Source organism: Triplophysa dalaica, chromosome 5 (genome assembly GCF_015846415.1).
Source record: "Triplophysa dalaica isolate WHDGS20190420 chromosome 5, ASM1584641v1, whole genome shotgun sequence".
In the NCBI taxonomy this organism is placed as follows: Eukaryota; Metazoa; Chordata; class Actinopteri; order Cypriniformes; family Nemacheilidae; genus Triplophysa; species Triplophysa dalaica.
Window position 1 is genome coordinate 20,018,462 of NC_079546.1, and position 65,300 is coordinate 20,083,761.

At 39.3% G+C, this 65,300-nt stretch overlaps 3 protein-coding genes across 4 annotated transcripts; all 3 read right to left on the reverse strand.

Annotated features, from left to right (window-relative positions):
• Nucleotides 1-6,190: 6,190 nt before the first annotated feature.
• On the reverse strand, nt 6,191-8,851 carry LOC130420859 (potassium voltage-gated channel subfamily A member 5). The gene has a single exon (XM_056748360.1). It carries the CDS (start codon nt 8,393-8,395, stop codon nt 6,767-6,769), a length of 1,629 nt encoding a protein of 542 aa, XP_056604338.1. The 5' UTR covers nt 8,396-8,851; the 3' UTR covers nt 6,191-6,766.
• Nucleotides 8,852-31,676: 22,825 nt separating this feature from the next.
• Nucleotides 31,677-36,508, reverse strand: kcna1b (potassium voltage-gated channel, shaker-related subfamily, member 1b). Its single transcript, XM_056749305.1, has 2 exons — nt 36,347-36,508; nt 31,677-35,679 (listed from the first exon to the last, which is right to left on the reverse strand). Exon 2 carries the CDS (start codon nt 35,505-35,507, stop codon nt 34,029-34,031), a length of 1,479 nt encoding a protein of 492 aa, XP_056605283.1. The 5' UTR covers nt 35,508-35,679; nt 36,347-36,508; the 3' UTR covers nt 31,677-34,028.
• Nucleotides 36,509-41,721: 5,213 nt separating this feature from the next.
• LOC130421274 (shaker-related potassium channel tsha2-like) lies at nt 41,722-53,864 on the reverse strand. 2 transcript variants are annotated; one of them, XM_056749074.1, is made up of 3 exons: nt 51,006-53,864; nt 50,784-50,903; nt 41,722-45,795 (listed from the first exon to the last, which is right to left on the reverse strand). In XM_056749074.1, exon 1 carries the CDS (start codon nt 53,529-53,531, stop codon nt 52,107-52,109), a length of 1,425 nt encoding a protein of 474 aa, XP_056605052.1. In that variant the 5' UTR covers nt 53,532-53,864; the 3' UTR covers nt 41,722-45,795; nt 50,784-50,903; nt 51,006-52,106. The 2 variants fall into 2 exon arrangements, with proteins under 2 accessions (XP_056605052.1, XP_056605051.1); XM_056749073.1 differs by lacking the exon at nt 50,784-50,903.
• Nucleotides 53,865-65,300: the final 11,436 nt, after the last annotated feature.

Consider the following 65,300-nt stretch of genomic DNA (forward strand, 5'->3'; position numbering starts at 1 on the left):
TGATGCAAAGCAGATTAAAAGAAGCTTTATAGAAATTCTCAGATGAAATGCTGGACCTTTCCCTCTCTGACATGTGTGACTTTGGTCAATAGTTATCAAAGTGATGCTTAGGAATATGTTTGTAGATTATCTACGCTCTGTGGACAAGGGTGGATTCCACGTCACAACGTTTGGTAAAGAGTTTTATATTCAAAGACAAAGGTAGGATGAAGACCTCCATCAGATACTGTGTGGCTGGTGTTGTGTACGCGTGTGTGTGTGTGTGGGTGCAGTGGAGTGGGATCTCTGTTTGGCATCAATCATACATTCAGGCCAAATGTTTCTGTTCGTACTCAGATTTAAATAAAAATATTGTGAAATGTTCTGATGCATTACAATAATGGGAGTACCAAAATAATGTCATAATGCAAAAAGATTATTGATATCGACAATGGGCTTGATGTTCTTAAAAGAACAGTTCACCAAAAAACCTCATGAGATCCGACATGTATTCGACTTTCTTTAGTTAAACAAACTTATTTCATCAATTACAACATTTCGGTATGTTTCAGTTAAACAAAAACTGTACAAATTTTCACATATTTTAAAAATGATTTTACAATTGGCACTGTCATAAAATTCTAGAAATTTGTGTAGCACAGGGCAGGTGGGATGATGGGTGACTACGTCTGGAACTTGGTTCGTGGGACATGTTAAGTCATAAAAAAACGTTATTTTATACTGTTGTTATGCTGTTCGATAGTCAAAACATTAATGTGATTTTCGTATTTCGTAAAACCATAAGCAAAAACTGGTAAAAGAAAATACGAGCCACAAAACTTCTTTAAAATGAATAGAACACCTAACATAATTCTCATTGAGATGACACTCTGTTGTTCCCTCACTGTGCTAAAGATGGACATTTAAAAAGAAGTTTGCTTAGTGAAATAGGTAACCTAAATATCTCCAAATCAAAATCTCTGAAGTATTAAACTGACCTTGTTTTCCTATTCCACCTCACTGCACCAATGCAAACCATTGCACCTTCATACAACCTAAAAGAGACACTCAACTCTCTCACAACTTTATAATTCAAACACTTTCTGAAAGTCGTACAAATGAATTTGCATTTGTCTGCTGTTTCATAAATCATCTAAGTATTGTGTTCAGTCTAGCCTATCGGATTGCTCCAACAAACACATTCATTTGTGTCTTTAAACAGCTGGGTTCATTTACTCTGAATTATTTAAATCTGTCTGCGGTTCATGAGGGACGTCTATTGTTTTGTGAAGGAATCATAATGTCCAGCAACCCTCCCCATCCCAAAAGACGCACGTGCACCTTAGAAGAAATCGAAAAGGGAGCTATCTGAATGCACTCGAGTCGTGAGGTCATCTTCAAAGATCACTTTAGCTCTTGCTATTACAGAGATTTTCTTTTCCAAATGAAAGGCCGTTTCTTCTCAGTTGAATGACGGTCAGAGATGAAGGGCAGGTTATATAAGAGACCCATAATGGCATAATGGTGTCCTCTGCAAGGCGAGATAATAGAGACATGTCAGGATGCGACATTCATCACAACCGCAACCAAAACGGCTCATGAATGTGCTTCAGCGTTAATGTCTGATGGTCTGAAGACAATCTAGCCTTGAAATTGAGAGACAGAGTGTTTAGTTTTCATTTATTTTTATGAGTACACTGTATTCCTTACAACTAAAGTAGAATCACTGACCATAACAGTTTGTCTGATCTAAACAGTTTAATCTATGGTTGTTTTACTGATGCAGCTTCACAATGAGTCTGTTTTAAAAGGATGAAGCTGTCACATGCAAATGAAAACCTGCTTAATGTTGTACTGTTCAAAACGATTGCTTTTCGGAGGTCTTTGCCCTGTTTGTAAATACAGTATTGACGATTTATGAATGTCTACATTATAGGAACAAAAGCGTATTGTTTGAATCAGACTGTTTCCTGAAAGGTTTGTCTTGAGACCTATTAAACACGTGGCTATTGAGAACATTTTTCTGGGTTCCATTCATTTATTTATTAAATAACAATATACCAGAAAAGTTTGAAGGTTAAAGAATCGTTAACTAGTATAAAGTAGTCTTGGTACATGATTTTCAGGGAAAAAAGAGAACTAATACCTTGTTTTCTGCTGTCCATATAAAAGCAGTGGTCCACTTTTTGCCTTTCGTTTCAGTCTGAGGGAATTTTATATGGATTTATATATTGGGTCAATGACGTGACATGTATTTTTTGTGTCCAAATTCATTATTTTCCTAAAAAGAATTTGAATAAATACATGTCATATATCAAATGGATCTACAATATGTCCTTTATAAGAAACCCTTTTCATTTTATTGAAATTCAATAGATTTTTTGAGTTTTGGTGTTTGAAAGACCAAAAATGGTGCGACCGTCCGAACATACAAACAGAGAACAAAACTGAGAAATAAATGTTAATTTTCTCAATAAAATTCTTAATAAAATATTTTGGCATGATTTTATGTTAAATTTCTTATATATGAGGGGAAAAATACTCAGTGCTAAATACATTAAATGTATATTATTTTAAATTAATATATGGTCGCACCACCTGACATTTTCTGGGTGGTAAAATCAGAAATCTTGTTTAATAAAGAATTAATGCTCCCTAAAATGCTGTAAAACCAATATAAATCAACACAATACATTTTTTTGGACATAAAAATACATTTTCAAACTGTTTTGCTTAAAATATTTTTTTTTTCTTCTTGAAAATCTTATTTGTCATTGACCCATATACTGTATATCGGCCAATATATCGGTTATCGGCTTCCAATGTTAAAAAAAATTCGGTTATCGACCAAAATGTACATATCGGTGCATCCCTAATTCTTTTTCCTTGGTCATTGCAACACAATCAAATATGACTTTTTTAACCAATCATCTAAACATTGTAGTTGTACAATTATTCTGGAATTATTATATGCATCACAGTAGTCAAGTCATATCGTTTAAAGTTCGGCTTTAAAACACGCGCAAGTTAATGTGCGTGATCTTCAGGAAACATAAAGCCGGTGATGCGCAGTCGCAATCGCACAGAGCTTGAGTGATATTTTCTGTTAGCTGGTTTTGAGCTGTTCTTGTTATATTTATTAGTTTCGGCCTTTGTTATGGCGGGCTTACACGATCGTCCTTTGTTTACAGCTAGAGTGAATGCAAGCACAGAAGAATGAGGTGCTCGGTCCAGATATTTCAGCTTTTATTTATTTCGGTGCATCACTGATAAAAGTGCAGAGAAACAACAGAGTATGAGCTCTTGGGGGTAATGTACAGTATGGTTTTTAGTGGGGCACTTCGAAGCAACAGCTGGATTCATTTTGGAGCGGTCTCTGTTTCTGAATTGAAGCTTTATTTGATGCACAGATCACTGAAATGACTTTCAGATGACAGTTAGCAAACCTTAAGTGTTTAAATTAACGTGCAAGGCGTCCAAAACATATAGCAACAACATACCAAACCCCCCCATTAACTGCATAGCAACACCCTGACATCCACACAGGAAACATTAGCAACACCCAAAACACCTTTGAAACCATTTGCAACCCTTAAGTAGCAACATGCCGGCAGTGGCTACCAATAGAAAAACTTAGCAATCATAAAACAACACCCTGATGGCCACCTGCAACATCTTAGCAACCAAATAACAATACCAAACAAAGAGAACGATTTATGAGCCATATATCAACATCCTGGCAATCGTCTGGAATACCTCAGCAACCCTTCAGCAACATCCTGGCATCCAGAACACCTTAGCAACTGTATAACAGCACCCTGGCAAAAACCCAGAACACTTTAGCAACCGTACAGCATATAAAAATATGTATAAGTGACCATAGAAATCTTATTTATTCAGCTTTCCGATTATGTAAAAATCGTAATTTCCCAAAATTAACCCATAAGATGGTTTTGTTGTCCAGGGTCACATATATGGTTCCCATTTATATTAAGGTAGAAAAATGTATCATTAACTACTTGATTATTTCTTGTATATTACTACGTTTAAAGCACATACAGTATGGAAACCTTATTATGCATTAGTTTATTCTACATCCCACCTGAGTTTTGTTCGTTGTTTTGTTTACTTTATTAAACTCGTTGTTTGCAAGTGGATCCGCTCTCTGCCTTGTTACTGCACCCGTTACATATTATCATTTTAACGGTGTAAAGTTCTGGAACACGAACCATAAGTAACAAGTGTGATACTATTGCACTGCTACACATTAACATTAACATCAACAAGAAATCTGGATTTCATCTCATTCACAAATTCAACTGGTCTAATTGTGCACAGCGTATCTGTGCATGTTCAACCTCTAAATGTTAAAGTTGGTTTCATAATTTTTACTAATACTGAATTATTGTTTCACCCCTGAAGCCAATGTTCTTAACTGGTGGGGAAAAAATAACAGGATCTGTCACTAACAAATTCAAGCCTGATGGATACATTTATTTCCCACCAAATAATGATATTTCCCATTATCTGATTGTATTAGTATATGCGAACAATCCTTTAAGATGCCAAAGCTTACAGAACTAATGAAGACGGGAGGCACATTTGTAACCGTTCACTTTTTAACCATGAATGGTGAATCTTAAACCCTTCTTCAGCCAAATATGACAAGATTAACAAACATGCATTTTGAAATCGACCCTGGATGGGTCGATACATCTCGATGGAGGTGAGAAGCTTGTCTGAAATAAATAAAAACACACACACACACATCAACAACAAAATGTGTAAAATATGTGCTCGACCAAAAAATAATTCGAGCAAAACAGTCTAAAATATGAAGCAGCACAACAACACAAACCTATGAATGCACTAACTATTTAATATTATATAATGACACTTAAAGTGATACTTCACCCGAAAAGGAAAATTCGGTCAACATTTACTCGCCTTCGAGTTGTTCCAAATCTGTTTTGTTCTGATGAACACAAAGAAAGATATTTGGAAGAATGCTCATAACCAGACAGATCTTGTCCCCATTGACTCCCATAGTATTTATCATTTTTTTGGGGTTCTGTTGAACGCACAAGTAACGTAAGAATACAAACAGTTCTGGAGCACATTTGACCACCATTGTCTTTTATTCCTACTCTGGTAGTCAACGGTGGCCAAAAACTGTTTAAGCATTCTTCCAAATATATTCAGTGTTCATCAGAATATCTCTTTAAAATGATACTTCTATAGCTTTTCCGTAGACGCCTTGGAGACGCATGAGGAAGCCTAATGAAGCCGACCGGTCAAGCCTGACAGTGGAAGACGATACATTCTTCATTTCATCAGTCTACCACGCGTGTCCGCTCTCCAAAACTCTTGTGAGCCGCATCTACATAGCAGCTCGAGAGCGAACCACAGACTCAATCTTCTGAGAAGCAAACACCGGAGGGACACTTTTCAACCAGTATTAGTTAACACCACATTCCAGCCAAACCACAGACGTTCTCATTGTAAAGAGACGGCGCACAACTGTCTGGATGGTTGTAACATCGCAGGTGAAGATTGTATAACAATTTTTTTCCGCTGTCACAGTATTTGTTCACAGGGACCACATTAGTCACAGTGCGTGTGCAGCTGTCTCGTGTATCTATGCGACCAAAACAAGCATAAAGCATGCAGCAAACACACGCGCACACATACTCGAAGGTTATGTGATATAACCTATAACAGGGGGCATATCTAATCCTCAGTGAAACAAGATATGTTACCCCTCATAGCACAGCCTTGTCCGTGATCTCGCTTGGCACACCCACCCACACACACACCTACACACGCACACACAAACTTTCCTTTGCTTCCCTGCACCTGCTTACAACTCTCTTTCACAATTTAAAGATGTTCATGACCCGCATGCGGCCTTAACGTTTACACCCCGTCGACCTGAATCAATATGAATGCGTACTAATACCCTCGGTTTACATCACGCAGTGTGTTCATACTGTACATACATGACATCATGTGCCTTCCATAATCCTGCAGCTGTTGTCTACAATGGTTACACGAGGAATGCAGTACAATGTTTTCATAAACAGTCATGTTTTTCAAAACTACATTATGTCATTGAGTATTATTATTATTATTATGGGTAACAATGCACGGTTCTCCGGAGTTTTATGGCCACAAAGAGTTCACTGACCTTATTCGGGAGCGGATGACGTTTTGCTCTGCTTTCTGTATGACCCTCATCATCTGTTGTGGCGTCTCCATCCCATCCATCAGTCTTGAATCACAAAGCCTTCTTTAAATGTCGCTTTTCATGGACCACTCCGTGAATGTTTTTTTTTTTAAAGAGAAGTGAATAAATGATGATATAACATACTGACGAAACTCACATCAACAGTTTTTTAGACCAGCAACAACATTGTTATTGAATTAGATCCTAAAGGTTGAACACCAAACGGCTAGTTTAGGGAAACGTGGCTCTAAAAAAGCATTAAAACATTAGTTTGGCGTTTCGCTTACTAGAAGAAAGGGCTGGATTTGAGAGGACTTAAGGCCTGTTATACAGTTAAAAAATTAAACTTTCTAAGAATTCATATACTATTTGTACTCCTATATACATATTTTATTAAAGAATGTTTGCATTTAGCGCATCTTTCAAACGTGACACAGTAACGTTTGGGAAAGCTGCTGATGATGAAGAGATCAAAGGATTAAAATGCGCTTTAGAAAAACAACTTTCCAGGATTGATTGCGTGCGCATTAACGTTTGCATCCGCTGATGGAGATCCGAAGACTAGAGATCCGTTTCTCTCTTGTCCAAGCAAAATGCGTAAAGGGAGCGTTTAATATCCATCCTGCTGTTTGCTTTGATGTCAGTCTTCTCCGCGGGCGCGCTCGCGTCCGCGTCGCGTTCTCCGTCTTTCGAGCCGAGGGACGATTTGCTCAGCGCGGGGTGTTCCTCGCACGCCCCGCCTTCCGGCTCGTCCCTTAGAGCCGCTTGGTCCTGGTCCGTTTCCCTGTGGTAGAAATAGTTAAAGTTGGAGACGATGACGGGCACCGGGAGCGCGATGGTCAGCACGCCCGCGATGGCGCAAAGGGACCCAACGATCTTTCCCCCCACGGTCACCGGCCTCATGTCTCCGTAGCCGACGGTCGTCATGGTGACCACGGCCCACCAGAAGGCATCCGGGATGCTGGAGAAGTGCGACTCCGGTTCGTCGGCCTCGGCGAAAAAGACGGCGCTGGAGAACAAAATGACCCCGATGAACAGAAAGAAGATGAGGAGACCGAGCTCCCGCAAGCTCGCCTGCAGGGTCTTCCCCAGGATCTGGAGACCCTTGGAGTGTCTGGAGAGCTTGAAGATGCGGAACACCCGCACCAGGCGGATGACCCTCAGGATGGCCAGAGACATGGCCTGCTGCCCGTTGTTGTGCTCCTGACCCTGCTGCTCCACGAGCTCCGTGCCCAGCGTGATGAAGTAGGGCATGATGGACATGATGTCGATTATGTTCATGACGGTCTTGGAAAACTCGGACTTGCTGGGACACGCGAAGAAGCGCACGAAGAGCTCGAAGGTGAACCAGATCACGCACGTGGTCTCGATGATGAAGAACGGGTCAGTGAAGGTGAGCGACGGGCGATCCTGCGTGCCGTTGACCGCGCGGCTCGCCACGGCCAGCTCGCGCTCGTCGCGAAACTCCGGCAAAGTTTCCAGACAGAAAGTGATGATGGATATGGTGATGACGATCACGGACACGATCGCGATGCCGCGGGCGGGACCCGAGCTTTCGGGATACTCGAAGATGAGCCACACTTGCTTCTGGAACTCGTTTTGGGGCAACGGCTTCTCCTCCTCTTTGATGAAACCCTCGTCCTCGCGGAAGCGGTCCATCGCTTCTTCGCCCAGCTGATAAAAGCGGATCTCGTCCGCGAACACGTCGATCGAGACGTTGACGGGTCGACGGATCTTCCCGCCCGACTGGTAGAAATAAAGAATCCCATCAAAACTCGGCCGGTTGCGGTCGAAGAAATACTCGTTCCGGAGGGGGTCGAAATACTTGATCCTCTTGTCGGGATCTCCAAGTAAAGTGTCGGGAAACTGGTTGAGCGTGCCCAGCTGCGTCTCGAACCTCAGTCCGGCGATGTTGATGAGAACTCGCTCGTTGCTCTCGTGGTCGATATCTACGTTGAGGATGTCCTCGTCGAACAGATGGGGACTGTAATAATCCACCGTGTTCTCCGTGGAGCCCGTCGTGTTGTTCATGTCGTTGATTTTCCACAGGCTCGCGTTGTTGGGTGCCGTTCGAAGCGAGCGCGGATGGTCCAGGGAATTTTGGTTTTGGTAGTTTTCTCCATCACCTCCTCCGTCCCCTCTCTTGTCAAAACTCACCAAAGCTATCTCCATGTCCGAGCCATTCAACATTCACGTCGAAAAGACCCGCGGAGTTACAATCCAAAGCGCGCCCCGTACATCCATGACGGTTTACTTTGCCGTTAGACTGACACGCTTCGGATAAAACTGTGTATTATAATCCAAAGCTCCTCCCGTCATTCTGGAAAACACTTGTGCGCGCGCTGGAGAGTGAAAGCAGAGAAGTGATTCACACGAGACTCGGTTCGTTTGAACCGTTCACAGAAAGCGTTCGTTGCGTGCACTGGACTGTCCAAGTTTATTTTACGTCGCTGGCGCTTCAGATAGAAGGGACATAAAAATAAACAACAGTACTCGAATAAATATGGTTCAAATATAAGAACGGGACAATAGAACAGTATTTTGAGATGACTCGAATGAATCGAGTCGCTGAAACAAATGGTTTAAACGAGCCGTTACGCACAACTGAGCTGTGTCTCTTGGGGACAGAGAGAGCGAGTCCTCTTTCATTCACATGTCATCTTTTTTTCGTTTACAAACTCTTAAACAGAAAATAAACAAGGTATGCTTTATTGATATGAAATTCTGCCGAATTAAAAATGCAATATTAATTATGTCAATTAAAAAGTCTACTATGAAGAATCAACCCAGTTCAGAAATATTTGAAGTAGTGTGTTTTCTGTGTCATTTTAGTGATTTTTTCTCAGCTTCATTTCAGTGAGTTTTTTAATGCAGGGATGTTGTTTATACAATATGGACGTTATTTCAAGAGATTTCTGGCATCTGTGTTCACGCATGACTTGATGTTATTTTGCCTCAGTCTGAGTTGCATCACCGCATTAAGTGCCGTGTGTGTGCGTGTGTTTGAGTACGTCATTGTATTTAAATCACAGATTTTTTGTGTTGAACTGTTACTGTTAAGTGTCAAAACGTTTTAACATTTGGAAGTGGTCATGCTTTGCTGTATCACAATTGACACATGCATAACACATTTTTGCTGTAGATGCAATAAATGATATGTCATGTTATACCCTTGTTTTCTCCCACAGGGTAAAACTATGGCGACAGGACCTCTGACTCAAAAGACGCAACTTGATAGCTCGTTACAATACAACTCAATGAAAAATGTGACCGTGAGGTATAAAAATAATAAATAATCGCCTTTTCTATCAATAACAGCTGCGTGCTGCATAAAAAGCATCCTGAAGAAAGAAATGAAACACATCTGTCTGTTAACAGAGCTTAAAAATAAATGATATGTGGATAAAGAGATCAGACAAGAGTGAAAGGTGGAGAGAGAGATTATGTGTTTATCAGGTGTGAGCGAGTCATGTCGAGGAGAGAGAGGTTGGGGGCTTCTGTTTAAATCCCTGAGGGGTATTAACACATCCACAACCGTGTCTGCAGATAAAGAAGCTCTAATCAGAGAGTCTTTTATCAGCATTGGTTTATTCTAGCATCCCAGTGTCCGTAACTGTCTGGAATGCTTGCTTGTGATTGGTCAATGGTGATGTTCTGCATTTTGCACGTTCATGAAACTCTGTTTCTTATTTTTGTGTGTATGTTTTAGCATTTAATACACGTGATGGTGTCCGCCTACAATGATGCATCTCCGACCAGCACCCAAAATTCACACACAGCAAAAACCTAAAATGTGGTGCATTGGTGACCTGTCATTTGGAAGGGCCGGTAAGTGAACGCCTATTTACAGAAGCTCTCGTCTATCTATACGGCAGTCCGAGTACTGCAAATGCCCGCGGCTGCCATCTGAACGCACAGCGCTTTTGTCAGAGACTTTAATCTGCATGACTGCCATGAGAGGACGCCTGGAGCACTGATGCCAATGTTATAATGCATGTGAAGTAAGACTCTGGTCACGATGGAGAGATGACTGCATCTATTTATGCTTGTCCTATTTAAACGTAGTTTAGTTAGTTCTAGCCTATGTGCTCATCCAACTTAATAAGAATGTTCCTAACTGAGATTGCATTACAATTTCATGCACTAGATTCTTATAAACTCACCCTAAACGTGCAGCACGAAGCACTGTTAGCCTGATTGTATATGTTTTTTTCAGAAGATCAAAGGTTAATTACCTTAACATTCGTACAATTTATAAAAGTTGTCTTTTACAATAATATCTAAGAAACCATTCCAAAATGTTCTTTAATCAGCATTTCTAGATGTAATGTGCACACTCTAGTCCACTGTTTGTTGTATTTCAACAAAATAAAGCCTCAAGAGTGCCATAAGGTTAACCAACAGCAATGTGAAAGACTGACAGCGTGACACGACACATGAAAACGGCGATACAAATTAAGGGTTATCACATAAAGCCTCAGTAGGAAAAGGGTGGCTTGCTCACTTCAGGTAGGTGGAGAGTTCCTGCCTCAAGGGAGGAGATCAAGTATCTGGGGTCTTGTTCACGAGTGATGGAAGGATGGAACGGGAGATTGACAGACGGATTGGTGCAGCTTCTGCAGTAATGCGGTCGCTGTACCGGTCTGTCGTGGTGAAGAAGGAGCTGAGCCGCAAGGCGAAGCTCTCGATTTACCGGTCAATCTACGTTCCCACTCTCACCTATGGTCATGAGCTGTGGGTCATGACCGAAAGGACAAGATCCCGGAAACAGGCGGGCCGAAATGAGCTTTCTCCGCAGGGTGGCTGGGCGATCCCTTAGAGATGGGGTGAGAAGCTCGGTCACTCGGAGGAGCTCAGAGTAGATCCGCTGCTCCTCCACATCGAGAGGGGCCAGCTGAGGTGGCTCAGGCATCTTTTCGGATGCCCCCCTGGACGCCTTCCCGGGATGGTGTTCCGGGCATGTCCCACCAGGAGGAGACCCCGGGGAAGACCTAGGACACGCTGGAGGGACTATGTCTCCCTGCTAGCCTGGGAACGCCTCGGTGTCCCCCCGGAAGAGCTGGAGGAAGTGTCTAGGGATAGGGAAGTTTTCCAGAAAACAGATATAGAACAAAGTCCGATAACAAAACGGTGCCAGTTCAGCTTAAATGCCATATTCGAGTATTAGCTACTTGGCCTTTTCTTTTGCACTGTGCAAAAACAGAATAGCATCTACTGTGCCAGGATTCAGACGATACCACCTCGCATCTAAAACGCTAAATGAGCGTTCGCTTGCACAGCTTGTTGCAGGAATGCACAAGATTCTCCTAGCAAGCCGCCGCAGTCGTGGGAATGAGCGATCTTGTTTCTCCCAGAATAAAAGCAAAATTTTCCTCTGAGGACTCAACTAGCTGAAAGTTTGAAAAACAGTATTGTTCCACTTCATCCATCATTCTGGGTGTCTCTTCATCCCATTCTGTGAAGTCCACTTTCTGTTTTTTCGCTCGTCCACTGCCATGTTCCTCTGCAATGGAGGACATTAAACTCATTTCAGTTTCAGTGGTCTATGTGCGTAGGTAATGCGAGACACAATAAAATAGTAAATGGATTGTATAATTAATGTATTGTATTAATTTAAAGTGTAATCATTTATTTTTTTTAAAAAATTATAAAATTTTGACTACCTTGTTCTGCCGCTGGTGAGGAGAGAAAGGTGCCTTCTGCGTTCTGGCTGACACTGGGTTCCTCCCTTATAAGCTCCCGCACTTGTCTCTGCACCTCCTGTCTGTCGTCTGGAGTCAACATTTTCAATGATTTAAATCTGGACAGAGAAAAGTGGCGATCTTGTGCGTGGAAGTCAGGAGCATCTTCTCATCAAGCAGGCTGGATGCGCGATCACGGAGAAGGGACTATGTATGATGGATCTCCAAACTTGGGCTCACAGTGTCTCTTAAGTTTGAAAAACCAGAGTAACACCATGTGAATTGTTGGGTATTTTTCTCCTTCAAGCTCACTAATGGCTAATTTGAAGAGAGTGAGGAATTCGATCAAGTGAGTGAGCTGGTCTTGAAAGATGCCCTCCATCCGATGCAGTTGACTTTTGTCTTCTAGGAGCTGTCTGATGTCACTATACTGTTTTAGTATAGATTCCATCATGTCAACTTTGGCTGATCCATCGAACTTCACATTCTTGAATGACAGTGTGCGTTAAACTTGCAACAGCACCGGTTCTCTTCAGGAACATCACCAGGCTTTTGCACGTATCTATCATTTCCAGCACGTCATTGATGCCTTCTGGTGTATTCCTTTCACTGAACGTGTGTCTTAACACAGTGTTCAGCGTGTGTGCGGAGCACGGAACCCAGTGGTATGTCCGAAGTGCAGCCTTAATGTTCGGGCCCTGGTCACAGACAAAAACCATTTTGTCTGCTGTAATTCCATAACTCATTAACACAGTGCTTATTTGATCATGGATATTTTCTGCGTTTTTTTTTAGATGACTGTCAAATTCCACTGTTGCCAGAATGCGACTTTCCAGATGCCACTTCTCGTCGATATAGTGACATGCAAGAACAGTAAATGCCCTCTTGTTAAATTCGTCCGTCCACATATCTGTGGTAACAGCAATCCCACTATATTCCAAAACTTTTTGATGGCCTCTGAAAGTTTTACCTTTACCCGCGGCAGCTTTTTGCTTTGTCCTGTCACAAACAGTTTGGGCGATGGGGAATGATAGCATCAGCGTCAACTGTGCCGTACTTGGCGCCGATATTAAATAAGTGTTTGGGCACTTGGAGGAATCCTTTGCCAGAGACAACATCGAAGGGCCGTATATCTAGACAGCACAGGTCCACGCATGCGTCCAAGAGACTAGACTTAACGTCTAGCGGTATTTTTTTGCTGTCCCTACGGACATAAGAATTTAAGGTGTTTGTCTGACTCGACTGGCCTTTCGAATTAGCACACACATGATGGACCATATTCGAGGTACCAGTTTTGTGGCTTTCATACACATACAGTGCATCACAGCTGTTGCATTTCACATACCCGGCACTTGAATCATCTTCGTTGACCACTTCGCTAAAGCGCTCCCACACGGAACTTTTCTTTCCTTCCTTTTGCTTGTTTTCATTCTCCCTTTTTTATTTTCTCCCGGATCTGTTTCGCCTCCATTTCTGCTTTGAGAAAAGGACCCCCCCTCTACTGCCGCCACCCGCGTATTTCTTTTACATGACTGAAAATTGCCTGATTGAAAACACATTCGTATTCCAAAGAAATGTTGTTATTAATAATTGTAGAATTAATGACTGATCTCATCCACCCGCAACCCACCCGCAATTAATCAGAATGTCTTTTTTTATTACCCGAGTCCACCCGACCCGTGGATCATCCGCAGCGCCCGTGGATGTAACCGCCATCCGCGCATCACTTACACGTATCGTCTCAGCACTACTGTACGTCGCGCTCTGGGGAGCTTCTGTTGCTGGAGCGAGGACATGGTAACCATAACGACAGGTAACCACTAACAACAAGCGATGATGTTGTGGAGGACCCCTGTGAGCACCTCTAATTGCAGTGCAAGTATTCAGCTGTTCAGATTCCGAGGCCCATACAAACATCGAATGAATCTGTTAAGCACGGATTTATATTTCACCTGCTATAATTCAATAATATCGATCAGGTTATATCTGTTTAAACCGCGTTTCTGTTGTTATTCATCAGTTCATCAATTCATCATGTTGTTATAACTCATGTTATTCATCAGTTTCCTTGTTCGTTTCTATAGTTTCTGATCGAGTTCCCTTTTCGTAACCATGGTTATGGATTAGTCCCCACCTGTATCTTGTTTAGTTCGCCTTGTGTGTATTTCTGCTGCCTTCACATGCTCTCGGAAATGCAACAATCACAACATCAACCCGGAAGTAACGTTTGGATTTAGTAACAATATAAGTATTAAGCTACATTAGAAAATGAATGTTACGAATGATTTAGTAGCTTAAAAACATTACAAGTATCTGCTAACATTAAAAGGGCACTGTTCCATAATCATTTCCGGGTTGAAGTGCAAATTATCGCATTTCAGAGATCACTCGAAGGGTGAATAACCCCCTGTTCATTTCAGGTTCGCTTTCTGATGCTTTTGTAGTTGGGATCTTTCGCATTTTTTGTTATTCTCCTTGTGATCTGAGTGTTTTGTTGTACTCTACTTCCAGTTTTGACCCATATTGAGCAATTAAGTAAAAAGCACAGAAATAAACATGTGTAAGAAAATAAACGTCTGTAATCTATAATCATATATTGTAGATGCATGTGGCTTGATAGAGCACAGTCTGTTCTGAATTATATACATTGAAATGCTTATTTTTTATAGGACTTTTATATGAAAGGATCAAGGAAAATATGATTTCTCATAATAGGAGATTTTGAAAACACTCTAGAAGATGAAAGAATGAAATAGCCAGTTTTGAAGCACCTGCAGGGATGAGAGGAGCAGATGACTAACAGAGAGAGAGAGAGAGAGATAGAGGGTTTGTTTGAGTGCATCAGTATGAAGGTAAGATGTTCTGACAGTGGATTCACACTGATTTAGGGCAAATGCTGAAATACAACATCACATCAGGCCGACGTCTATCTCCAACACTAAAATCTTGTTAATAAAACAAATTTCTGCATCACCAGTGCACTTTTGGGTCAAACATTTATCACGGTCCATGCACAATAACAAATGATTTACCCTTAACCACTTTAAAACACGCAAAATAACATGTTGTCGATTTTCTAGTCCTAAGCCTTTCCAAAATTCATGCTATGTGTTTATTTTCCTTCTTGTTAGTTAAAACTCAAATTGTTCTAATGGTTTCAACTATGCGTGTGAACATTTACAGTGCTGTAGATGTCATGTATGAAACGTGGCATAAAAATAACATTTGACATGTTTGGTCCCAATTTCACAGCATCAATCGTGATGTTGCTTCGCTTTGGAGCTGCGGCGGCTTGTTGTCTCATGTGAGCATTATATAAACCGCAGTAACACAAGCCCATCTGAAGCATCAGACAACAGATGCTGTCATCGCCGGGCATCCTTCCTGTTCCTGTTGCCCCTGAACGGGTTAAATCCTTCTCTGCGACACAGGCGGTTGATTCATCTCCTCAGTACGTCAGCGAAAGATAAGGTCTTTCTCTAAAGTCTGTCTGCATCGCCTTAAATGAAATAACCTCTCATGAGCAGCATGTGTGCTCACCTTGCACGCAGTACAGGCCTATGCTACACATCCACCTCTCAAACACCTTTTCAGTTTTGGTGATGTTACCAAGGCCAAGTGGGGCGGGGACAAAAGAAACCAATAATATCAAAGCCAAGCATTCATGATTCGGGCAAACCTGGGTATTTTTTTAATGTGAGATTATTATTATGTGATAAATCCTGAAAATATACATCTACATTTGTTTATTCTCTCGTGATATACCGGTAATAATTGTTTGTTTAAGGGTAATTTACTATAAAATCATTTAACGTTCCTTTTTTTCAAAAAAAAAATTGCATATACTGTTGTAGCATATTATCTTCTTCAATTATTATAATTTCTTCTTATTATTATGATTGTTATTATAATTAATTATTATAAAGTCACTGTTATATTTGATGTAATTTTCTGGAAATACTGCAGGGCTGGGCTTAATCTTTCCAGCGTTTGATTGGATCATAAAATTACCGATATTAACAAAATTAAAAAAACCTTTTTCATATGAAATTGATTAATATGCATAACTAATAATATGCAAGAAAAATTATACATAAAATATTTGCATTAAAAAGAAAGATTATGTAAAAAAGCATTTTTCTGATGAAAGACGTTCACTATTATAGAAAATGTTAAAAACAGAAACAACATTGAGTCCATGTGGTTTCATGTCGTATTAAAATATCTCCTGTCATGTCGACAGAGGCAGCTAAAGAGAAAGAATAAAAAAATTGCGATGGGATGAGGTTGTGTCAAGGGATTTTAATTGACAGCTGTACAAATCCCCTAGATAGACAGCTTGCCTTTCCTCCAGATTAGAAATTAAGACGAGCTGGAAGAGAGAAAATCATAGGCGGGTCCATTCCTCCACGCGGATGTCCTCCGTCCTGTTAAATATGTGAACTGTGAGTGTGTTTTTGTGCAGATAAACCCGGCTCATCATAGTTTGTCAATCCACTGGGATTTATTTTGTATAAGCAAATGTCACTGTGTGTTGGATTGATTCTGAATGTACATGAGCAGATTATCCTATACAGTAATAAACAGAAATAAATATTGCAAAAGGAATATTCTGTATAAATATTTATTTTGGGAACGAATATGTTTTGAATCTTTAGTAAATATGCCAGCATTTAATTTATATGACGAAGATGGTGTTTTAAGGGTTAAATTTGGCCACAGATGCCCTCTGTGAATGATGGTGAGAACACCACAGGGTGCCCGCTGGGAGTTTGGGACAGATCCCGTCCAGAGGCTTTCCGCACGCTCACATGCTTATTTCTTTCTGTATAGTTTTGAATGGATGACAGAAGCGGGAAAGATTTCGAGTGCTTACAGAACAAAAGAGGAAACGTCCTTTAAAATAGCACTGAGATAAAAAAAGACAAAATTCTGTTTATATTTACAAAAATAAATCAGCTTTGTGCCCTGTGATGCACTAGCCATCTGTCTAGGGTGTTTCCCATCCTCGGCCTGAGATAACTGGGATAGACTCCAACACTTCACATGACCCCAATAAGGGTAAGCAGCACAGCGAATAGATTAATGTAATATTAATATTCTCTTGAATTCTGTCACAAACTGGAGCGAATGCATATTGTACATATTCATCACTTGTGCATTAAATGCTAATTTATTATAAATAAACAAATTTAAAATATATGATCAAATTTAAAATATTAGTTTGTTATAAAAAAGATCATTGAAAAAGAATTTGTCTGCCTCTCCCCCCTCCCATCTCTCTCTCTCTCTCTCTCTCTCTTTCTCTCTCTTGTTATTACAGTGCGATCATTCAGTGTTTTACTCAGACATGAGTGGGGTATTTTAACACTGTTAACACCCCATATGTGCTGAGTGGGAGGGCACTGACAAAGCAGCCCATCTCTGTGTTGTCATGCATGTGTGTCTTATTCACAAACACTGTTCAGCATTTAACATCACCAGCCAAAACCAAGTGACCGGCAGACAAACAGCGTCACCATCGTTCTATGTCGAATCACCAACCGGCTGTCAGATGAATCACAAAGTTGCAAAATTGATTTCAAGCAAAGATGTTTTTGAAGTCAAAAGAAAAAAGTGATCATGACTTTAATAAGGTAATAAAGTACATTGCTCAACAAAACAACAAATCAAAAGTTGTTGATATGAAGATTAAAGCAGTATTTGGGAGATTTAAAGTTTCGATTCAGAGTTTTCTTCTCCAGAGAAAACAAGAGTCAGATACATTCAAAGTTTAATAGTAGATATTTTAGTGGGAAATGAACAAAATGACTTAGTGGCCTCTGCTGGTGACTGAGAGAAGTACTATAACATCCAAAAGTCAATCTAAAAAACAGATTACTGCTACACACAGTGTCTAATGCTGACGTGTTGATACATGCTTCTCTTTTTATTAAAAAATGACTCGTGCATTTGTTTTTGTACCTTTATTTTCATCCAAGCAACGGTAATGAATAAATGTGCCAATTCTCATTTAGTCATCTATTTAATATTTCTTTAATTCCTTGCACGGCAGGAGTTGTGGGCATAAAATGAATGAATTGATATTATAGATAAGAATTTAGTGAATTTGCACAAGATGGCGCCATAGCCCAAAATAAATATTAAGATGATCATACATATCCTTGGCATCTCTCTTAATTTGACCACCCATGAATCCCATGGATGACTCAACCGCAAATATAATGACGAAATATTATACAAATATGATATAAACAAAAAATCCTAATATATCAGAATGTGAGATACAAAGGCCAAATTTGCACATTTAAAAGGTGTGGCAGTATGACAAATAAAAGCAGCGCTCCTGCAGCGCAGTTGCGCCCTCTGCTGGTGTTAGGTGCACCTGCAGCGTCCCGAATCTGCTCACTGTTTTCGTCCTTTTCCATTTTTTATCTGAACATTTCTTCTGATGTCTATGACTAGTGTCGATTCATAATGCTGTCTAAAACATTGCATATACGTCTAAGTTTTCCAGACCTCCAGATGTTTAGCAGGCATCTTACAGATGTACCCCTGCTATCTGGGATTCTACTATTCGGAAACAGTTCTGAAATAGCTGAAACATGACAAATCAGTACATGTACGGAAACTTCAAATGAAAATAAAGATTCAAATAACCACTTTTTAAATTGGCATAATGTTCAGAAATTATCTTGACTGTTCTGTCAAACACGGCAGCTGTTCTTACTGCATAAGTAGCCGAGGACTGTGTGAAATGTGAAAATTAAATGACAATGAGTTTGCACAAAACTACTATTGCATTAAAACACTTAATTTTCGTCACAATTAAATTGAATTAAATGACAATGAGTTTGCGTTTTTGCATTTCACATGCCACTCACAGCAAGCACGTGATGTTTGTTGCTATACTAGTCATTATCCTTTACGTACTGTATGTGCTCTGTTATGTAAGTATTTAAGTCACCCACAGTGGGCTATATCGGTCTACTCTGCTTGTGGCGATATGTGCAGCACGAGGGTCACACCAGAACGTGTGAGGGAGATTACTGAGCTATTTTAAGATTTCAACACAAAGATCACGATACATGCGATTTTATTTCGCGGCCGTGTGGTGCTGTTGTGATGTTCTGTAGTTGAGATATGTCTGAAAAGAACTTATGACAACACTAACAGCTCGTCTTAGCATCTGCTCATCTCCCAGACAAACATTGAGCCATCTGAGTACGAGGAAATTCTAAACTTCAACAATAAAGTCATTATTACATTTGACATTCAGATTTCTGGCGCCCGATTCCAATGATTTCTTTCAAAGTTTTATTTTTCATGAATCAATTACCATAATAGAGTTTGGTGCCATGATAAACCACGTTTAATTAATGCGGTTTTAAAAGCTTTCATTCTCCATTGACGTCACAAACAGGATAAACGTCATATTCTGATAAACGTCTTCTCTTGAATTCCGAGGAAAAAGAAAGTCATTTGAGATCAGAATGACACAAAGTAGTTTGAGGGAACATTGACATTGTCTAAGAGAGAGAGAACGCATGACTCATGTTGGTTTGTCTGACCTCCGAAAATTGTCCACGCAAAGATGTGAAGAGATGCTAATATACAACAGGGCTAATTTGTATTCCTACCTGAACTTTTTCCAAACTCCCGGCTGTGGTGACCTGATGTGCTCCGTGAGAGCTCTGGACAAATGAAGACACTGACTCCAACTCTGAAACAGGCCACCTTCATTTAATATCTGTATATTAAACACCAAAAATGTCTTCACTTACAGCATACTTGAGCTTAACTTGAATAGTAGTTAAAAATCGAAATTCAACCAAGCTCCACTCTCCACCTGGCTCATGTCTATCTTTTAACATCTGCAATAATAGTTTGCTCATCTGCAATACGTCTCGGAGACGTCTGTACGTCTGTAATACGTCTGCTAAAGATCTGGCAAAACTGCTGTGTAAAAACATCTGCTAAACATCTCAGAAAGGGCAGTTTTACATCCATTCTAAATCACCTCATATCGATGTCTATTTGACGTCTTACAGCAAACGTCTCTGAGACGTATTGTAGATGAGCCAACTGTATCGCAGATCTCTTGCAGATGTAAACGTAGACATCAAATAGATGTCTGCCTGATGTTTGTGTGCTATCAGGGTTCTATTTAAATTTGACATTTGTTTACATTCGGATAAGTTTGGGTTAAATATTGATTTCTGGTTACGTCATAGACTATGAAGTGCAAGATTTATAATACTGTGTGAGCTCCTACTGCTGGCAAAACATGTGGACTACATGTAACGAAAGAGTTGCCATAACTAAAAACACAAAGAAAGTCACAATTCGCAATAAAATAGTAATAGTAAATACATTTTAATACACCTCTTGTAACATGCTTACCTGGTCTGACTTCACCAGATAAACTGGAGTCATGTGATGTCACATTCGAGTTGCATTATGGGAAATGGAGCTGCCTCTGAGGCACATACTTGTAGACTCGGCCTTGCTGTCAAAATCAGGGGGTTGAGTACGCAGCCTAAAGCATTCCATTAAATGAAGTGTTGTTTACCCAAAAAAATGAAATTGAATTGATTAAATATAATGAAATACACACACAAATCACTATCAATGCATCATTTATTTTTTATCACACCATAAACTAAATGCAAAAACGGAATGAAATAAGGAAAATATAAAGGCATTACTAGTTCTCTTCTTTGCATCGCTGCCTAGAATCACAATTCTGTGAAACACATATACAACCTTCACCCCATGTGACACGCTGCTCTCTTCCAGTCTGACATCTAATCTTTGACAGCTTTTTGCTAACAGCGTTCAACCATATTTGACTCACACCCATACATTTAACATTCTGACCCCTTCGCCCATACATACAGAAACATATGTAGCCTTTTCAGTGTGACAGCAGTTTTCTGTTAAATATTTTGTGACTGAACGTGTCAAATTTACTTAAATAGTAAATCCTACAGTTGATTTTTCCAGTATTGATTATTTTACTACAAAACTATTGTATTAAAACACTTAATTTCCGTGCACAATTTCTCTAAATACTCAGAATATTGTTTTGTATCCCAAAATGCAACATGCTCTACTTGATATGCATTTCTGGTTCATGACACATACTAGAGATGGATCTCCTCAACTCTTTGAATGACAATCTAAGAGCAAGATGAGATGATGCATGAAGTGGTCAGCAGACCGTATGAACAGATGTAGAAGGGCTTTAGACAAGATGAGAAGTGATGGTGTGATGAGTCAAGGTTTCCCTCTCAGAGAATCCGGACAGAAGGTTCTGTCAGTGTCAAGAACTCAAGATAGTCATCTGTGTGTCTGCTGAGCTTGGCGCTTATAGGACCATTCTGTACACTTTCCTATAACTGAAGATTATTTGGATTGATGGTATTTGAAGAAGTCCAATACCTCAATCCATTCCTGGAGTTTATCTCCTTCTAGAGACAGAAAGTGTTCAACCACAAAGCTTCTCCATTAAGCCTGATGAGAAATTGAGGCACATATGTGCCAGATATATTTTTGACATGACTCAAGAAAACATCTCACAACATTTCAGGATTTACATACTTAGAATAAATTTATCTTAAAGCATTTCCCAGAAATGGTATCTGTTGGACAATCCCTAACTGCTTTTTGACTGTGTGCCACATTGAAAGAATTTGCATACAATGTATTAATTTGTATAAATTGATAACATTTATCTTGTGCCCCCAATGACTCCCTTGTTTGGTGCATCCATAAACTAAGCTCTTGTTTCTTGTTTGTGTGTTAATATAGTTATTCTTCATTTCTGGCTCCTAATTACCAAACAGCAACCCGGTATGCTCTCGCCATCTGGATGCTCGTTCATGTGTAAGAGTCATTTGCATTCAGATACTGACAATAAAGAATCACCCTCCGTGTAGGCTTAACATAAAGTGATTTGTGTTAATGTGCCTAAAAGTTAAAACTGATGAAATCAGACATGAGCAACAGGAACATTACAGAACGTTCCTGTAGTTCACTAGTGTTTCTGTAACTCAAACATGTTCTGTAGCTTAAGAGCGTTCCTGTATCTCAAACATGTTCTTTTGCGTAAGAGCGTTCCTGTGGCTCAGAAGTGTTACTGTACCTCAAGAATGTTCCTGCAGCTTGGAAGTGTTACTGTACCTCAAGAATGTTCCTGTAGCTCAGTAGTGTTACTGTGCATTCAGACAGCCACCGCCGAGAACGTCAAAAAAATCCCATAGGCCGCCGTGCCAGCAACGCTGTAGGAAGATCCGTGGATGCTATGGCACTCTGACGTTGACCGAAGTTTACAGGGCTGCTTTCTCTGGAATCCTCTGAAGCTGTGGACTTCTACATTTTGATGGGTTGCTGCCGAACTTCGTCATAATCATAAAGTTGACCTGAGTTCAACTCTCCCTGACACCCTCAACGGCCAAGACGTGCCGCTGCTCGCTGCAGACTCACATTGAAAATTAATGACTTCCGGCCACTTTGACGCTCTCAACGGCTGCGGTCTGAACTCAAAGTTTATGTTCCTCAAGAATGTTCCGGTAGCTAATTAGTGTTCCTGTAACTCAAGCATGTCCCTGAAGCCTGTGATTGGTCTTATAGCTCAAGAGAATTCATGTAGATATATAGTGCTCCTGTAGCTCCAGACCATTCCTGTAGCTAAATAGAGTTCCTACAGCACAAAGAGTTTTCTTGTAGCTCAAGAGCATTTATGTAGCTTTATAGTGCTCCTGTAGCTCCAGAGCATTACTGTAGCTAAATAGAGTTCCTATAGCACAAGAATGTCCCTGAAGCTCAAGAGTGTTCTTGTAGCTCAAGAGCATTCATGTAGCTATTTAGTGCTCCTGTAGCTCCAGAGCATTCCTGTAGCTTAATAGAGTTCCTATAGCTGCAGAGAGTTCCTGTAGTTAAAAGTTGTCCTATATCTCAATTAATTTTTTTTCAATTCAATTGTATTTACATAGCGGTTTTCAAGATTTTTTTATTGTTTCAATAAAGAAAATTACAGAAAATATACGGTATTAAGATAAATGGTGTTATTGCAAGTTTTTACAATGATGTCGGTGGATTGTCAGAAACTATAAATTATTCAATCAAAGTGTATTTAATATAGGAATATTAATATTTTAAATATTGTTATCAGGACTAGCAGCCTTAAATTACAATTTACCAGAATAATTCGCAATAATACCACAACGTGCGAAAAGTGTATTGTTAAGTGCAAGTTGTTTATATTTATGAATTAAACTAAATAAGCAATCTTCAAGTGAGTAATGTTGGCAAGGAACCAAAACTCCACTAAACTGTAGATGTATACTGTATGTGTATAAGAGTGGCGAAAAAAAAACATTGGGGGAGGCCAGACTCAACCCGGAGAGACAGTTCTCCTCTTTTCATGAAATGCAGTGTGGAGAACCCTATTGCAGGCAGCAGATTAGGGGTTAACAAAAAATATATTTATTTAAACAAGAAACACAAAACAAAGACCCACGGTGGGGTATAACAATAACGACAGGAATAATAAGGACGAAGACTATCTATCAATAAACTGACATAACAACACTTAACTAAAACTAAATAAACTAAACTGCACACTTACTGGACAAGATTTAGACAGCAGGAACAGAAACACGACCATGAATATAGAGAACACTGGTAAGGACACGGGTAAACAAAGCATACAAACGCACAATGACTGAACACAGGACAATGAAACATGAGGAGTATTTAAAGGGGAAGAAATTAAACAGGGACAGGAGCGGGGCATGAACCAATTAACAAGACGAAAGGGTGGGAACAGAGACGAGACCTGGAGAGAGAGAGTATGGCGATCCAAAGATCCAAAACTGTCTCTCTCCACATGAAATAAGGGATACTGCCATGATTTTGCCACAAGACCAAGAAAGACATGAAATGATGTGGCAGAATCATGTCACCCCTGGCATATTAAAATAGGACTGCTGCAACTACATAGAGATAAATTACTGAAACTGTGAGAATCTTTAGAAATTGTTTCGAGGGCTGGTTAGTGAAAAGAGGAAAGAACTAGTAAGGATAGAAAAATAATTATATTATCCACTATTATTCTGGATGACTGTAGGTTGTGGCTCCATCATCACACGCGTCTGGCTGGACTGGGAAGAGCATCTGGTCAGAACATGAGCTTGGACTGATGACTTCTGGTGCCCTTGGGAACCCGAGGACGGGACATGAAAAGCAAAAACTGATATTAGCGTAGAGGCTGCTTACAGAAAGTGACACATTTTGAACATCCATCAAAGGAAACATTGCACGTTTTTTTTTTATGTTTACTGGCATTTGGTGTAATAATGAACATCTCTGGTCTGTTAGAGTTTAGCATAAGAAACTTTTTGGCCATTCAGTTTTTGATGTCACTAACACAGTCTGTTAGCTCAGATCAGATGCTACGCTACGATTATTTGTCACTTAAAGTAATTCTATCCCCGTGCTGTGGTTGGGCTGAAAGCTGTGTTCAGATTATAAGCAACGTTATTGATAAATCGACAGTGGGCGTTCCCACTAGTTGTTGCCTGAGTGACGACATTTACTGATCACAATAGCTCTACCATCTTCCTATTGGCTGTCGCTTCTAAAATTAGCTCTTTATTTGCATGAAGTTGAAGATTTCTAAGCTTTGTCGCGTTGCTAGACATGCCCATCCAGTTGCCAATGGTTGCAAATGCTCGTGTCGCCGGAAGTCGCAAGCTCTCCATTGAAATGAATGGGATCATGTTGCTTTGTCGCTTGTACTCTGAACAAAGCTTAAATTGAAACTTTTCATTTAGCCTAAGATATTTTCCTGCAGGAATGTGCAGAGGTTGCTTGAAACAACTTTTTTGAGTATTTTGGATAAGAAAGGTAGGTTTGAGATTAGTCTCTAGTTAGCCAATTCTTCTGGGGAACTAACATGCACGATGATGATTTAGCTGCTTTTATCACTTTTGTGAGCTCTTCCTGACCGATTGCAGTGAATAACTGAAGTTGTTCACGTGGGATTTTGTTAGTAAGTGTATTAGTGAATGCTTCATTGGCCGGCCTCACAGCTGAAATATTTTCACTAATGATCTAAATTTTATTAGAGAAGAAGTTCTTAAAATCATTGCTTATTTAATGTCATTTAACATCTAAATCTGTTGAGCATCTGCTTTTTGTCAGTTTGGCAACTGTGTTGAATAGGTCTCTAGGATTATTTTCCTCTATATGTTTGTAAATCAATTTAATTCTCAACAATGTTCCTAAAGCCCAAGAGTATTTTTGTAGCTCGATAGCGTTTCTGTAGCTCTAGAGAGTTGGTGTAGCTGATTAGTGTTCTTGTAGCTAAATAGAGTTCCTACAGCTCAAGAATGTTCCTGAAGCCCAAGAGTGTTCTTGTAGCTCAAGAGCGTTCCTGTAGCTCCAGAGAGTTGCTGTAGCTGATTAGTGTTCTGTAGCTAAATAGAGTTCCTACAGCTCAAGAATGTTCCTAAAGCCCAAGAGTGTTCTTGTAGCTCAATAGCGTTCCTGTAGCTCCAGAGAGTTGCTGTAGCTGATTAGTGTTCTGTAGCTAAATAGAGTTCCTACAGCTCAAGAATGTTCCTGAAGCCCAAGAGTGTTCTTGTAGCTCAATAGCGTTCCTGTAGCTCCAGAGAGTTGCTGTAGCTGATTAGTGTTCTGTAGCTAAATAGAGTTCCTACAGCTCAAGAATGTTCCTAAAGCCCAAGAGTGTTCTTGTAGCTCAATAGCGTTCCTGTAGCTCTAGAGAGTTGCTGTAGCTGATTAGTGTTCTTGTAGCTAAATAGAGTTCCTACAGCTCAAGAATGTTCCTGAAGCCCAAGAGTATTCTTGTAGCTCAATAGCGTTCCTGTAGCTCTAGAGAGTTGCTGTAGCTGATTAGTGTTCTGTAGCTAAATAGAGTTCCTACAGCTCAAGAATGTTCCTGAAGCCCAAGAGTGTTCTTGTAGCTCAAGAGCGTTCCTGTACCTCCAGAGAGTTGCTGTAGCTGATTAGTGTTCTTGTAGCTAAATAGAGTTCCTACAGCTCAAGAATGTTCCTAAAGCCCAAGAGTGTTCTTGTAGCTCAAGAGCGTTCCTGTACCTCCAGAGAGTTGCTGTAGCTGATTAGTGTTCTTGTAGCTAAATAGAGTTCCTACAGCTCAAGAATGTTCCTAAAGCCCAAGAGTGTTCTTGTAGCTTAAGAGTGTTCCTGTAGATCCAACGCGTTCCTGTGGCCCAAGAGCATTCATATAGCTCAAGAATGTTCCTGAGGCCCAAGAGTGCTCCTTGTCAATTATATTCATCAAATTTTTCTTGTCTTCCTCTGTCTAATTTCCTTAATCTGGCCTTTCCACCTGGCTAAGGTTACATCAGTAATTATCGTGGCTCATCTCTTTAGTTTACCTCCAACAGCCCTGCTCACTTTACTGCCAGCGACTCACAAAAAACACATTTGACCCCTGCCAGGAGTTTGCCACTAATTGATACAGTAAATTAACTGCACTGTGTTGGAAAGCTCCTGTCAGCTCTCCCTTAAGGGGTTTGACTAAACGCTTGCTTGAAATGTGCTTCTGGAAGCGGTTCACATATGTGACAGGTGGCACCTGTCACACCTGCTAAATGGGATCTTTATTTTGGCCTAATCAGAATTACGGCGTGAACGTTTCACAAGCACAAGCACAAAACAGGACAGGAAATCAGACGCATCGATTCTGGAGAAAAAGTCCTTTTGAACCATGATTCGTGTTTATTTCCATCCTTGAAAACTACAAGTCAGCTTTTTTCATGACCAGTTTGACCAGTAAAACAATTTGACCAGTAAAATTAAGTAATATACAGGCAGTTTCCTGGAGAGTAAACAGTTGCATTCTGGCTGTTAGCATCTGCCTGCCATTACTGGACCTGCCTACTGTGCAATTCCCATAAAGGACTTGACTAAATCAAGTTACAAGGTGCATATCACATCTTCACCCAAAGTGCAATTGCGCCAATATTACATACCGGATATAATGTGGAAACAGGATACTGAATTCACAAACGTCAAATGGCCTAGATGGTATTAAGAGTTGTATTAATGTAAAGCTCTTCTCATGAGAATGACATAGAATGATTGTAAATTTTAATTTTTTTAATATTCATCACACTTTTTTGAACTCACTGATTTATGAACTGACACACAGTAGACATTTTCATCATTATAGCATTGAGAAACAGAATCTACTGTAACTGGATATTTATGCAATAATCTCTGTGATGCTATTATTCGCAACACCTCGTGTCTCATTACGTTAGCAAATCAAATACATTAAGTAGAGGGGAGCAGGCTTTTAACAGTGTCTAGAAAGTGTCTTCTATACTGTAGATATTAAGTTTAAACCCAACCCGCATAACTGATCCAGGAGCAGCAGTCAGAAAGGTCACAAACCACTGAAGCACTGCGGTTACACAGTAACCATCTGAAGACTCATCTGAAACCATCTCAAACTAACATCAGAACATGTATCAAGAGTTTGTAAGAGCGTGTACCTCTGTAGAACTTGTGTAATATCTTGAACAGGGGCCATAGAAAATGCCTTGATGCTCATTATTCTTATTTGTTTAGAAAATGCATTGTATTTATAATATTGATCATTTTCATGTAGTGTTATAATTATGATTCTTTTTCCCGTAAGAACTTATATTCATTTTTGCAAAAGCTGTAACTTATCTTAAAATCTGTGACCAGAGCCACATGTACAAACACAAGTTTTAATGTTTAATGTCAGTTAATTAAAAGTTTTCTCTCCCGACCCGAGCGCATGTTGGTCGACTGGCCGAGATCATCTCCGATAACATCGGACGAACAAGACAGCGGTACAGTTTCACCGCTTGAATCACAGCCAGCCCCTTGGATCAGTCAATCAATCAACTGACCAATCCAGCGGCGTCATGCGACTGTCGTCGGATTAGATTAGGTGAGGGGGGACGCAGCCCATTCACAAAGGTTTTGGTTTCACAAAGATCAGCGATGGAAGAGCTCTTAATAATTCAACAGACTGGTGGTGTTATGCAACGGGCCATACGAGTGGGCTGCCAGAGGAGGGGGTGGCCGGGCGAGAGAGAGAAAGAGAGAGGATGACCCAGGGGAGGTCTGGGAATGTGTGGGAAGAAGGTCCGTAAAAGATATAGAATATAAGTAAGTGTAAATGTTTTATTCCTCTACCCTTTTCCTTCTACACGGCAAATTTCCCACATAAAAATATTGTACTATACCATAGGATTTACCGTAATAAATTGTAGCATTCTGTTGTATATTATAGTAATCTACACGATATAAAATGATTATGGTATACTATAGCATTCTGTAGTATTAGCCACAGTATAATAAATTGAACAATTTATAGTCTGGTTTACAGTGCTATGGACATATCTTATATCTAGGCATTTCACTGCCGTTTACAATAGTTAATATTTTGGTATATTTAAGCAAGGTTATTCCAAACAAGATAAAATGAGCAAAATAATATTTCACAAAATACTTTAACATAGTTGTTAGATGGCATGAGCTGATGTTAATATTAGAAAATTCTGTCATCATTTACTATCCTTCGAGTTGTTCCAAATCTGTATCAATTTCTTTGTTCTGATGAACACAGAGAAAGATATTTGGAAGAATTTTTATAATCAGACAGATGTTGCCCCCAATTGACTCCAATAGTAGGAAAACATATTTTATCTTTTTTTTTCTGTTGATCACAAAAGAAGACATTTTGAAGAATGTAGGACAGCTAACAGGTCTGTGGCACTTTTGAATGCCGTTGTATTTTTTCCTGCTATGGTATTCATGGTGGGCAACATCTGTCTGGTAAAAAGCATTCTTCCAAAAAAGACATTTATACAGATTTGGAAAACTCGAAGGCGAGTAAACGATGACAGAATTTAAAATTTGGGGGATTTGCTTTTCAATTTGACACTTAAAAACTTTGGTTGCCTATATTACACACCTTAACATTAAAACCCCACTAAAGTGAAATAAGTTTAAAGATATAAAATTATAATAATAAAAAATTAAAATGAACAAAAAAGTAAATGAATCTTATATAGCAACATAATAAATAAACTAATAAATAAATAATAAAATGAAAAAAAGCATAAAATTGCATAAAAAACCTAATTTAAAAACATAAATGAAACTACATAAAACTATTATAACTCTGGTATGATGTCACACATGCAGTATGATGTCATAAAAATCTGGGTTAAGAAACTAACCCCAGGAGTTTTGTTAATGTTTTGTTGTGTATATATCATTAAGGCCAACATAGTCACACTAAAAAAACCTTTATGTTAGGCAAATAGTGTTTTCTTGTTTCACATGTAAACCTCACTAAGTCTAAAATGTGTATTAAGCATTTTAAAGACATTTTTTCAACCCCTTTGTTTCCTTGTGAGATTTTCTTTTAAACCAGGAACTGAAGGAGGAAATGAATCTGTAAACACAAGCTCCTGCTGAAATGCCTCCCAATGTGAGAACATATGCTGGCATAAAACACACAGTATTTATAGTGCGGTCTACAATTACTCCCAGAATGCCTTTGGTATAGAGCACCTTTATCTGCACAGAATCATATGTCAATGTGTTTGTGTGAGCTTCTGTGTGCGCTTGTTTATCTCTTCATGGGTGATTGTGTATTTCTGATTGTGTGTGCGCACTCACTGGTGTTGCGAGTGTATGTACTTGTTCTCTCTGTGTAGGCGTACAGACCCGAGTTTCAGCATTCTGTGCTTGAATCTCTGGCTCTTCACTGCCTACCTCTCCTTTTTTTCTCTCATTCCCATTCTCTCTCTCTCTCTCTCTCTCTCAGCATCTCTTTATGTCTGTATATTTTTCCCTGCATCGCCTCCCACGCCACAGCCTCGCATGCACCGAGCTCAAGGCTCGGCCAAACTGTCCTGCTGAAACTCATGCGCACTGTAAATACACTCTTCTGAATGCAGCGCTTAATAAAGACGCTTAAAATAAACTGTTATTATTCCATGCGAGCCCTTTGCATGGGCGTTTTTGATTTAATGAAGACCACGGTTGGACCGTGGGCACACGTTTACAGTTTCTGTTCCCGTCACTCAGGCCGACCTGGGCGTTCAGAGAGCCAGCTGTTCTCACACAGCGACATGTGTCTTTGACAGGTACGTACAGATGCCAGTGGAGCTGGAGAACAGGTCAGATGTGAGAGAGAGCTCCAGCATAGTCAGACATTATAGGTTTGTTAGTTAATAGTATTTTAAATAGACTTTGGGAGTTTGGGATGGTGTCCCAGGCCATGAGCCTTGGAATATCCAAAGGCATCCCAGATGTATGTATGCTATCAGAAACTGCATTTTCTAGACAAATCCACAATCCTACAGTAGTTTTTACATTTACTTTGCCTATCTCATTCATACATTTTTGATGACATGTCCCAAAAGAACATTCATACTTTCGATGTGGCCTAAAAATTCTCGACAGAGATACTCTCTTCTTTGTGGTATTATAAAATGATACTATTAGACGCATACTGTTAAAAAATTGAGCCAACGGAAATGAGGCAACCTGATGCAGTAAGACATATATTACTTAATTCTTCAAAGTAATGACTTTGTTGAGCCAACTTAAATTTGATGGTTTATGTAATGCTGATTGGCTTGTTTTTCGAATAAATATATTATTGTCACAGTACTGTTAAATATAAAAATAAACAAATGTATTTGTCATTCCTACAATTGTAATTGTTTTTGCCTGAAACAGACCCAAACTTTGATCAAATAACTGTTTAAACAGTTTGTGTTGAGTATTTATATACCAGATTTGTAATTTGTTATGCACTTACACCACAACATTGAACACACAAATCTCAACTATGGTAACAATCAAAAGCCATCATTCATTAAAAGAACTATAAACTCAACAGATAACAAACAGTAACAACGGTATTTAAGCATAAATTAAGCCAGCAAGAACTAAAACACGAATCTTTAAAATAAAAACAAATAAGAAACACAGATTTGAGGATTCTGCAATGCATCTTGGGAACTTTCAAACTCTTGCAATATTGCTTGTTCAGAATACACTGTTTTTTAAGTTGGGCAAACTTTCTTACGCATTTTGGCAAAAACTTGAGAAACTAAGTTTAGTCAAGAAAATAATATTTGTGTGAAACATGTTTAGGCTAATTTAGTTCAGTTTATGCAAAACAAGCATTTGACTCCTTTAACTAAAAATGCCATGTTCAAGTTACTTATTTATCTTTGTAGGGAGAACATTTTGCAAGTCGGATTTTTAATAGTGCATTTATAATATTTGGTTGCATTTGTATGACTTATAAAAGAAGCCTGTTTACAGAGGAAGTATATATCAGCCTATAAAGACAAATCTTTAATAAAGCTAAATAATAATGATAATTTCAACTCATACCTTGAAAAAAGTGTGTTTGTAAAATTACTTTCTGTCATCCGTTTTGAAAGATTAATTTCCTAACTGAGCACACATCTGGGAGACGTCTATATGATGTCTGCATTTACATCGGCAAGACTTATTTTTTGATTGTTAGCCTATCGGCAAAACGTCTCCGAGACGTCTGCTGTCAGATGTCAAAGACATATAGAAGATGTGTGTAAGATGTTATTTAGAATCTAAGACATTAATCGGATGTTTTAACACAGCAGATGGTTTCCAGATAGCACAGATGTACCTGTGCTACATGGGATGGACGTGTCAGAACTGTGGTAATAACACAACAGAACAGGAAACATAATTAGAGGTTTTTTATTTGTCAACATGAATGCCTTGCGGGTCTCATTTTTTCTTGAGTCAAAATGAATTTTGAAAAACATTCTTTAAAAACTGTAAAAAAAAATCGACTTAAAATGGTCATACTGTCTCGTAACGCAACACATATTTAAGTATGCAGACATAACCCGAAACGTAAAAGTACATGAGAAAAAAGCTTTTCTTGGCGTCTGCATGTCCCACGCCATTGCGACATGAGCCCAGAATCTCTCTGCATGCATAATATCAAAGTGCTTGAGTTTCATATATGGCATAACAGTTGAAACAAAAACAAACGAAATCGTAATTCAGAGATCCGTCTGAATTCATTCATTTACACCAAGCGCTCCATCTTCAACGATGCTAACAATGCTAGATGCTAACAATGCTAGAAATCTAGATGGAAGATGCTTACTAAGAACACATACACGTCTGATCTTCTGGTGGCAGTGTGTTTTTTATACGTAGATATATCTTTTCTGCATTATTATCTTAATAACCTGCATAAATGACATGAAAAACACTAAGCTGTATTTGGTCCGGTGGTTTTTTGTATTTCATTTTTGTTGTATCTTAAACTGCAGACATCTATATGTACAATAAACATCTTACAGATACCTTTCATGGACATCTATTTAAAGGTATTTTTTCATTGTAAAAATATATGTGTCTTTTCAAATGTTTTTAAAACTCAGATGTTTAACTCTTAGACAAAGCAACACAGTCGGCGTGCGGATGTCTTAAATGTCTCTAAGAACAAATTAAAGGGTTGCAAGAAAACAACGCTGAATAAGATCCTGTCCTACCAATTTAAGATTCTTTATTCTACTTTCCGTGCTTAAGCGCATTCCTATACAAAACCTATAATACATGACGTCTCCTTAAAGTGCTTTAGGTTTCGAGAGACAAGATTTACACTCAGCTTAAAGGTTTTGTTGTGATGCTTTTAAGAGAAATGGCAGTTTCAATCTATCACTATCCCTGTTGTTGCCCTGTGCGTATTATAGCGTTATCAAATATTGCGCTCACATAGTATCACTGGGGAATGGCTAGTGTTATCGTCATCTATCTTTAACGAATCAATTTGACCCCTCCGAGAAATGAACTATTATTATAATTTCTTCATGGACAATGAAGTAGTGTTTTATAAACACAAAATTATCTTTCTATTCCGTAAATGCTCTCCCTCACGACAGAGTAACTGCATGACCAATCTGAGGTAGATCCACATAAACCAATGAGCACAGCACAGCCAGTGCCAAATATACCACAATGATGTTCAGAAAACAAACCTCAGACAAGAAATGTTTTACACTTCTGTGTAACGCAACATCTGATGCAGAGATGCAGACGATTTGATTCTGTTATAAACACAAGGATCACCTCCTGAAATCGAACCCCTCGCATGTTAAGATATTTGCAGCTGTAACTATTGCACGTGGACACTCTTTGTCAGTTAGAGGACGGAAGGCACTATTCTTGAAATATATCATGAATTATAGATGTATATATATATATATATTATTCAATATATAAAGAATAAATAGAACAAAAAAAGCCTGTGAGGGCAACCATTGATGAGTAAACAAGTATAAATATGTACATTTTAAAAGCGTCTACTTTCAAATCAATACTTTAATACTGCCTTGAAAAAGGTTTTAATGTAAAGTTTTTAAATACGTAAAGAAAGTTGTGCTTTTAATGGGCAGTGTTTGAAATCAGTTGCCATGTTATTTGTTTTAGATACGCAGTACCATATAGAATAGACCTCGAGATTTCATAAAACATGCCATAATCTGCATAATCAATGAACTGAGATTGAACATTCAATTTGTTAACGGTTTACAATAGCTTATGAAAGACACAAACAAACGAACAAACAAACACTAAATTAATGAACAAACTCTGAATCTTTTCAGATACATTGTAAAAACGCTTTCATGCTGCCAACATGTACTTCATATCCATTGGTGAAATTCTGTCTTCATTGCCCTGACAATTATATTTGGTATCCACAGGCAGACATTAGACAAATCTTGTTTTGGTGTTCCTGTAGCTCAACTGACAAAACGTGAAACTAGCAGTGCCAAAATCATAGACTCTATTCTCTGGGTGAGCACATACTGATAAAATGTAGATTATACTTTGAATTCAACGTGAGCCGCTTTGGATAAAAGCATCTGCCAAATGCATAAATGTTAGTGTCTTAAGAAAAGAATAATGTGCAATGAAATAACACGTTATTAGATGCCCAGTTAATGCATTCTGATACTAATAAACTACATTATGTACAGTTCAGCTGTCTTTTTATACCCCAGAATGAAGTCGGAGATCTAAACATCAGTAAGTCGCTTTCCCACGTTGACGCAGTTCTGATTGGAGACCGTGCAGTTCCCCGTTCGCAGGTTGGCCTCTCTAAAATTGTCAATGCTGTTATTGAGATCCTCATCTATTTCCATGTATTCCGACTTGCTGACGCCAGACGAGCTGCGTCGACTGGAGTTGGAGTCGGACGCGATGTTCGGATTGCTCACAGTGAGGAGCTGAGCCTGTTCTTCACCTTCAGTTTCTCGGTGGTAGAAATAATTAAAGTTGGACACGATCACAGGCACGGGTAGGGCGATGGTAAGCACTCCTGCGATGGCGCACAGAGAGCCCACTATCTTTCCCCCTATAGTGACAGGGTACATGTCCCCATACCCTACGGTGGTCATCGAAACCACTGCCCACCAGAAAGCGTCTGGGATACTAGTGAAGAAGGAGTCTTTCTCTTCGGCCTCAGCGAAGTACACCGCGCTAGAAAACAAGATCACACCGATGAACAGAAAGAAGATCAAGAGGCCGAGCTCTCGCATGCTGGCTTTTAGAGTCTGACCCAAGATCTGAAGTCCTTTTGAGTGTCTGGAGAGCTTGAATATCCGAAACACCCGGACCAGGCGGATAACCCTGAGAATGGCCAAAGACGTTGCCTGATCTCCACTGCCCTTGACCTCCCTTGCATCAGGGTCTTCTGCCATCTCTGTTCCAAGCGTTATGAAATACGGAATAATGGACACCACGTCGATCGTGTTCATCATGTTCTTGAAGAAGGCTGCTTTACTTGGGCAAGCGAAAAAGCGAACAATCAACTCGAAAGAAAACCAGATGATGCAGAGCGTCTCTACGATAAAGAAAGGGTCGGTAAAGAAGTTGGGTTTGTAAAAAACCGTGCTGTTGCCCACAACTTGGAACCGCCCCCGCGGATCTTCTTTTAGCTCTGGTAAAGTCTCCAAACAAAATATGACTATGGAAATGAGGATGACCATGACAGACACTATTGCAATCCCTCTGGCCGGCCCCGAACTCTCGGGATACTCGAACAGCAGCCAAACCTGTCTCTGAAATTCATTATCCGGCAGAGGACGCTCCTCCTCGCGAATAAAGCCCTCGTCCTCTCTGAATTTTTCCATGGCCTCTTCTCCGAGCTCGTAAAATTTAATCTCTTCCGAGAACATGTCCAAGGGAACGTTGACGGGTCTTCTCAACCTCCCCCCGGACTGATAGTAGTACAGGATGGCGTCGAAACTGGGACGGTTTCTGTCAAAGAAGTACTCGTTTCGTAAAGGGTCAAAGTAGCGCATCCTTTTTTTGGGGTGGCCCAGCAGAGTGTCTGGGAACTGGGCCAGAGTCTTGAGTTGCGTTTCGAAGCGCAGCCCTGAGACGTTAATGACCACCCGCTCACAGCACTCGGGGGAATACTGCGAGTCCTGCGGATGCCCCTGCATCGTGGAGGAGGTCTCGTCCATGTTCTCTCCAACCACCACCACAGTCATCCTGAAGCTCAAGTTCGCAATACCGGATGGCAGCGGATGTTCAGGCCAGTTTCTACGCTCATCCAAAACCCGATGCTGTTCAACGACCCGACAACGCGTCCAGCATCACGTTCCACCAAACGTCGACCATCTCCATCTCCAGTGGAGCAGTGCGCCTCCTCTGTGTGCTCACCTAGTCGGCCAGAAAATAAAGTCATGAGATATGTGACTTAGACACACATATTTCCTCCTTAGTCAAAATATCCCAAAGGAATGCAGTAAGAGATCTGTACTCATTTGAACAGCCCGTCTTGTATATTTCAATCTATTTATATATAATTTTTGAATGCAAAATTAGAAATGATGTATTTTAACACAACCTTATTAACCATTAAAAGGTACTTCAAAGCAAATATAAGTCCTCTTACTCTCAAAGCTCTCTCATAGAATAAGAACTGTGCGCTAGTACTATCCTGAAATCCAGTATAACCTTACAGATGGAAGTCCCTTGCATACAATATTCTCCCAAGTGTCAGAAATTCATTTATATTCACTTCAGTGGACATACGCTTTTATAAGAATCTCCGAGCTTGCCCAAATGGCCATTCAACTGTATCTGAAAGCGGATGTCCTTGGATATTTTGTATATGTCATACCAAATGTAATATCAATATGCATTACATCGATAACAATTCGACCTAAAGAACACAAAAATAAAAATATCAAAGCCTGTCATGTGAGATATCAGGGATGTGCGGTGGGTTAATGCACTGCACCATTTGCCCATATGAACGTTATGCATGTATAACGCAGGGATGACAGCAAACGATGCGGATGTTTTAAGATGTCTTTGTACTTACGTGGGCAATGCAAAGATGTGCGCAAAACCTCTGTTATTCAAGAGACCACATTACAGCCCCATGCGCGCTAAAATGCGTCCTGTGAAATCCATAAGAGCAAAAATATAACCGATCCACAATGTTCACCTCCTGCCGTCCGAAACTTGCGGTAAGTAGCCCAAAGCCGAGCAGCAGCAACGGTACAGAGAAAGTCGCACACACATACGGCGAGGAGCGCGCGCGCGTGAAAGAGAGAGAGAGAGAGAGAGAGAGAGAGAGAGGTAATGCGCAATGCAGACAGGCTCCAGTATGTTGCCAAATGTCCTTTACCACACATGTGACGGGGAAACACTACAGCTGAACGGCGCATGAATAACAATGACACATTCCCATTAAACGTTAATCGCTCTGCATTTCACGGGGCCCTGAAAACACACTAGATACCCCATCGCGTAGCATGCATTCTAAATCACAAACATAAATGTATATTTAATATATTTATAATGACGAATTGAATTAGCTTAATACTCAAGAATTATTTCTAATATTAGACAATTCTAATCTTTTTCTACCAAATGTTTATGCATAAGGCAGATGATGTGCATTCAATGTCCTGGGAACCTGTGACCTTGATGTTGCTGGCGCTATGTGCAACCAGTTAAACAACAGAAACCTAGATCATTGATACAGATACACAGTTTTCCTTTTAATTCTTTTTTTGAAGACATCCTGTAATTAAACAAGCAAATAATAAACAGTTCCTGATGTCTTTGACTGGGGAGTACCGACTGTGATCTGGCAGACGGAATAAGACGAAGAGGTTTTAGCTCATGGATATTATCCGGCATTGAACAGACCGACCGGTCGTTCCTGTAACTGCTCTGTTTCATACGGCTGTAAGAGCGAGATCAACACATTTCTCCATGGCAACCGGGAGTTCCTGTAAGAGCTCAGAGAGGAGATGCTCATACCGATCTACCGCTGTTATAATGGGTCAATGCCATGCGCCAATGCTTGCACACAGGGAAATACCCAAATCTGATACCACAAATGTGATCCTAACAAGTGACAGACAGATACATTGATACAGTAGGTAAAAGAGTATATTGTTTGAAAAATGTATTTATTGGCTGATTTGTGTGCATAATTTGGTCGCATTCAATTGTATAATTGTAATCTGATTAGAAAACAAATGTTACAAAAAAAGTGCAGACATTTCTGAAAACCATAAAACCAGCAATACAATAGGCGTCATATCGAGCAGTGGCAGCCGGCTTTACAATTATCACTTATTGTATACATGTACAAAATACTCCACGATAGCACACATCTAGGAGACGTCTATTTGATGTCTGCATCTAATTCAAGACTTGCAAGACTTTGTTGTTTGTTCATCTGCAATGCGTCTCTGAGATGTCTCCTGTCAGATGTCAGATATAGATGATGTCTGTAAGATGTTTATGATTTAGGATTAAGAATGTGTGCAAAACTGTCCCCTTCTGAGACGTTTATCTGATGTTATCCAGATCTTTAGCAGACATCAGACGCACCAGTGCTAGATGGGCTGTCACAAAGAAAATCTAGTTTTTTGTATCCCACATTTTAGAGCATTGTTGAAAATTTCATAAGACAAAATGTCCAAATATTTTTTGTGCAACAACTTTATTGTATTAATAATTTATTCAGATGCACATTGGAAACGAAATATAGTTTTACAATAAAATAATATCAATTTTTACGCTATCTTTGGTTTACAGCTGGACCGCTCACAGTTTCCATGTAATGTAAGTTTGTTAAAGAGGACCTATCACGATGTCCTTAAAATGATTGCATGGTGTGACTGTAAGCAGTCTGCCAAGTTGTAAAGCCGAAAGTGATCGAGTAACAAAATTATTGGTTTGGGAAAAAGAGGTCGTCTCTGAATCATGCGAAGGAGTCATCTGTCATTCTAATTTCAGTTCCGGGTCAGATTTGCGTCATTCAGTGTAATGCCCACCTACGTTTTATTTGCGACGCTGTACGTGGTCGACCAATCAAAGCAAACAAGACCATCTGACCAATCAGATCAGAGTTGGCTTACAGAATGTAGGGGATTAGCCAGATGAATCACCGAACGAATCATTGAGAGTCAGTCAAGAAGAAAGCTAATTATAACTGCCTATTATTAGAAAATGAAAGTGTTTTTACACCTTGTATGTACGTAAACTTGTTGTTGGACCAAGGTAGAACTTAAAAAATCACAAAGTATTTACTCTTTAAAACATACAGCTGAAATCTCAAGAATTTTGAAGAAGATAACATCAGAAAACTGAAAATACTGCGAAAAGAATTAAACACCATATATAAATGCTTCATCATAAAGAATTCTGCTGCAAAGCAAATATAATACTAAATATAATTAAATAATTTATAAATAAAAAATTGTCCTAATGTTCACTTAAGATGCAACCTGTTTGTGTGAAAAATAAAATTGCAGGTTAATTCACATTCGCTTAAAATTGACTAAACTCTGAGCAACAGCTCAAATGATAAATCATTAAGCTAACTGTTGTGAATCTGGGTGGGGCAAATCAATTTTTTACACCGAGTGAATGACCTTGCGCAATAAGTATTTTTTTATGAAAAAGGTTAGGATTGCACCTTTAAAACAGGCTTTAGTTGTTTCATGCAATACACAGCATCCTTCTTTTTTCTTTTCATATTGGCATGAACTGTGAACTTGAATATTGTAACCTTGTACCGAGATCAACGAGTGATTTACTATAACACATGATATGTGAAATCGGCACATGAACGTTTGTTCATGACCTCAACATCTAGAACCAGAATAGCTCATGTCATGAAATGAATTGCTCTTCAGTACATCTCATGTGCTAAACCTGCTGATGTGGACGCTCTGCTTTTTGCCTAGCAACAGCCGCCGGTTTCCGAGAGCCTCTGTTTCTTGCTTTCATTTGGAGGGTCCTCTGCAGAGCTCATTTCTCATCAAACGGGTGATCGCCTCGATGCACGCAGTCGAGGAACCGGAAACGCCCATCCCGGGTCCAGAATTCCCGGATGCCGTAACGAGACCCGAGAGCACCGCTGAGGTTCCTTACGGGCGCTTGAGCGGAATAACAGCTGAGGAAAGGTGCAGTCTTACAGTATGACTGTAGCACCCCTCCTCCTCGCTCATTCATGAATGCACCGTCCCGTTATATAACCCTTGCGCTCTATTTATAAGGGCCACCGCATGAAGAAGGGCATGAGGCTCGTGCGGTGCCCTTCAAGACAAACGCTGATGCCCCAGGGGCTGTTGGGTCGGACCGTTGGCTGCTATTATTAGCCATGTGTCACACCACAGCCAATTGAAATGGAGTAGAACTGACAGATGTGTGCTTGTATTCATCGGTAATGTGCAGTCATGTGTGTGTGTAGTGATTGCATCATGAAGCACACATTTGCAAGATTTACTGCACTGCACCATTCGGCATTTAACACACACACACAACGGCTATCTCAGTCACACGAGCGTATTCAAACTATTCCAGAGATCGCATAACTGAGCATATAGCTATGTTTTAGTAGACATCAGAAAAACGTGTTATGTTCTGCTTTTCATCGATCCTAAATTTAATTTTTTGTTAAGCTAAAGTGTGTCATTATTCAAGTTATTTTTGTTTGATAATAATTCCTGGTCGGCAAGTTTATCGTGCAGATTGTCCAATAAATAAACCCTTTCTTGATTTATTTAAACAAAAGTGGTACTACTAAAACATTCCCAAGTCCCAATTCACATACGATCCGCCCCAAATAGTAGTAGTGTGTCTCAAATCGTAGCACGTTAAAATAAATATTCTTAAAGTAGACAGTGAAAATGTAATCCATTCACACTGACGACTAATATTACCCACAATTCATTGCGAGAAAAGAGTTTAGTCATAATACACTGAGTTAATATATCATGTTAACGATCACAACATGCACAACCTGATCTCACGAGAAGTATTTTTCCAGGCGGCAAATTTAACGATGTGAATCATACAAAAATGCGTACGATTATTAGCAAAAAAGGAAAACTGAAGCCCAACCCCAAACCTTGAAATCACTAGCGCGATACCAAATCGAACTAAAATGTACGAATAAGATTGTGTGACTTTATACGATTTAGCCACTTCGTAAAATAGTTATAATTCCTAGATGAATTCCAGCGAGATTATTTAGAAGTCCATCAAGGCAACATTAATGACTACGTGCATTCCCATTTACTACACACTATGAATATACTGTATATTAATGTATGAATATATTTTCTCATGTCACTTAAAAGTGATGTCGTCTTGTGGCGAACAATTGGAGGCACGCAATTTTGGTATCTGTTTGTTTCCTATTCTTATATTTGGCTTTCTGCACCATGCAGGAACTGTCGAGTTGGCACGTTTCATTGAGTTCGGATCCAAGAATTAGGCCGCCTTCCCCACCCCCCGCTGAACACCCCGCTACCAAAGCTTTTCAAATCGGTTGACATAATAATGAAATGATCACTAGCTAATCTCCGCCCAGTTTGCTTTGCGGAGGTGTAAAAGATGATTTACCTCTCTACAAAGGTTTGCTGAATAGGTTTCAGAGTGAATGTTTATTTCTATGGGTTAACTTGGAAAGGTCCCAATTGCAGACAAGACTGATAATGTTGTATGTTTCAATAAGATCTTTTATTCAAAGGGATTTTATTGCATACATTCTGAATGTACATTAAGGTTTCATATATTTATACACACACACATGTAGATACAACCTGAAATATTCAACATATTCCCTATAACAACATCTTTTGCAAAATTACAGTACGCCATAAATTTCTAGCCTCTGAACTAAACATTTAATTTGTCGACCTGTTGAGCGAGGACACTAGGACATGTAGCAGACTCTTGAATTAAACTCGTGTAAATCGTGACTGATGATTCTTACAGTAGCGGAAAAGACAGCCACTCTTGAGAAGGACAATATTTAGTACAGGAACTACTCATAGGACGTACAGTATTAGACATGTTTGTACAGTGCTAACATTACAGAGTGCTCTTCAGATGTGCGCTACTGCTGAACTAGACACGTACATACATACAGTACATACATACATACAGTACACGCACATACATGCATCAAAGAGTGAGTAAGACTGATCTCACGGAGGTGGCGTCTCCGAATCGTACAAAAACTTACAAGAATAAAGGACGCATGGAAGTCCACCCTTTAAGCATAACTGTCACTGAGGCAGTTTAAACGAAAATATACAAAACTTTACGAACATAATGCTATTTCAATTATTGCGTAACTGAATAATAATCTGGTTCTGTTAAGTGAGTCGACGCTTGCTTTTTGGGTGCTTAACGTATAAGGTAATGACTAGACAATGAACAATCATTTCACAGCATTTATTAATCTTTGCTAATATTATTTCAACATTCTTCAACTTAAAAGGTGCATATGTTAGCATGAGTTAACACGTCATGACTTCATTTATAAGTGGTCGTTGATAGTACTGCATTAACATAATGTTATCATCCACTCATTTGGGACCACGTATCTGATTTATCGGCAGTGTGGCTTGAATGATGCTTGGATTATGACGGGGTTATTGTAGGCTGCGTGCAAAGCTGTGGACGTCTTTGAACTACCACTGCTGAATAATTGATATGCTGAGATCAAATCATTTACAATCGCTCGCATGAAGAACATCACAGCCCAAGCAAGATTTCAGATGCGTTACATTCGTAATCAAATCAATGAATACAACCGGGAATGCATACCTTTCTTAGAATATGACATGGGATATAAGGCACTATCAAAGAAACATATGTACACAACCATCTTTGACATCATGTGCAAAGCAACAGTGAAATTCTGGATTCATACGATTTATCATGTGTTATTGCTATTGATAACGAATCGTAGACAGGTGTGCCACGGTTCATCCGTATAATCACAGCGGTTTTCATAGATGTATGATCCATTTGTGTGCATGAGAATCACTTTCCCTGCTTTAAACACACACACATGAGCATGTCAGAAATGCACACTCACACAGAGATTCAACGCCCTCTTTGCATAATTCTCTTAACAGGCAACAGTGTAAATATACATGTGAGAATATACATGCAGCAGACAGCCGACGGCGATATGATGGGATGGGTATGAAATCACACGGGGAATGATGTGAATGTTGAGAGGCTCGTATCTTAATGAAAATATCTGTTGACTGTCTGTGTCAGGGCCATCCTGGGGCATTTCTAGCCTAACACATCTTTTATAGCCTACAGTCCTGTCACGGTTGGTAAAACATTTACACATGCCAAGCGTAGTAGAATCACTTTAGTTCAAAATGTAGAAACTAGCCAGCAATGCAACCAAATAATGGAAAATATTTCATTGCTAACTTTAAAAGTTCAAGAGCCATGGCATTGATATTACAATTCATACAAAACTAGCGATGTGTATGGTAGCAGACAAAGGAAAAAATTGAATATTTTAACGAAGCGTTTGTACATAATTTTGCTGTAAACTTGTGTCTACGTCTCAAGTGGCATGTAGCATCAACTTTTGTCGACACTTCAGATTTGGGCCCAATGTTAAACTTTGCAATGATATAATGTAAATTTTGAACGTAAACAATTACGAATGTAAATTTTCCTTGCGTTCTGTAACCATAACTTCAGACAGGTTAGGTTAAGGTTTGGGCGATTCCAATGAAGAGAGATTTGACTTCGCAACCGTAAAAAAAAAATTCCCACTTGTGAATTGCGAACGAGAGTTTCTATGAAATTTCTATGAAAGTCGAGTATCTTGCTCTCAGAGTGGATTGTGGGATTGATGGCGATGAAAAAAACAGACACTGGCTTCTGAAGGAGCACCTCTCCCATCACTTTAAAAAGAAAGGGATAACTGAGTTTGTGGTGAGCTGGGTTTTTGTTGACGTCACAAACAACATTTAAAGGGGTCATATGGCGCGAACATGATTTTCTGTGTCTTTGGTGTGTTATAAGTTGCCCATGCATGTATTAGACTCGTAAAATTGATGCATTCTATCTAAAAGCGAATGCAAACCCAGACCTGCCTGAAACGCCTCGTGTAACCACACCCCCACAAATCTACGTCAGTTTGTGGTATAATTTGACTAAGACCACCCAAATGTATATGCAAGTAAGGTGGGCGCACCTGTCAGTACAATTGCTTTGGATGTTCCAAATATGGTAAGAGGCATCACATTTCCGTCACACGCTTGCAGTATTCGACCAATCACTATGCACCGGTTAACTGGCCAATCATAGCACACCTCACTTTTCAGAGCGATGAGCTTTGTAAAAAATCAGCGCGTTTCAGAGAGGCGGAGCAAAGAGGAGATACAAACATGTATGTATGTGGAAAATACAGCATTTTTCACCTTATTCGTGTATACACATTGCATTTCATCTAAAACAAACCATAATATTTGTTTTAGCCGTGTCATATGACCCCTTTTTTGGAATTTGTGGAAATGCTTTCACATGAAGATCCAACTGAATGTAAATTTCCCGAATAAACTGGTTTAGACCGCACAAATGATTTCGGACTTGACAATGTTCCATTTCTGTTCCATTCCATAGTTAATAAAATAAATCGTAAAGACGTATTGACGGAGGGGTTAACTCAAATATGAAAGTTATAAAATGCCATCCCGAGGCCAACTTTACTTTTTTTATCTCAACACAAACAGATACTTTTATGTTAAAATACTGCCGTGATAATTTCATACATGGGATTTAAGATTAAATATTCGGTAACACTTTACATCAAGGTACATAAATTCTTTATCAACTACTTGCAACATGTATATTGCTTGTATATTAGTACGTGTAAAGCACATAATGCCTTTTTCTGCATTAGGTTATTCTACATCCCTTAATCCTACCCAATACCTACACCTAAAAATGACCTTATAAACAGTAATTAGGTGTTTATTGAGGCAAAAGTAGTAGCTAATAGATGGTTAATAGTGAGAATTGTTCCCTATTATAAAGTGTGACCAAATATTAATTTGTGTTGAACGAAAGAAAGAAAATGATATGCGTCTGAGATGCCGTTAGGGTGAGTAGAATATTAGAGATTTTCATATTTACGTAAACTGCTCCTTTAAATTGTGGGAGAGGACATCTACAAGTTATGTAAGATCATGTTCATAGACTCAAAATGAAGTACATATGTGATTTGAAGTGGTCTTATAAATGATAACATGCATTGTATCCCTTTAGCTAAAGCATTTTACATCCAGTTTACTACCAAAAATGACAGTTGTTTTGAAAACAACAAAAATCGTAACATCTCACATTTTCCCTACACGTGTTTCCCTAAAATGAATATTGCACAATAATACTAAAGGGTTTTAGCTTCACAACTCTATTAAAATCATTTTACTATGTTTTGGTTCCATTTTGATGGGATCAAATTATGCAACTTTTACCAACATGATGAATCCTGACATTTGCACATGCTGTTTTCAGAAAAAAGGCGTATGGTTAGCTCGATGTAACTCAACACAGCGAGATAAACAAAGTAAAACCGCCAATCAGCACAGTGAGGTAGATGCTTACGATGGCAGGCGATAAAGCCTTCTAAAACAGTATTAACAATCACGCAGTAAACAAAGAAACACACAAACCTTTGCGTTTGAACGCATGTTTGTACTGCATAAACAATCTCAGGAAAAAAGGTGCAGCGATTATGACAGAATTAAACATTTCTTCGATTCGTTTCACTGTTGCTAAAATAAACCGAGTGAAAATCATTTAGCAAATATTCAAAAATATAGAAAAATAACCTTCTACCATCCTTCTTATATAAAACCTATATGATACTTTAAAAAAATAGATAATTAACAATGTTTACCTCAACAGTCAAGTCATTTTTTCTTTGTTGATATTTTTACATTGTTCCCATTTTATACGATTTCTGAGTTTGTAGGCATGACAAATCAAATAAATTAATATGGTAATAATAAGAATAATAATAAAAAATTATACCATGCCCAACTCCACGCATGACATATGTTTTGGTATAGCATTTGATATGTAATGTTTAAACATGACATAGTTTGCTGGTCTAAAGACACATAAACACATACTTGCACACACTTCTCTCAACAGCATGTTGTTTTGGGGGCAAATATACACGGGGAAGCATTTCAAACATGGCTTGTGCAATCCGTGATTTCAAGGAAATCATCTTCTACCTCGACATGCTTAAAATAATCTTTGCGTTTCCTATAATCCCACGTTGTCCAGGAGTTTTTGAAAAACTCATTGGAGGCATTGAACATCTCAACTCAGTGAATGCTCCTTAAACTGATGCTTCTGTTGATGTTAAGGCATAGCTTTTGTCCCAAATGATGCAGACGAAAGATTATCTCACATCAAAGATCAACATGGAGGTCTGGAGATGTCCCGTTCATATACCTGTACCTGTAAATCAGAAAAGAACACAATTGTGATGAACACCGTATAGACAACAATGCAAAAAAAACACAGTATTCCAAGAAAGACTGGCAAACGCTGTTGACTAGCAAGTCTCGCATTTAATAACAATGTTTTGACCTTCTCAAATTTAACTGCATGTGCAGTTTATTAATAGTGAAAGAAATAAACAAAGACTTGATCTGACTGGGCTCATCCACACAAGCTTTCCCTATCCAATCTTCTTTTCTCGGATTCTTTTCTGCTGTTACAGATCTGAAGGAGTACAGTTTTTACAGATCCAAAAACAAGCGACTGCCCTGTCTATGTTCATTATTCTAAATCTTCTTCATTTGTTTTTGAATTTTGTTTTTCTAAAGAAAACTTACAATATTCAGGAAGAGATAAAAAGGAAAAACATTTTTTAAATGGGTCATATGGCGGAAATATGGGTTTTTCTGTGTCTTTGGTGTGTTATAAGTTGCCCATGCATGTATTAGACACGTAAAATTGCTAAAATGAAAGTGTCAGAACAAAAGATGCATTCTATCTAAAAGAGAATGTGTACCCAGACCTGCCTAAAATGCCTTGTGTAACCACACCCCCATGCATGTACGTCACTTGGTGGTATGATTTGACTAAGACCGCCCAAATGTATACGCAAGTAAGGTGGGCGGTCTGGAAAATCTCATTGTACCGTCGCCGGAGCAGCCTGATGTTCCGAATATTGTAAGAGACGTTACATTTTCATGCAGTATTCGACCAATCACTACGCAATAGTGACACTAGTTTTAGAGCGATGAGCTTTGTAAAATATCTGCTCGTTTCAGAGAGGCGGAGCAAAGAGGAGATACAAACATGCACAGTATGTGGAAAATACAGCGTTTTTAACCTTAAATCGTGTATACACATTATATTACATCTATAGCAAACAATAATATTTGTTTTAGCCGAGTCAAATGACCCCTTTAAGCAGAAGCTATGTTCTCTCATTTAGTTTATTATTTGATTTTATATGACTAGATTCATATTCTGAATGCCATGAAAGTTTTGTGAAATTGATCAAAAGTGCATGCAGGTGTAGTTATAATCTGATATTGTGATATGACTGGTTCTAGCTAACTCTGAAATATCAGATTTTCTATTGTGAGTATGAATCAGACGTGCTGTTCCTGGGGGAAACAGAACTTTTGCAATGCAACTGTGGAAAATTGTTTCAAATGTAAGATGGGTTGAAGGTTAAGGTGTTTTCTTTAAAAACAAAAAAATAAGATGACACAATCAAACAGTATGATATTATATATGATATTATATATATCAATGTTTTATAGAGATATAAGTTCTCAAATGTCTTTGTAAAATTTAATTTAAATTTTGTATTTATTTGAATTATTGTATTGTACGTATTTTATATTAATATTCAAATTTTAAAGTAATTTCATCTACATCAGACATTCAGATGCTAAATGATGTGCTTTTGTCCGTAGCGGCCATATTGGGAAGGGCAAGACTTCCCAATGAACAAACACAAGTGAATGGGGGAGCTGCTGGTTTAAAAAAAAGCACAATAATGTTTCCATCTCTCAACTAATACATGTTTTTGTACATTACGTAGTCAATAAATCATTAAATTTGGTTGATAAAAGGCAACCGTTATTGTGTCTCACAACTAGAAATAAAAAAGCTCCTCCCCTATTCGCTTCTATGTATTCATACACAAGAAATTGTAAATTTTGGACAATATAGTTATTGTTCTAGTCCATTGCACATTGAGTACAAAAAAACGCATATTATTGTATGTCCAACGACAAATCATCTAAAAAAAATCGAACGCAATCGTGAAAGCAAATCGTACCAAAATGCACAAATGTGATCATACCAACTCTTATGAATTAGCCAACTCGTAAAATATTAACAAAGAATATTGATGTGCTGAATGAATCGCTTCATTTGAAACGCTTAGCAAAACCCAACCAGAATGTTGAAGAGATAAACAGTCAGAAGCTGTTTCAAAGTCAGCGTGACCTACTGGACACCTGTGTGCTGAAACACAAGCCTGCGGCCCGAGTTCCACACATGACTAAACTGTTATACTGACACTGTTATTGTGCTCCCGTCTCCATGTTTTCCAGCAGGGAAAACCTGCGCCTGTCAGTGCGGATTCAGACCCTCAGACGGAGCATTAAGAGTCCAGTGTTCCTGGCTCATCGGGAGGTGCATTAATGTCACATGAACTTCAAGTGCTGAAGGATTCTGGATCGTGAAAGTGACCGCGGCCTGAAATAATATGACCTTTGGAAAAATGAATATGACGTCCGCGTATCTGTGTGTGTACATAGCCGTATTGCAGGGAGGGAGATCCCCATTTGTCAAAACAAAGTCAATCAATTTCTTTAACAAGTGTGAGATTTAAGTAACTAGCTGAATGGAAAAACAACATAAATCTGTGGAATGTCCCCGTGTGGTAAACTTTGTCTTACATCTCCTCCCGTGCGACCAGACAAGCGCTCTCTCATAAAACATGTTGTACATGTATACAAAGTAATACAGCAAAAGTTGAAGTGGGTCGGGAAAGACCCTGGCGTAACCTGACCCGACCGTCCGGACAGGTGCGGTGGACCGACTCTCCATACGTTTCTGTAATCTTTATAAATATAGGCATTTAAAACCATCCATATCCGCCTGCCTTATCTCACATAATATTTATTCATTTATTTATCATATTTATGCAATGCGCTTCTCTTGCCTGAGACCAACGAATAAATATTTAAGCCAGAATTTGCATGATCAGGATAAGTATATGAACAAAATTCATTGAATAGCGTTTTATGGATAATGAATTAAAATTTCTGCATTATTGTACAATATATTTGAAAGCTTGGTTCTGATTGGCCAGCCGCGACTTACCAAGGGTTGTTCTTTTAAAATAACAACCCCCTGAAAACTAATAACTGTAACCCGGATGCACCGAATCATTTTGAGTGGGGCAGTTTAATATTACACAAAAATGAATTATAATAATAAGGTCTTTAAATAACATATATGACATTATATTTACAAATGATTCAACCAATTTGCCTGTTTGTGACGTTTGAACGTCGTTTCTTACCTTAAAACTGAAACTGAACGGCCTTTCCTCACGGAAGGTCTGCATTCGGTAAAAATGACCTAATAAAATATTTCAAATTCGTATTTAATGTCCAGTTTTTTTCTCATGTGGCAAGTAGCCGTGTAATAAGCGGGTTAATGTACAGGCAGCCGGTTGTTATCGCAGAAATGAGCCCCGACAGTGTGATCAGGACCAGACACATTTAATCCCATTAAACACAACAGGTTCCCAACAAACATGTGTTTTGATTTGTTGCTGCAAGAGTAAATGTTGACTTTAAAGGAACACTTCACTCAAAAATGAAAAGTCTGTCATGATTTACTCACTCTCTAGTTGTTCCAAATCTGTATTGATTTCTTTGTTTGGTTGAACACAGTGAAAGATATTTGGATGAAATCTTGTAAACAAACATTTCTTGAAACCCATTGACTACCACAGTAGGAACGATGACATAAACGTTTGCTTTCGTACATTCTCCAAAATATCTTCTGTTGTGTTCAACAGTCTTTTGTCCTACTAAGGTAGTCAATGGTGGCCAAGAACTGTTTGGTTACAAGCATTCTTCCAAATATCTTTCTCTATGTTCATCAGAACAAAGACATTTATACGGATTTGGAACAACTCGAAGGTGAGTAAGTAAATGATGCATAAACACCTTTACCGGGTTTCTCCCAGTTTTGTTTATGTGCACATTTCTGACAGCACAATAATAAGAGTCCCAAACAAACGTAACAGTAAAATAACGAATAAAAGTCTCGAATGCATTTCTCCCACTGCATTTTTTATTACTAGACGGACTATCGATGATGACGTCACTGCACGCAAGAAAGTCTAATTTTTTTGTAAACATGGTTTTCTGCATGACTGGTTTATTGATATGCATGCAAACATGTGAAAACAGGTTTCTCTTATAAGCTGATTTTTGATAGATATCTGTTTATTTTGTGCATGTAAACGCGCACAATGAGATCACATTTATTCTGACCTCTTATTGACTGACTTTATTCAGTCCAAGTGACTCTTTCAAAAAATCTAAAAAACTAATGTGTTTGCACAAATATATACATTTTGTGTACAAGACAAACTTGAACGATTTAGACATTTGCTGACGGAAAGATTAAGAGATCCAAAAAAAATGTTTGACTTTTTATTTGAATAGTTTTATTAATATTGGGATTTTGCATTTATTTTTTCAATTGTTCGTTTTCATATTAATTTGTCTGTCTTGTCAGTTTATTTTTCTTATATTGCTATATATGCTTGATTTTCCTTGATTTTAATTCTAGATTTATTTATTTTCTAATTTTTGTGATATACCTTAAAACTTAACGCAACATAGAAATGTTACTGTCGCAATAAACAGAAATAAGTTTTTCAATTATATTGAGGCTTTAATTTGAAAACGTTTTAAGCAAAAAACGGACTTGTGTTCTCGTGAAGACTAGTCTTTCTAAAGGCAATCTCTGAAGAATAAACTCAGAAGGACCAGCCGCAATGACTTCTGGGACTTCAAGCAGGTTCGGCGTGTGGAGATCTGCATTCAATGCATGCTTGATATTAAAGTGATTGAGTTGAAATTCTTTCTTTCTTTCGCAGAACACACAAGAAGATATTTTGAAGAAAGTTTGTGAAGAACAGCACTGGACCCCATTCACTTCTATTGTATGGACACAAAACCAATGTTGAATGTGGTCCATTTGAAAAAATCTTCTTTTGTGTTCTGCAGAATAAAAGAACGTCCTACAGGTTTGAAATGACAACAGGTTGAGTAAATGATGACAGAATTTCGTTTTTTGGGTAAACTATCCCTTGTAAACACATCAGTGTACGGAGTTCTCTGTACTTGTGTTCCTGAGTATTGGAACCGGTGTCGTTGATAATGACGTACATGCAGAGCGAGAACACATGGACGAAAAGATCTCTTCAGAACGGCCTTAGTTTCAGTAAACTGACTGGAGCTGAAGTCTCCTCTGGACCTTTAGATGTGGAATTCAAACGCCGTGGAAATCTGATATAAACAAGCACACAGTGCCCTCTAGCGTTTAAAATACAAAACATCAGACGCACACATAGTCATGTTTTGTCTTAATAAATGTGCAGTGTAACATACCTCACATTGCCTGAATTCTTCTTATTCTTGTACTTAAATCCATTTAAAGAAGCAGAGAAGTTAGAGGATCCTGATGATTTTACATTTACAGTTCTCCCCTTGTTGACACTGCAAGAGTCCACTATAATGTTCAGTGTGCAAAAGCAAGTGACGTCACAATGAATTGCGGTGACATCATAGTCCATTTTCCATTGTTGATTTTGTATGTACATTGTGACACTTTATCATCTGTGTGGAATTTGACTAATAGTAATATTTCTTTGGCCTGTCAAATATGTCCATCTTTGTTGAGGTGATGAACGTATCTTCTTGTAGTCGTGGGGACAGTGTATGGTCTAGAACCGTCTGCATGGAAGGTTGCCATGGAAACACACTTTCCTCCTGAAGGATACGGTTTCCGTCAATGGTCACTAGGTGGGGCTATTAAACTTCGTTTTTTAGACTTCATATCCAGAGCTGGACTATTAAAATGTCCAGTCTGCCGACTCACTCATTCATGCGATCTCTACACATCTGTTGATCATATTAAGATGACGCTAACGTGCTTATCGACTGCAGCGGTGCGTTGCCATTACGCATAAATTTAGCAAGTCCATTTTAAGATGCAATGACTTCTGAAATGAAAATGCAACATGTTCTGATTTTCAATAAATCATTTTTTTCTGAAAAATGCTGGACCAAGTTTTTTTTTCTATTGACTGATTGAAAAATGAGAAAGTTAGAATATTAATATATTGGTCCATTTCTTTCCAAATACGCATTGCATGGAAACTTTGTGATCGCACAGGCAGCGAATTTGGGGTGAAACTAACGAATTTGTTTACTAAGAGTACACGTGCTACTGCTTGATCTCATCGTGCCTGCTTATACTAATAAGAATAACATTCAAATACTTCTGTGCGCCTATATAGCTACAGTTGCGTCCTACTGTACGCCAACCACAACACCAACGGAAGACAGTTGAGAAATGAATCGCACTGTTATCAAATGAAGTGTCCATCACAGACATCTGCCCGGTGCGACCAGAGCCGCGCAACGGCAAGAACGCGCGCGCGGAGACAAGCGCGTCTCTTCGGGTGCGTGAATGTCCTCTCCGCGCGTTCACACGTCACTCAGTTTGCCCGTGTATGCTTTACGCGGGCTGCAGTTTGCGTGCTTGGCCGAGTCTCCGTCATCTGAGTCCAGATAGTCCGATTTGGAGAGCGACTGTTTGCTGTCGCCAAACGCGGGCTGCTGCTGTTGGCCGCACGTCACGTGCGTGTACTGTAGCTGCTCCTCGTGCTCGGTCTCTCTGTGATAAAAGTAATTGAAATTGGACACGATGACGGGCACCGGGAGCGCGATGGTCAGCACGCCCGCGATGGCGCATAAAGAGCCCACGATTTTGCCCCCGATGGTGACCGGGCACATGTCACCGTACCCCACGGTCGTCATGGAAACCACAGCCCACCAGAAGGCTTCGGGTATGCTACTGAACCCCGAGTCGGGGTCGTCCGTCTCGGCGAAGTAGACGGCGCTGGAGAACAAAATGACCCCGATGAACAGAAAGAAGATGAGGAGACCGAGCTCCCGCATGCTCGCCTGCAGGGTCTTCCCCAGGATCTGGAGACCCTTAGAGTGTCTGGAGAGCTTGAAGATGCGGAACACCCGCACCAGGCGGATGACCCTCAGGATGGCCAGAGACATGGCCTGCTGCCCGTTGCCCTGATGCTCGGCCAGCTCCAGACCCAGGGTTATGAAGTAGGGGATGATCGCCACGATGTCGATGGTGTTCATGATGTTCTTGAAAAATGCGGGCTTGCTCGGGCTCGCGAGGAACCTCACCAGCAACTCAAAAGAGAACCAAATGATGCACAGGGTCTCCACGATGAAAAACGGGTCCGTGAAAGGGTTCGGCTTCTTTAAACTCGCAGTTCCGTTCACCGACAGGTGCTCGTCGTTCGTTTTCCCGTCTTCTCTGAACTCCGGTAAAGTCTCCAAGCAAAAGATGACGATGGAGATAAGAATGACGAGCACGGACACTATCGCAATGCCCCTGGCGGGTCCGGAGCTCTCCGGGTACTCGAACAAAAGCCAGACCTGTCTCTGAAACTCGTTCTCGGGCAGCGGTCTTTCCTCCTCTTTGATGAAGCCCTCGTCCTCCTTGAAAAGCTCAATGACCTCCTCTCCCAGCTCGTAGAACTTAATCTCCTCCATAAAGATGTCCACGGGCACGTTGACGGGTCGGCGTAACCTCCCGCCGGACTGATAGTAGTACAGGATGGCATCGAAGCTGGGTCGGTTTCTGTCGAAGAAATACTCGTTCCTCAGCGGATCGAAAAAGCGCATTCGTTTCCTGGGGTCGCCAAGCAGCGTGGAGGGGAACTGCGCCAGGGTTTTCAGCTGCGTCTCGAAGCGCAGCCCGGAGATGTTGATGACCACCCGCTCGCAGCATTCCTGATCGGCGCGCTCTGGGTCGTGAACATCCCGGGAGAGCGCCGTCAACGCCACGGTCTCGTCCAGGTTGTCCCCGGGCACCACGGTCATGTTTGCACCCTCGCAGGGGCGACGCGCTTTCGCGGTAAAGGGTCCGAGCGGCACTTGTTGAGCGGCGCGCGTCGCGTCACTTCCTCGCGGAGGTCTCTCCTCATTCCCTCCCCGAGCTGAGGCTGGCAGTCTGGACGGCTGGCTGTCACATTCACAGCATTTTAAACAGCGACGCCCTCCCTCCCTTCCTTTCGCCCTCAGCGGGCTCTCTATGAAAACTACTTCATTAGAATTAGCACGAGAGCGCGCACGGCACGCAGTTGAAACATCGGTTAAACACGCGCAACGTAGTCTACAGTTAGGCTATTTCGTTGTCCATTTTCCCCCCACAAAGTTGAACCATTTCACGCGGCCCCCAAAGCGACCGGAGCGCAAAGCGCCACATCGCGATTTTTCGTTTTTCTTAATATTCACCTGATGACGTCATTTCGCGAACAGTCCAAACAGTTACAGCTATTATGCAAGTGTCTGAAAAGCTTCAACTGGACATTCACTGGGCGGCAGGAGTTGAGGGCCAAGTTGAAAGAGATGACGTGGAAAACCCAAAATAGCAGTGGATTTCTTTTCCCATGGAGCAGCAAAGAGGGGAAAACTGCACAGTGCATTCACGGGGTCATACACTTTATTCCAAACACAGTTACACGGCTTTCTCCATGACACAAATGTTGATTCGCAAAGAAAGAGCACGGCAGAAGATCAATAATCTGTTATCCAGCATTACATCTAGATGCTTTCATTAAAAGCTGGATTGTACATTGGATCAGTGTGTTGCATTTGACATTTTTACAATGAACTTCATAGACAGTTAAAGAGAAAAATACATCCTTTCATTTCTTTTCTGAAATAATAAACAAGGTTTTTTTACTGTAACACACTTAATGTTTTTTTGTTTCAATAGACCTTTTTTATTACAGAACACATAATCCATAGGCCTAATCTTCCATTCGACGCATTAACACACTTGAATGTGGTAATGACCTTCACGCACTAAACCAGACCCTGAGACATAAACGATGAAGGTCTGTCTCATTATATATAGAGAGAAGGATGTGCGGGCTGTTTTTATTGATATTAATGATATCCACCAATAGCAGCTGTGTTTTTCACACACACACAAACACACACACACAGCTCAGGTGTGTAGCGTGTGGGGGACTCTTATCAAGGTGACTGGCACCGTGCCGCAGTGATTCATGCGTGTTTATGCTGCTGTGGGATAGATCAGAATAAGGTTTTCCTTGGGATGCATTAGAGAATTGCTCAGGTCAACGCCTGCATCCCGAGACTGGGAGGATGATTAACATGACAGACCACACCCACTTTAAGTGAAGGCTGCTGATTGGCCGTATGAAAGAAGGGGTTAGAACGACATTCATTCTGTGTCTGTTTATCAACATTCCAAACACACATAACACATTGAGAAATATCGTTCCTTTAAAGGGATAGTTCACCCGGAAATGAAAATTCTGCCTTCATTTACTTGTTCCAAACCTGTATGCATTTCTTTGAACCTAACACAAAGAAAGATATTTGGAAGAATGTCAGTAACCAAACAGATCTCATCCCCCATTCGCTGCTAGTGAAAATAAATACTATGGGTGTCAATGGTGGATGAGATCGGTTTGGTTTCCGACATTCTTCCAAATATCTTAATTTTTGTTCATCAGTACAAAGACATTTTTACGGGTTTGGATTAATCTGAGGGTAAATGTTCTCATTTTTGGGTGAAGAATCCCTTTAAGATGTGTTACTTATGTTTAATGTTCTGTTTCGTGGTTCGTAAAGCAAAATAAACACAAAGTGCATTTTGTAATTCATTTTATGGGCACACATCAGTTTTCAGCTTAAAATTTGGAATCGTCAGTCAAATACCACTTCAAAGAGTGATTGGAGAAAGTTACCCCGCTTTCCACGTTTGTCTCGTGAACTGATGAAATGCAATTGTTGACCCAATGATCCGCTGGCAGCCTCTCGTAATGACTTTCACAAACTCAACTTCATTTCATTACCGCACAATTAGCTTTTGCTGTGACCGCTCACACTCATTTCACCCTGATTCTCATCCTGTGTGTCCACACGCTAATTCTTAATCTTTAAGAGCATTGAAGATGTTATTTCTATCAGGCCAAATGAGTCCTGTTCATTTTTACATACGGAGATGTTCAACGCAAATACGAAAATCATTCACGTTATGATTCTTGCTTGAGGATTTAAAAATGTTTTACTGCAAAACAACACGCCATGAGAAACGTTGCACTTGTTTAAAGAGAATGTACAGAGAGAGCTGGAGGATAATTATTGACATCTGTTAACATTTATTGATTTATGACTCATAATACCTCACCATTCTGCAAGCCATTTAATATTTTAATTTGATTTTTTATATTTCATCATTTTACTGGTATGTTGTACTATCTCTACTTGCATGTTGGGTAAAATCGAGTTCAGCAATCATGCAAGTGAAATGATCTCTCAGCTGTGGGACTGTCATGTCCGCTCGTATTTTTAGTTCGCCACTGCCTTTACATAACTAAGTAATAATAGACACATTGATCACGGCTCCACCGTGACAGAAACTCTGGGAGCTCTGCTCTATGACAATATACATGTTTTTGTGTTGGGGTTTTACACTGAAATCTGCACACAGATACGTTCAACATTTTACCCAATGGTTGTGGTTATTATCTCAAATGTATGAGTTTTTCTAATGTGCACATATGATTGTGATATCTTGAATTATTCAAGCGGACATAAATAGTTTGTATCGTAACATTAGTGCTACACATCATCCAAAAAAATCAAACATTTTTGTTTTTACAAAAATCAAACATTTTAGCTGAGACTGTATTGATCACAGCATGCCGGTCTTTGCAAGGTTCTGTCACTTTAAGACATTGACAATAAGATCTACATGTTGCATAAATTGGTAGTTTCACACATTAAAAGAAATGCATATAAAAGACATGCACCAAAATGTATAAGGTGTTTTTTTTTGCACCGCTATATTGACAAACTAAATTGTGTATTATTTACAAATAGAAACTCAGGTCATCTCATTGGTAGAGCCTGTTGCTGCATCAGCCTGTTCAAAAAACAAACAACCACAACTCCAGTCAACAAAATGAATAAAGAATTTTATATATAAAGATATATAAAATCTGGTTTTAAATGTTATGTTTTTATTGGGTTTTATTGTGATAGTTAGCTGTATTTTTTAGTTATTATGGCTTATATCAAAACAAACCAACTGCAGTTTGATTGATATTAATTGGAATGCACAATAAAAAAACATGATTTTTGAGTTCTATCATTTTGGAACCAAACTCTTCATATATATATATTAGGGATGAACCGATGTATCGGCCGCCGATATTAATCGGCCGATATTGGATTAATTTAATACCATCAGCAAATTGGCAATAGCATGAAAAAGGCCAATATCGATCTTGTTTATTAATTATTTAATTGGAGTCACTGAGTTGCATGTCCGAATAATCCAACCTTTTCTCTGAGCAAAATAATGACAGCAACAGCGCAGACTTTATTTAAGTTTATTAAAGAAATGTTCAATGTTAAGTCAAATATGAGTTCATGTTGTTAATAAAATAAATATTGGATGGCAAAAATCACCTTAGAGGATTGTCATGTTGTATTTTTATCTTAACTTGTGACTCTCTTAAAATGCTAAATGGATCCAATTCGGGTTCGGTGAAATTAATTGAATGCAATAGGTAGTATTGTAAAGTCCTATGCAATTCACCAATATTGATATCGGAATCATACGCGAGTTGTTTGTTAAAATAAGTATCAGTATCGGCCCAAAAAATCCTATAGGTGCATCCCTAATACAGTATATATAAATATACAACATATCAAAAACATAACAAAGTTTTGCTTACATTTAAGTTATGGAATGTCATGTCGGAACATTTTGTAACGTACCACTAACAATGTAAGAGTTTTTATACCAACGTCTTCAGAACATTTAGTGTTTTAAGGTATTAAAACCTTTAAGGAGCAGTGGTTCTCAAACATTTTCATTGTAAGGTCCCCTTTGTGTAGAGTGCATCACTGTGTGACCCCCCCCAATTAAAGACTTTTAATAATTTTAAATTTGAATTAAACCAAAAACATATTCAGTTAGACAATGCTGCAACAATTATTTTGCTTGTTGGTCTTGTTTTTATGATGTCTGATGACATAAAATCTGTGAAAAAATTCAATATTTCATAAAATGCACAAAATCTGTGCCCCCCGGATCCATCTTGGATCTAGTTTAGCCAAAGTTGGCACATAAAATCGACTTAAAAACCGTTCACTTGTAGTTGGAAAAGTCTTTTAACACATACGATTTCACATCTCCTTTATGATTACCAAACGCTGATGAAACAATATAATAACAGGCAGAATATTGTATCATGGTTTTTTACATTTGCTTCGCAGAGGACGTTTCTTCATGAATCAATAGTATGAGGAGGGTACATTGGTTCACGGGCAGCGGCGTTGACCCCCGTCATGCAGCAGACCTCCTCACTGCTTTCATCATGCCTAGCACACCAATGACAGGCCTTCTGCGGTTATTAATGACGCTCTGAGCTCGCAGACAACTCCGAAACTACGCAAGCAAACGGCTATTTTCATTCTGAAACACTGTTCTTGTAACCTTGGTAACAGCACTGCTTCTGTCTCTGGGCACAGAGGTGATTGGCCTCTCGGATTTTATCTGGGCATTAAACGACGAGATAAACCGTCACCAATCGGCAATGACCTCAATTCATCCAATTAAAGAGACGGCTCAGCCAAATAGAAAAATACCCATTCGTCCAAATGTCGTTCTTCTTCATGAAGATATTTCACAATGTCACCACCCGCATTCTGTGACAAAATACAGCATACATGGAATTGTCATTTTGTTGAGGGAAGTCTTAAATGACATTTAGGGAGTGGAGATCTTCAGAAGTGGCAAAGGTAGACAAGGACTTCCCTGACTTCCTTCAGTCTATTTTTATGATGGACCGATCAGATTTATGTCAGAGCAAAGGTTGAAACGGGAGACCGGAGGGCATCTGGTGGGATTCACTGGAGATGGATGGCGGCCAAGCCGGGAAGAAATAAGCCTCCGTGGCGGTTTGGTGCTTGGAAGACTGGGTGTTCTCAGCCTCTCATCTTCAGGGGAGATCTATATAGCACACACGAGACAGACACAATAAATCATCGTCATGTAAAACTGTCAGTATTCACATGCCTCACTGAGAAATTCAACGCAGCATTATATTTCGATGACCGTTATTCATGAGCGGTCTGACAAACGTGACATTGCAATTGAAATGGACGCAGATATAAATCTGAGGGAAACTACATCAGAACCGTGATTTTTTTCACAAGTCGTTCATAGACACTACTCATATCAAACAGCAGTAAAAGGAACAGTTCAGACAGGAATACAAATCTGTCATTAATTCTCCCACATGTGGTCAATGGGGTTCATTGTTGTTACCACCATTCTTCAAAATATCTTCTTTCGTAAAGATATTGTGATAAAGAAAGAAAGTCATACAGCTTTGGAATTACATGTGGGTGATGAAATGATAAAACATTTTTTTATGAAAAGCTATATTTCATTGAAAGTTTTATCATGTGTATAAATGTAACACACACCAACTACATGAAGGAAAACAAAACCAAATGTACACTTATAAAATTATAGAAACATATCGACAAACATATGGAAAAACGTTGTGGAGATGAATTGCAGATGAGCAAATATTAACACAGTCTGGATGAACACGCACCTACAGTATCAAGCAGATGTTGGCATCTTAAACAACACTTCCATTGTTTCTCATCGATATCTTCTCTCGTATTTTCCTGGTGTGTGACCTTGATGCTGTATGTTTACCCTGATAAAGTTAACCAGAGATGAAGCTACATTGTTCAGCATGTATCTTATCTCATTTTATGAGCAAACATTTTGTTTTTTATCAGTAGAAACCCAAACTACCTAAAGATATTTATTGCATTAACGTCATTACAGTAAAGTACATCCTGGAGAAATGGTGACATGTCTTATTGTAAATATAATACCAATAAAATCGAATGTTTAATAATACAAACCTCCAGACGGGTATCACCTTTAGACTTTAGCTGAACAACAGAGACATCGGTTTGATAATGAATTATCTTTTCAAATCCATAACAGAATTTAAAGCATAAAAAGTATATCAAGTGGAAATGAAGTAACAACGTTTTAACATTTCTCAAACCATTTAGTTTATGATATAGATAGAGTACAAAACCTTGTCATAGCAAATCAAAATGGCATAGAAATGTGAATGCCACTGTGCTTTTTATCAAGATATACTGTGACTCAATATTCACTTGTGTGTGTTTTTAGGGCAGTCTTGCCCTCTACAATACAGCCGTGACACATGGCGGCAATGAGCAAAAGCACTCAATGTGGCATCTACATTTATATTTACCTTTTATGCATTTGGCTAACGCTCTTATCCAAAGCCACTCACATTGCATTTTACTACACATTTGTTTCTTAGTAACTGCAATTTGTGAGATCGAACCCATATTCAGTTTTGATGTTTCTCAAGTACAGCGCGAGATTAATTCAATGTGTATTCTCGATATCAGAGATGAGAGAAACTCAAAATGAGGTATCGGTATTATTGAATCAGATTGAAGCATCATCAGGCTTTGTGTTAGTGTAGTAGTGATCATTCAGAGATTAGTCCCCTCAGGAGAGACGCTCAACTGTGTTCTGCTTTCACTGACCTCATAAAGCATTGATCTGGGGTCAAGGGTTAGGCTTTCCCCCCTTTCCAAGCTAATGTACTTAAAAGCCATCTCCTTGATAATAATGGATCGTGAGGTAGCATGTTTGACGTTCAGTAAGATCTTTGTGAACCTTCCAGCTTGTATTCGTATGAACAATGTACATTCAGAACAATGAGAGTTCAGAATCCCCCCCAAAAACTATATTTCAAAAAATGTGTCCAAAATGGGGTCCAGGAAGGTCACCAGGAATTCAGGCCCAGCTATACAAAAAAATTCTAGGGACGTTGTTCTAACATTTTTATAACGTTGTGAAGACGTTATTTCAGAAGTTTTAGTTAAAATATAAGAATGATGTTTTAAAATCATTAAGCAAGCCACGTGATGCTCTTTTAATGTTACTGCAAGTCAATTTTTTATTTAAGAAAATGTTTTCCAAAGTTGTGATAATGTTTCTTGTTAACTTGAGACGCAGGTGTCAATACACCTCCGTAACAGACGCCAATAAAATGTTGATTAGTAACTAGAAGAACGCGGATGCTAGGTTTATACAAACTTTGCGCAACATTTATGAAAGACAAAGCCGTTGTTTTATGGTCTCATTTGACTTTATAGACAGCAGAAAGACCTTGCTGTTCACAAATATTTCCCATCTGCTTTGAATTTATGGTCTTCATGGAAAAGGTGCGAGTCACAGGGGATGTGCAGTCCGTCCTCATGCAGAAGTCACATTGAGTAGAACATCATGGAGTCTTGATTCTAGAATATTGAGCGCTGCAGAGATAAAGATTGACCGTGCATCAAGTGTACAGGTTCCTGTGGAGGAGATATCTACAGCACAGCAGTTCTTTCTTCTTTCTTATCTCCAGCTTCTTACCTTTCGCTTGCCCTTGGTCTGTCGTCTCCGGCAGGATGCTGGCTGAAACATAAAGCCATTTCTAAGGCCACAGAGAGAGAAAGTTTGTTACACGATATTGAATATTTCTTGGTCTGCCGGTAAAGACGTGTTTCTTCTACAGCCTTTTGTATTTTTTCTTCAATGAATTTGACTTACAGTTGTGTTCAAAATTATTCAACCCCCACTGAAATTGATTGTTTTGGTCGGTTTGACATTGATTATGATCATTCAGTCATCCTGCTTACAATTAAATCAAAGAGGCACGTGTAGGTCAGACAAATATAACATAACATTTATAATGAAATAACCACAAATGTCTTTTCTGAGCTCACATCATTATCAGTTTTATTCAACCCCCAAGTGACATTCAATCTTAGTACTTAGTACAACATCCTTTTACAGTTATAACAGCTTTTAAACGTGAAGCATAGCTTGACACAAGTGTCTTGCAGCGATCTACGGGTATCTTCGCCCATTCATCATGGGCAAAAGCCTCCAGTTCAGTCACATTCTTCGGCTTGCGCACTGCAACTGCTTTCTTTAAGTCCCACCAGAGGTTCTCAATCGGATTTAAATCTGGTGACTGCGATGGCCACTTCAAAATGTTCCAGCCTTTAATCTGCAACCATGCTCTAGTGGACTTGGAGGTATGCTTGGGATCATTGTCCTGTTGAAAGGTCCAACGTCTTCCAAGCCTCAGGTTTGTGACGGACAGCATCACATTGTCATCCAATATCTCCTGGTACTGAAGAGAATTCATTCCACACGCTGAAGCTTCCCAGTACCTGCAGAAGCAAAACAGCCCCAAAGCATGATTGACCCCCGCCATGCTTCACAGTAGGCAAGGTGTTCTTTTCTTCATAGGCCTTGTTCAAACATAGCGTTGATCCATGGGCCCAAACAGTTCTAATTTGGTTTCATCAGTCCACAGAACACTATCCCAAAACTTCTGTGGTTTGTCCACATGACTTTTGGCATACTGCAGTCGACTCTTCTTATTCTTTGGGGACAGCAAGGGGGTGCGCCTGGGAGTTCTGGCATGGAGGCCTTCATTACGCAGGGTGCAACGTATTGTCTGAGCAGAAACTTCAGTACCCACATCTGACAAATCTTTTCTCAGTTCCTCAGCAGTCACACGGGGACTTTTCTCCACTCTACGCTTCAGGTAGCGCACAGCAGTCGAAGTCAGCATCTTCTTTCTGCCACGACCAGGTAGCGTTTAAACCAGTGGTCACCAACCCTGCTCCTGGAGATCTACCGTCCGGAAGATTTTAGCTCTAACCCCAATCAAACACACCTGAACTATCTAATCAAGGCATTCAGGTTTGCTTAATAATTAGAGACAGGTGTGCTGAAGCAGGGTTGGAGCTACAGTCTGCAGGAAGGTAGATCTCCAGGAGCAGGGTTGGTGACCACTGGTTTAAACAGTGCCCTTTGCCTTGAATTTGCGAATGATGCTTCCTATGGTGTCTCTTGGTATGTTTAACATCTTTGCAATCTTCTTATAGCCATTGCCCTTCCTGTGAAGAGCAATCACCTGTTCTCTTGTCTTCCTGGACCATTCTCTTTACCTCACCATGTTTGTAACCACACCAGTAAATGTCTAGAAGGAGCTGAGTATCACAGTCATTTTAAGCTGCCTAATTGGTGCTTATTAGGGTTTATCCCTGATATCCACAGGTGTTTTCAATACCTGATTGAAAACACTTCATTGAACCTCTGTTCTTCAGAGTGGTAGTCTTTAAGGGGTTGAATTATGTCAATGAAGAATTCACAAAAGAAACATTTACTACTGTATTACAAAACTAATTGATGTCATTTTAGTTGCATATTGTTCTTTAAGAAGTCCTTGTAGGATTTCATTCTGAATGCAATTACAAATGTACACTAAATTCCCTAAAACCATTTACAGCATTGGGGGTTGAATAATTTTGAACACAACTGTATGTTATGTGACAGGATGCAAAATAGTAAAAGTTAGGGTAAAAGTGGAACAATTTATCTTGTACATAAATAAGACTGTACATTCTTGTACATGAATAAGACTGTGTGAATGTTCTGTCTGTACCCTTTTATCGCAAACATTTGATCCAATGCTTTCTCTCCTGAACTCTGAAAAGGATGCACGACCCTGATTAAAAACATTTTCTTCAAAAAAGTCATTTTGTTCAATATTAGCACATCAACAGAGGGTTTGAGAGAAACCGGAGTAAAGCGTTTTGGTACATTTACATCTTCACTGCCAATCAGTATTTTAAAAGTATTTTTGTCTTCATTTCCAGTACAAATGTCTTAGAATTCTTGAATCAAGATGTTTTTTTTTAATGAGGAAAATTACTTAAGAAAAAAAGTCAAAGATAGGGAAGAATAGGTCAAAAAATTATCTTGAGAAAAGGTAAACCTTAATTCAAGATTATTTTTCTTACCCCATTGGCAGGTCTTTGTTCCTGTTTTCAAATTCAATGAAATTTCATAATTTTGGTCTAAAAACAAGAATTATTTTCTTGGGTCATTTTGCTCATCAAGAAAATGGATCTTGATTCAAGAATATTTGATTTGTACTGGAAAGCAAGACAAGTGCTTTCTGTGAAGTTAATATTCACAAGTTCGGCAGTCAAAATAGACATACAACAAACGAGCACAGGACAATAGACATGAGTATATTATATAGGGAGACAGACAAAGGATAATTAACAAGGGGCAGGTGTGGGTCATGAAACATTAAAGAAAGCTAACTAGGAACGAGATGGTGGGAACAAAGAGGAGGACCGGAGAGAGAGTGTCGAAGGCTGATAGGGTCAACATCTAAAACATAAGACTTCTTCATGAATCTGCCCCAAGACCAAGAATAGACATGACATGAAGGCAGACTCATTGTGGTAGCGAAGGTGCTAGGATAAGTACTTGAATAAGTGTTCTGTCAGTTTTCTCTCACTGTCGTCAAATTCCAGCATGACGGCAAAACAGAAGTTCTTCTCTTGTTGTTTGTTGAAAGACGGATGTCATTATACACTGCTTTGCGAGAAGGCGGATGTTAAGTCACATCATTGTGAAAAGGGCCTATTAAGACGGAATGTGAAATTTCATATTGTTTATGTTTGTAAAATTGAAAAACAAGCAACGGTCTTTAGATGAATTAATATATTCTAATGTTGCTGTAGAGAATTATTGGAAATGTAGTTTAATCGCTCAAGTGTGTCAGATCATATCAAATTTTCGCTGCTTTCTGAAATCTACTCAGTTCTTGTTTAACAGGCCACACTAAATACACAATGTAATACTTCACAAAAACTATTTGTGACAAAGTTGTTCTCTCCGACAGGGATTGTTAGATTGACCAGCCACCGAAAATAAATAATCTATTTCTGCATTTGTAAATGCGTTTTTTCAAACACAACCTGACAATTCCTTTCTTTTCTCATTAGTAGATGCTTACGACGTACATCAAAGTATAACTGTACCAAACTTACAAATGAGATTAAGATACCAAATAATCGCCAAATGCAACATTATTATTGCAATCAATGTTTATCAACATATGACAAAAATATGCCCAAACCCAATAAAATGCATGCACAATAAATTCCCTAGAATCACATCTCTAACTGTTAGTGATGGTGTTAAGAGCTGACAGTCTCGTAAACATGACCGCGTTCTTATTTTGTAAAGAAGCCTATTACATTATGGATATGTCATGTTCCTGGAACAACATTCCCATCAACCCATTGTTTGTAGGGAAAGAATGTAAATCACGGCAACGATTGACACACAGGTCATCCAGGCTATGACCCAACCCATGCAACACAACACAATCTTGAAAAGCCATGCAAGGGGCATAGACACCATGTACACTGTGCATGTTTGTGTGAGCTCTTATCCGATACAGTTCCACTGTAAACAAGATTTGTTTTCCCCTGAATCAATAAACAGCTCCCAGGTCACGGTTTAGCCGAAGATGTGCGCGTGTTGACAGCGATGTAACAGGTGCGCATGCGGTCACTCTTCTAAGTATAGCGCGTGTCGTACCACCCAAACGTCTTCTGCTGTTGGATTGAAATACAGAGTGCTTTAAGTGACTGGCATTCATG

Excerpts from the sequence above, each read along its gene's own strand:
- LOC130421274 (XM_056749073.1), bottom strand. The coding sequence starts at position 53,531 with ATGACCGTGGTGCCCGGGGACAACCTGGACGAGACCGTGGCGTTGACG.
- kcna1b (XM_056749305.1), bottom strand. The coding sequence starts at position 35,507 with ATGACTGTGGTGGTGGTTGGAGAGAACATGGACGAGACCTCCTCCACG.
- LOC130420859 (XM_056748360.1), bottom strand. The coding sequence starts at position 8,395 with ATGTTGAATGGCTCGGACATGGAGATAGCTTTGGTGAGTTTTGACAAG.